At 40.2% G+C, this 72,089-nt stretch overlaps 1 protein-coding gene across 1 annotated transcript; it reads left to right on the top strand.

Moving 5' to 3' along the window:
* The first annotated feature begins 27,846 nt into the window (after window positions 1-27,846).
* On the top strand, window positions 27,847-64,456 carry OSTM1 (osteopetrosis associated transmembrane protein 1). The gene is made up of 7 exons (XM_025383789.1): window positions 27,847-28,353; window positions 38,612-38,726; window positions 48,886-48,983; window positions 54,844-55,011; window positions 56,617-56,782; window positions 61,161-63,412; window positions 63,666-64,456. The coding sequence occupies exons 1-6, from the start codon at window positions 27,952-27,954 to the stop codon at window positions 61,214-61,216; spliced, it is 1,005 nt and encodes a 334-aa protein (XP_025239574.1). The 5' UTR covers window positions 27,847-27,951; the 3' UTR covers window positions 61,217-63,412; window positions 63,666-64,456.
* Window positions 64,457-72,089: the final 7,633 nt, after the last annotated feature.

Genomic DNA, 72,089 nt, shown 5'->3' with positions numbered 1-72,089 from the left:
TCAAACATTAGTTTGGAGCTCTTTATATAAATAAATCTTATTCAGAAATCCAATGTACAAAGAGAACTGGGCTTCCACTTGTATCCTTCTTCCAGAAAGTGCCTAAAATGTATTTGTGTTAGCATGCTAGTGCTGCCATGACAAAGTAGCACACACTGGGTGGTGGTGGGGTGCTTACACAGCAAATGTATTGTCTTACAGTTCTGGGGGTGGAAGCCTGAGATCAAGGTGTCAGCAGGTCTGGCTCCTTCTGCAGGCTGTGAGGGAAGGATCTGTGCCAGTCTTGTCTCCTTGGCTTACGCATGGCCACCTTCTCCCTGTGTCTCCTTACCTTGTCTTTCCTCTATGTATCCCCAGGTCCAACCAGCACCATTTTATAAAGACACCAGTCATGTTGGATTAGAGCCCACTCTAATTGACTTCATTTTAACTTGGTTACATCTTTAAAGGCCCGATCTCCAAATAAGGTCACATTCTGAGGTACTAGGGGTTAGGACTTCAATATATGAATTTGGAAGGGGACACAGTTCAACTCATAGTAGTATTTGAAGACTTTCAGATCACAGTGTGAAAACCACTATTCTCAGTTGGATAATTTTAAACAACTCCATCCATCAGATTAACATTTCGATTAAAGAGGAGAACTTTATTAAGATCCTTAGGGTAACTGTACTACTCAAACTTAAGCATTCTACATGAACAATGTGAACTTTTTTGAATAGCGGAAGCAGTTTATATAGAAACGCCTGACCTCAAAATTCAATGGTTGTCTTGTGGCATAGATCTGTTTGGGAAAAGTTTTGGCTAAGCCTGCAAAGCCTTACCCTTTCATACAGTTTCTTCTATGCCTGGTTGCTAGAACAGTTGGGTCTCCTATTAATCAGTAATACAGAATGCTTGATTGCGCCCCTCCCTACAGTTACTGTATAGGTTTATTATATGCCCCAAATAATTCCCAATCTTATCAGATTGTGACCTGACAAAACAAAATTTTTACAAGAAAAACTCAGAAAAAACATTAAAGGTTATTTTCAAATAAAAGAGTGAAAGAGGGAAATATCCTGAGCAGTTATTTTTTTTTAAAGATTTTACAAAGCCAAGAAGATAGTGCAGAGTTTCCATATACCCCATATTATTTCCCCTGTTATTAACATCTTACATTAGTATCATAAATGTATTACTATTCATACACCACTGTTTATATGTTCTTATTAATTGAAGTCCACTGTTTACTCAGGTTTCCTTCATTCTATGAAATACTGTTTTCTGTTACAGGATCCCGTCCAAGACGTCACATTACATGTGGCTTTCTTGTCTCCTTAGGTTCCTCTTAACTTTGAGTTTCTCAGACTTTTCCTATTTTTGACGGCCTTGACAGTTTTCATGGATATGGCTCAAATATTTTGTGGCTGTCCATCTCTTGGGATTTGTTTGATGTTTTGTGCATCATTAGACTGGAGTTATGGGTTTTTATGGGGAATATCACAAAGGCAAAGTGCCATTTTCATCACATTATATCAAGGGTACCTACCATTAACATACTCTACCATTGTTGACGTTGACCTTGATCACCTGGCTGACGTGGTATTTGTCAGATTTCTCCACCATAAAGCTACTCTTCTTTTCTCCCTCCTTTCCATAATGTACTCTTTGCAAGGCGCCCAGTATACATATTCCACACTTAAGGACTGGGGAGCTGTATTCCACCTTCTTGAGGACAGAGCATCTACATAAATTATTTGGAATTTTTCTGCAAGGGAGATTTGTCTCCTCCCCCATTTATTTATTCAATCATTTATGTCAGTATGAACTCCTGAATGTTTATAATTTATGGTATAATTCAATGTGGGCTGAGTATTCTGCTTGGGATAAGAAGTATTTTAGATTTTGGATTTTGGAATATTTGCACATACACAATGAGATATCTTGGAGATGGGGCCCAAGTCTAAACACAAAATTCATTTGTGTTTCATATACACCTTATACACATAGCCAGAAGGCAATTTTATACAATATTTAAAAATAATTTTGTGCGTGAAACAAAGTTTGTGTTAAGTACTTAGGTGTGGAATTTTCTACTTGTGGCATCACATCAGCACTCATAAAGTTTCGGACTTGGTGCATTTCAGATTAGGCATGTTCAACTTGTACTGTTTTATTTTACTGCTCAAATTGTTACAACTCTCACCATTGGGAGCTCTTTCAGTTGGCTCCTGTGTCCCTTTGACATATTCCCACCAGTGTAGGGTTTGTTTACTTAATTGTTCAATTGCAGCATACATGTACAATAGTATCAGAATTGTTAACCTGTGCCCCTGCAGGAAACGACATCAACCAGAGTACACTGCTCATGTAGAATCCCTTTTGTCTTTCATCTTTTTTTCTTTGCAATTTATTTAGTTTTCTTTATTTTTAATTTTTGTTTTATATATTCAAGGGGTACATGTGCAAGTTTGTTACATGGATATATTATGTAATGATGAGGTTTGGGCTTCTAGTGTACCCATCACCTGAATAGTGAGCATTGTACCCAATAGGTAATTGTTCGAACCTCACCCCTCTCCTATCTTCCCCCATTTTGTTGTCCACAGTGTCTATTATTTTTCTCTGCATGTCCATGTATACCCATTGTTTAGCTCCCACTTAAAAGTGAAAACATATGATACCTGATTTTCTGTTTCTGAGTTATTTCACTTAGGATAATAGCCTCTGGCTTCATCCACGTTGCTGCAAAAGACATAATTTCATTCTTTTTTATGGGTGCATAGTATTCCATGGTATATACATATATATATATATACACACTACATATTTTTAATCCAATCATCTGTTGATGGATATTTAGGTTGATTCCATGACTTTGCTATTGTGAATAGTGCTGCGATAAACATATGAATGCAAGTGTCTTTTTTTTATATCTATATATAAAATCCAGATCCTGTACAATTTTTTTTTTTTTTTTGCAGGTATCTTTTCGATATAACATTTTTTTTCTTTGGATAAGTATTCAGTAGTGGGATTGCTGGGTTGAATATTAGTTTTATTCTTAGTTCTTTGAGAAATTGTCATACAGTTTTCCATGGAGGATGTACTAATTTATATTCCTACCAACAGTGTATAAGCATTGCCTTTTCTCCACATGCTCACCAACATCTGTTATTTTTTGACTTCTTAACAATAGCCATTCTGATTGGTGTTGAGATCATATCTCATTGTGGTTTTAGTTTGCATTTCTCTGATGATTAGTAATGTTGAGCATTTTTTTTGTGTGTTTATTGGCTGCTTGTATGTCTTCTTTAGAAAAATGTCTGTTCGTGTCTTTTGTCTTGTGTCTTTTTAATTTTTTTTTTTTCTTGTTGAGCTATTTGAGTTTCTTATAGATTCTGGATATCAGTCCTTTGTTGGACACATAGTTTGCAAATACTTTCTCTCATTCTGTAGGTTGTTTGTTTACTCTGTTGACTATTTATTTTGCAGTGCAGAAGTTTTTAAATTTATTTAAGCCCCATTTGTCTGTTTTTGATTTTGTTGCATTTGCTTTTGAGGTCGTAGTCATAAATTATTTGCCTAGGCCATTGTCTAGAAGAGTTTTCCCTAGGTTTTCTTCTATGATTTTTCATACATTTAAGTATTTAATCTATCTTGAATTAAACATTTTGTTTATGGTGAGAGTTGGGGTCCAGCTACATTCTTCTGCATATAGCGCTCCAATCTTCCCAGCACCATTTATTGAATCGGGTGTCCATTACCTATTGCATATTTTTGTTGATTTTGTCAAAGATCAGTTGGTTATAGGTATGTGGCTTTATTTCTGCATTCTCTTTCTGTTCCATTGATCTGTGTGTCTATTTTTGAACCATGCTGTTTTGGTTACTATACCCTTGTAGAATAATTTGAAGTCAAGTAATGTGATGCCTCCAGCTTTGTTTCTTGTTAATATTTTTTTCATTCTTTTTTTTTTTTTTTTTGAGATAGGATCTCACTCTGCTGTCCAGGCTGGAGTGCAGTGGCATGATTTGGCTCACTGCAGCCTCAATCTCACAGGCTCAAACGATCCTCCCATCTCAGACTGCCAAGTAGCTTGTACTACAAGTGAGTGCCACCAAGCCCTGCTGTTTTTTTTTATTATTTTTGTAGATATGGGTTCTCACCATGTTGTCCAGGCTTGTCTCAAACTCCTGAGCTCAAGCAATCATCCTGCCTCAGCCTCACAAACTGCTGAGATCACAGGTGTGGGCCACACCTGACCTAGCTTTTTTTTTTTTTTTTTTTTTTTTTTGCTTAGAATTGCTTTGGCTGGGCCGGGCGCAGTGGCTCAAGCCTGTAATCCCAGCACTTTGGGAGGCCGAGGCGGGTGGATCACGAGGTCAGGAGATCGAGACCATCCTGGCTAACATGGTGAAACCCCGTCTCTACTAAAAATACAAAAAAAAAAAAAACTAGCCGGGCGTGGTGGCGGGCGCCTGTAGTCCCAGCTACTCGGAGGCTGAGGCGGGAGAATGGCGTGAACCTGGGAGGTGGAGCTTGCAGTGAGCCGAGATCGCGCCACTGCACTCCAGCCTGGGCGACAGAGCGAGACTCCGTCTCAAAAAAAAAAAAAAAAAAAAAAAAAAAGAATTGCTTTGGCTATTCAGGCTTTTGTGTGGTTCCATATGAATTTTAGGATTGGGTTTTCTAATTCTGTGAAAAGTTATATTGGTAATTTGATAGGCAATGCTTTGAATCTGTAGATTGCTTTGGGCAGTATGGTCATTTTAGTGATATTAATTCTTCCAATCCATGAGCATGTTTATCCATTTGTTTGTGTCATATTATTTCTTCCATTAGTGTTTTACAATTCTTCTTGAAGAGATCTTTCATCTTCTTGGTTAGATGTATCCCTAGGTATTTTATTTTTGTGAATGGCTATTGTAAGTTGGAGTGACTTCTTTATTTTGTTCTCAGTTTGATCATTATTTGTGTATAGAAATGCTACTCATTTTTGTACATTGATTGTGTATCCTGGAACTTTACTGAAATCATTTATCAGGTCTAGGAGCATTTTGGAGAAGTCTTGAGGTCTTCATGTCGTCAATAAACAGAGATCATTTGACTTTCTCTTTTCCAATTTGGATGCCTTTTATTTCTTTCTTTTCCCTAATTGCTATGGCTAGGACTTCCAGTAATATGTGGACTAGGATGTATTTACTCTTACAAATTCTATTCATTTCCAAAGTTACTTAGGTCAGAACCCCCTCTACTGCCCACCCTCTTCAGTGAGGTTGTTTTGTACATTTACAATACAGTTTCATTTTCTTGTCACTGTATGCATTCTGTCCTGTTATCCTCCAACATCCTAAATGACTATTTTTTTTTACATTTGCCTATATTAAAGTTCACGCTTTCTGCTAGAAACTTCTACAGTTTTCACAAATGCATAGTAATCAGGTAGCCACCATTAGAGCATCAGACAGAATACTTTCATCATTCCCCCAAATTCCCTGCACTTCACTTGTTCAGCCCTCCTCTCTCCTCACAAACCCCTGACAACCACGAATCTTTTTACTGTCTCTGTAGTTTTACCTTTTCAGGAATGCCATATAGTTAGAATTATATAGCATGTAGTATTTTCTTTTTTCTTTTTTTTTTTTGAGACGGAGTCTCACTCTGTCGACCAGGCTGGACTGCAGTAGCGCGATCTCGGCTCACTGCAAGCTCCGCCTCCCAGGTTCAGGCCATTCTCCTGCCTCAGCCTCCCGAGTAGCTGGGACTACAGGCGCCCACCACCGGGCGGCTAATTTTTTTAAAATTTATTTTTTAGTAGAGACGGGGTTTCACTGTGTTAGCCAGGATGGTCTCAATCTCCTGACCTCGTGATCCGCCTGCCTCGGCCTCCCAAAGTGCCCAAAGTGCTGGGATTACAGGCGTGAGCCACCACGCCCGGCCAGCATGTAGTATTTTTAAACTGGCTTCTTTCACTTAGTAATATGCATTTAAGGTTTATCCATCTCTTTTTTGGCTTGATATTTTTTTAATTGCCAAAAAATACGCCATCATGTGGATATACCATAGTTTATGTGCCTATTGAAGGACACCTTGGTTACTTCAATTTGAGAGTTACAAATAATACTAATGACATTGATTAAAACAGTGATAGAGTGGCACAAAATTGCCTACACAAAATTGGAATAGGTCAGATATAGATAATTATATGAAATAAAGGTCACATGTGCTGGAATCCCAGCACTTTGGGAGGCTGAGATGGGAGGATTGCTTGAGCTCAGGAGTTGGAGACTAGCCTGGGCAACATAGAAAGACCTCATCTCTACTAAAAATCACAAATATTAGCCAGGCATGCTGGTACACGCCTGTAGTCCCAGCTACTCACGAGGCTGAAGCAGGAGGATCATGAGCCCAGGAGATCCAGATTGCAGTGAGCTACGATCATATACTGAACTCCAGTCTGGGCAACAGAGTAAGACCTTGTCTCGAAAAAAAATTATTGGCTGGTGGGGTGTGGTGGCTCACGCCTGTAATTCCAGCACTTTGGGATGCCAAGCCGGGTGGATCGCCTGAGGTCGGAAGTTCAAGACCAGCCTGACCATCATAGAGAAACCCTGTCTCTACTAAAAATACAAAATTAGCTGGGCGTGGTGGAGCATGCCTGTAATTCCAGCTACTCGAGAGGCTGAGGCAGAAGAATCGCTTGAACCCAGAAGGTGGAGGTTGCAGTGAGCCGAGATCATGCTGTTGCACTCCAGCCTGGGCAACAAGAGTGAAACTCTCTCCAAAAAAAAAAAAAAAAGTCACAAGGATATATTTTTAAATTAGTATGTGGTGGCCGGGTGCGGTGGCTCATGCCTGTAATCTCAGCACTTTGGGAGGCCGAGGTGGGCGGATCACAAGGTCAGGAGATCGAGACCATCCTGGCTAACATGGTGAAACCCCGTCTCTACTAAAAACACAAAAAATTAGCCGGGCGTAGTGGCGGACGCCTGTAGTCCCAGCTACTCAGGGAGGCTGAGGCAGGAGAATGGCGTGAACCTGGGAGGCGGAGCTTGCAGTGAGCCGAGATCGCACCACTGCACTCCAGCCTGGGCGACAGAGCAAGACTCCGTCTCAAAAAAAAAAAAAAAAAAAAAAAATTAGTGTATGGTAAAGTAGCAACTTCAATTATTGAATATGTCATTTTCATTACATGTTGCCTGCCACTTACTCAGTGTTCTTCATGCATTCAGATGATTTATAATAACTAATCACCTATATTTAAATAACTTGGGTCTATCAAAAAAGGTATTACTTGTGATAATTTTTTAATTATGCAAATCTAAATGGTAGGCTTTAATTTTATGGCTCATTTCCACATAGTTTTATTCCTTTTCCATGGATGACTTAGTTTTTTTGAGGGCCATCTTGATTTCCCCTTAGCAAAAACCCAGTATAACAGCATTTCTTTCGTTTCACAATGAATGGTACAATTAAGATTTAATCAGAAGCACACTAGTAAGAGAATTGAAAGCTACTCTGAACCTGTAAATGAAATGTTACACTTTAAAATTGTTCACATGTTGCAACCCACAGCCTTAAAAGGCTACCATATGTAAACTTAATTTGAGACGGAGCTTTTTAAAATAACATGATCACTTGTTACACTGAACCTCTTCCTTGTCATGTGTCCACCAAAAAAGCTCATTTTATCTAAAAAAGAAAGGCTCACAGATGCTTCAAGGAAGAAAAGGGGAATTTTCAGCATATGTGCTTTACAAAGAATATCCTGTACAAGCATTCAAGGGTGAGGAGAAGACTTTACTCTCCTTAATACATGTCCTACCTACTTCTCCCACTTTTTTTCTTTTTCTTTTTTTTTTTTTTTTGAGATGGAGTCTCTCTCTGTCAGCCAGGCTGGAATGCAGTGGCACAATCTTGGCTCACTGCAACCTCCGCCTCCCGGATTCAAACAATTCTTCTGCCTCAGCCTCCTGAGTAGCTGGGACTACAGGCACATACCACCACGCCTGGCTAATTTTTGTATTTTTAGTAGAAATGGGGTTTCACCATGTTGGTCAGGCTGGTCTTGAACTCCTGACCTCGTGATCTGCCTGCCTCGGCCTTCCAAAGTGCTACGATTACAGGCATGAGCCACCGTGTCCGGTCCTCTCCCAATTTTTATAGCCTCACAAAGATGCACGTTTAGGAAGTGCTTTGTCCATCACATATAAATTGATTTTTAATAAATATGTAACTTTAAATGATGCTTTAAAAAACTAATACTTACTAGAATTTGGGCCTTCTAACTTTTTTCAAATTTAGAAATATCATTAACTTTTCTGAAATTTAGAAATACCATTTCAAAGACTGAAACAGAGGGGATATTTAAAGGTGATTTGCATCTACAGCCATACCACCCTAAACAGGCTTCTCATTTGAATTGAGATTAATTGCTTTTCTGAATGGTGGGTTGGAATAGCAATTTAGTGTAGAACTGTGAGCCTTGGTGAGGCTGCTGAAAATGACCTATTGATATCAGCTGACTATAAGAAAGAGGAGTGACTTTGCTCCAGCGTGGATTTCTGGAAATTATATGTATAAGTGCCTAAGGCTTGAAAGGTTTCTGATAACCTGGACTATAAGTAGATTCGTATTATAGAAACCTTTTCTATCCATCCTGTTCTTTACATCCAAGTCCAGAGGGCCTAATCATGGGATGAAGCAGAGAAATAACCAAGTGCTTGCAAACATTATGGAGACCAGAAATTGCAGGAAATCCAGAACACTCAAAGTCTTGACATTCAGAGGGTGGCCCAGAATTTATGCTCTAAATGCAGAACGTCTCTGGAGACAATTTATTATCCACAGGTCTCAGCCATTAAGACAATATATTATCCTAATCAGTACAACTTCTAATAATGGGGTAGATGATATTTTAATATATTTTGAAAGGAAGTAGAAGGATCTTCTAGAGGTAATTATTTTAGAGAGATGGCTAATTATCTCATGTTTAAAGATCTCCAGGAAAGATGACTTTATTAACCTTGAGCCTTACATTTCTTTTTCTACATTTTTTAGAATATAACCTGAATAGTAGTGGCCACATATAATGCCTCTCAGGATGACATTGAATCACATTTCTTCCAGAATGGCATTCATTTGCTCAGAATGTATAACCAAGGATACACATAAACACACGTGTGCATGCACGCAGGCACGCATGCACTAAAGCAGAGATTAAGACCAGCATGGAATAACAGACTTGCTGTCCTGAGTTGATATCATTTCATTTTAAAGCAGAGAAATTTGATGGTTTTGATGTTTTCATGTTTTAGGTAATCCATCATAGCTTTGTGCCCGGTAAGTGTATTATTTGCTTTAGACTTTATGAAATACTAGAAATACCTTATGGGTCTTCAGTTTTTTCCTTGTAGATCCCTAGATGTCCTGGGATCTGAGGCTGAAACCCATTGATTTACAGAATGGTGACAACAGAGTCACTGCTTGTACATTATGGTCATTTCAGGCACTATGGTAACTGAATTGAATCTTGGCAAAGATGATCCAGATAATCAATATATATTTGCATTTGAAGACGGATCATAATCCAATAATGTTTGCCACAATCAATTAAATCTTTTTGTATAAAAATGGTCCAAATATGCAGCTGGATGTGGTGGCTCATTCCTGTAATCTTAGCACTTTGGGAGGCCCAGCAGGTGGATCGCTTGAACCTAGGAGTTTGAGCCAGCCTGGGCAACATGGTGAAACCCTGTCTCTACCAAAAATACAAAAATCAGCCAGTCTCATAACCTGGTCTCAAAATAGGTAAATAGATAAAAATTTAAAAATAAAACATAAAATATAAGTTTAAAAAAGAATGGCCCAAATAATGAGTTTTATATTTTTGTAAAGAACCATACATATGGTATGAATTGAAGGGTCCCGGAAAGGTCCAGTTGCCTCAAAATTCCTCCCTTTACCAAACCTACTTAATACCATCTACTTCCTTTTCCCCAGTGTGGTCTCCAGAAGGGCACTGTTTAAGATTCATTTTCCATTAAGAGGGAAGAGAGGGCCTTGCACTGGACACCTATTAGATTTGGCACCCAGTTCCCCTTTTCTACAAACCTCTCCCTTCTCTGCTCATCCACATGGTCACAGGTAGGCTTCCAAGCAGCCATGGTTATATATTGTGGAGTCCTAATTAGGGAAAAGGAGTCAGACTGGTAGGATGAAGGGAAAGCAAAGAGATAAAGTAAATAAGCTATAGGTCTGCCTTTCTTCATGGTCCAGGACGTATAAGCGAAAAGAGGAAGCAGATAAGCTATAAGTCTGTCTCTCTTTATGGCCCAGGACATATAGTCCTTCTGAGCAAATAACATACACAACTCACAAACTTTCTGCTTATCACCAAATGCTTCAATTCATCATCAAACACGTTGGCTGACAGAAGAATGCAAGTTGGCTTTCTGCTACCTTCACATTATCAATCAGCCCAACAACCATCCAATAAAATCTCCAGCAAGCCTTTGTTTCCTTGTAGACAGCTCCTCTTCTGCTGGTTCTGCCCACTGCTCCCTGGCAACATATTCTCATACTTTCTTTAATAAATCTGCCTTTCTTTACCTACAACTGTCTTGGTAAATTCTTACCCACCCCAAATCCCATACCTCACCACCAGCCCAGATAGCTGCTGCTCACCTTAGGCATATATATGGCCCGTAACCATCATGTTGGCTACAATCTGGGCTGAATAGAGATTCCTTGGAAAAATTGGGATTGGGAATGAGGTCTGGTCTTTGTGTGGGTTGAAATCTTTAATGCAAGACATACAAAAAACGGGAGTTTGGGCTGGGCACGGTGGTTTGTACCTATAATCCCAGCACTTTGGGAGGCCAAGGTGGGTGGATCACCTCAGGTCAGGAGTTCGAGACCAGCCTGGCCAACATGGTGAAACCCCGTCTCTACTAAAAATACAAAACTTCACTGGGTGTGGTGGTGTGCGCCTGTAATCCCAGCTACTCGGGAGGCTGAGGCAGGAGAATTGCTTGAACCTGGGAGGCAGTGGTTGCAGTGAGCTGAGATCACACCATTGCACTCCAGCCTGGGTGACAACAGTGAAACTCTGTCTCAAAATATATATATATATATAAAATAATAACGGAGTTTGTGTAGCTATATTTTCTACCACAAAGCCTGGGACAACTTAGAGACATGTAGAGTAGAACAAGGACAGACCAAGTGTTTGGTGCATAGTTCCAATCCCATCCTGAGACGTGGTCTTGGTTTCATCCTTGAATTTCTCACTTTTTGTTGAAGTTAACTTGTGTTGGTTTCTGTTTCTCAAAACCAATAAAGATCCAACAGATAGGCTGTCTTGATGGAAGTCTATTCGTCAGTCCAAGAGTCACATTATTGCCTCTACTAGATCAGCCAGTAGTTATCCTCAGATGCACAGAGAATCTAGTCTCTGAAGACCTAGGAATACAAACAAGGGACCCCAGGAGAATCAAAATGAGATCTTGGCTTACATCTGACTAATCCAAGATTTATATGTATGCACAAATGTATACATATTTCTTTGTTGTAAAACCAAATAATTATTTTAAATAGTTGTCATAGTCTTTAAAATGTTAATAGACCACTAAAAGGGAACTGATATGCATGATATGCAACCATCTTCCCTGTGGTATTCTGAGCAGCAGAATGGTTTTTTTTCTTTTTTCTTTTTGGTGGGTAATTTCTTTCTCTCTCTCTCTCTCTTTTTTTTTTTTTTTTGAAGAAAAAAATGACCCTATCAATAGTTTTATCATTCAAATATAAAAAGCATAGTTCTCCATTCTTCATAAAGAGCTAGGGTGGACGCAGCTGGAAAGGATTGAATAATTAAAATATCAATCAGAAGAGCAGAGATTATTATTATTATTATTTTTTTTTTTTTTTTGAGGCAGAGTCTCGCTCAGTCGCCCAGGCTGGAGTGCAGTGGCGCGATCTTGGCTCACTGCAAGCTCCGCCTCTCGGGTTCACACCATTCTCCTGCCTCAGCCTCCCAAGTAGCTGGGACTACAGGCGCCCGCCACCACACCCAGCTAATTTTTTGTATTTTTAGTAGAGACGGGGTTTCACCGTGTTAGCCAGGATGGTCTCGATCTCCTGACCTCGTGATCCGCCCGCCTCGGCCTCCCAAAGTGCCGGGATTACAGGCGTGAGCCACTGCGCCCGGCCAAGAGCAGAGATTAAATGACTTTATCTGAATACAGCAATTGGGCAACATTAGAATTGAAAGCAAAATCAAATCGCTGTAAAAGAAGCAAACGTTTTAACGCTGGCCCTGTCTTTAAGTAAGCATAGCATAAGGATGGTAACAAGTGGTACTTGCTCCAAATGTTGCCATAGGTAAATTCAGGAACATCCACTTCTCTGAGACATGGACATTCGTACACTTCATCTTGACTGTAACATTTACTTCCTATGCTTCTGTTGTTACGTACACAGTGAATATGAAATATAACTTATTGATAAAGAATATTTAAATGTTGATATATTTTTTAAGACATGCTGTATAGAAATAACATCTTGTTGATTTCTCTAGTAATCTATGTATCTTAGGAAATTAAATGGATAATAAACAATAAATAATAAAACATACTTTAAAACTGTCAAGAGACACATAAAATCCATATGTGGTTATTAATAAGCATTGAACAACAAGTTGTTTTTTTTTTTTTTAATTTTGAGACAGATTCTTGCTTTGTTGCCTAGGCTGGAGTGCAGTGGCGTGATCCTGGCTCACTGCAACCTCTGCCTACTTGGGGTTCAAGTGATTCTCCTGCCTCAGCCTCCCAAGCAGCTGGGACTACAGGCGTGCACCACCACGCCCAGCCAATTTTTGTATTTTTTGGTATTTTAGGTAGAGGTGGGGTTTCACCATGTTGGCCAGGCTGGTCTTGGACTCCTGGGCTCAGGTGATACACCTGCCTTGGCCTCCCAAAATGCTGAGATCACAGGCGTGAGCCACTGTGCCCAGCCTGAACAACAAGATTTTTTAATAGTGCAATCACTTTTCTATTTATAATTAACATATCTTTATGAGTCAGAGTTCTCCAGAGAAACAGAACCAATGGGAAACATATATATCTAGATATGGGTAGACAATGAGATTAATTACAACAAATGGTTCACATGACTATGGACGCTAAGAAGTCTAAGAAGTCCCAACATCTGCATTCCACAAGCTGGAGACCCAGGAGAGTTAATGTGTAGTTCCAGTCTGAAAGCCAGCAGGCTGGAGATTCAAAAAGAGTCAATGTTTCAGTTTGAGTCCTAAGGCAGAAAAAACTAATGCACCCCCCAACAGTCAGGAAGGAGGAGTTCCCTCTTATTCAGCATTTTTATTCTTTTCAGGTCTTCAATGGACTGACTGAATGAAGCCCACCCACACTAGGAAAGGCAATCTGCTTTACTCAGTCTACCAATTCAAATGTTAATTTCATCCACAAATGCTGTCACAGATGCACCCAGAATGACATTTGATCAAATAAATTAACCATCATAAATCCATTCCTTGTTAACCTGGCATCTATATGTATCTCCAAATAAAGACAATAACAAGATCATAATTATACCTAGTATGATACCACTATCTTCATACAACTGAACATGACTAACCCCTATTCCAGAAGAGGAGATAAAGTCCTTGAGTGATGTTTAACTCTTCTCCTTGATATTTTATAACTTAAATATGATGATATAAAATTAACAGTACTTACATATTATATTATAGTATGATAATATGAAGTCAACATATCTTTTTTTTTTTTTTTTAGATGGAGTTTCACTCTTGTTGCCCAGGCTGGAGTGCAATGGCGCAATCTCGGCTCACTCACTGCAACCTCTGCCTCCTGGGTTCAAGTGATTCTCATGCCTCAGCCTCTGGAGTAGCTGGGATTACAGGCACACAGCACCATGCCTGGCTAATTTTTTTGTATTTTTAGTAGAGATGGGGTTTTGCCATGTTGGTCAGGCTGGTCTCAACCTCCTGACCTCAGGTGATCCACCCACCTCAGCCTCACAAAGTGCTGGGATTACAGGCATGAGCCACTGCACGCAGCCTAAAGTCAATATAACTTATAAGAGAATAAAAGAGAGAAGAAAATAAAGATATTTGGGTTATGTGTGTGTGTGTATGTATATATATATATGTGTATATGTGTATATATACACACACATATTCATAACAAAATATGGAGAAATATTCATAATAATTATATTCTCAATTTCTATAACTTGTCACATGGTCATAGCTCGTATTTATAACTACCTTCTATCGCCCATTCTGTATTATCTTTGATGTCAGCAAGCACCTCAGCTGGTGGTGATCCTTTACCTGTAGGGTAATCCAAACCTCCATTCCTGAATTGCCTGGGCCATTCACAGTTCTGCCTAGATTAGCTTGTTGTAGCTTTCCATCAGTCTTAATAGTAGGGCATAATAATACTAAGAAATACCGTAAGGGATCTCCTGTATTTCAGACATACTCTTCCTTACTTCCATTGTGGAGTAGTAGTCCAATTTCCCCTTGGTATCACCCCAGCCAGCACTGTAACTCTCTTCTTTAACCATTGATTTAGAGGGAGCCCAAAGTGGCCAGGTGGCAATCTTCAATTCCAATTCACTCATTCTTGTATCTCCTGGTGGATGCACTCCTCCTTTGGACCTCTAGCCCAGCAGGGCATAAAGTCATTAGAACAGGAAGCAAAAATTTTGCTAGTGGGTCACTAGGAGTAATAGTGAGTGGTGCCATTCTCATTTCTACTTGTGAATGCTGGCTCTCCAAGAAATAGTACCACATATTAGGCATCTAATTAACAAGAGAGTTTCTGTTATATTAGGAAATGGGTTCAGTGATCAGACTTTGGTCACTGACAATATATATCTACTGAAGCACACATTTTTTATGTATATTTTCATTCATTTGTAAATTGAACAAATATTTATTAAAATTATGTTGATACAAACTCAAAGTTCTAATACCATTCATCTATTAGAAATATACATTTACAGCCAGAGAGTTTGTCAAGTAAATGTGATTCAACTTCATTGTTTTAAAAATATCTTCTAATGCCGAAGCTATAAGATAATCTATCTTCAGGTGAAAAAAAAATCTGTCTTCAGGTGAGAGATCTGGAAATGAGATTGGCCACTGGAGTGAGTAGATTAGACTATTTGCAGAGTATCATGAATGAACAACATGATTTACATGTCCCATGTGTTCAGGTCGTTCTACTCAGGCATGCAAAGCTTATGGACATTTACTTACAGCATTGTTTTGTCCATTAAAGAATTACAAAAATAAAAATGTTTCCATTGATGTATCAATCTGAAAAGCACTTAAAGCAGATGTGCATTCGTGTTACATAAATTCAATGTAACAAATGTATTGAGTGCCTTCTCTGTACAAGACATCAGGCTAAGTGCTTCTAAGTATACAAATAGAAATAGGACACAGTCCACAGTCTCCATAAAATCATCTCATGGCTGGAGTTGACATAAGATATACATTCTGACTTTAATAAAGAGTGAGGTAAAACACAGAAAAGGTTGCCATTTAAGAGAGCAAGTTGAACACATGATTAGATCTGTTCCTTCCTGAAATCCCACAAGATTTGTAAAAGGACTTTTAAAAAGACACATAAGAACATAGAGAACAAGAGAAAAGAAAAAGTAAAAATATTGGTGCTTGGGATGGTGATGCACACCTGTAGTCCCAGCTACTTGGGAGGCTAAGGCAGGAGGATCACTTGAGCACAGGAGTTTGTTTGTTTGATTGTTTGTTTGTTTGTTTTTTTGAGATGGAGTCTTGCTCTGTTGCCCAGGCTGGAGTGCAGTGGCGTGATCTTGGCTCACTGCAAGCTCTGCCTTCCGGGTTCACGCCTTTCTCCTGCCTCAGCTCCCGATTAGCTGGGACTACAGATGCTTGCCACCATGTCCAGCTAATTTTTTGTATTTTTTAGTAGAGATGGGGTTTCACCATGTTAGCCAGGATGGTCTCAATCTCCTGACTTCGTGATCCACCCACCTCGGCCTCCCAAAGTGCTGGGATTACAGGCATGAGCCGCTGCACCCAGCTGAGCACAGGAGTTTAAGTCCAGCCTGGGCAACATAGCAAGACCCCATCTCTTCAAAAATATATTGGAAGCTGGAAAGCAGGTGGACTAATAAAAACTGACTTAGCAGAACCCAAGCAGAAAAGCTAATCTGTATGCCTATAGCAGGAAAAAAAGGCAACTGAATTATATTATGGAACCCTCAAAGAGCCCAAGAAGTGAAAAGACATCAGGTACCTCTGAAAATGTAGATAAAAGAAGAACCAAAACAGGATGATTGAAAGGCTATTTATAATACCCTCCCTACTATTCTATGTCCCATCCCAACTCCAACAGAATACCACTAAAATCCTGATATCTGGAGAAAGCGAAGCAAAGGGAGTCTGGACCAAGAGACATAAGCATATTCGAGGGCAGGGACATTTTGCTAAAACAGGGGGATTAAGTAAAAGTTCATTCACTGAAGTTGAGTTGCCAGCACTGCCAGGATCAGAGATTACTGGCAGCAAGGTAGCATGCTGGCAGAGTCTTCTCTGAAGAGGATAATCTGCCCAAGAGAAACAATTTAAAATACTGATGTTTTCAATGCTTTGTTTTGGGTGACCATCCTGTGCATTTTAAGATGTTTTGCAGTGTTCTTGGTCTCCATTCATCAGATGCTAGTATCATACCCTTCTCCCAGTTTTGATAACCAAAAATGTTTCCAGACATTGCTAAATATACCACAAGGGTGGGGAGCAAAACTATCCCCATTGAGAACCATTGGCCTACACTGAAACCCACAGTCAAAAAGAACTATCCATGAACACAGAGTTTCCATTCAGCTTTGTAGTGCCTCTCTCTTAAATGTAAGAAGAAAGCCAAGGTTAACTAGGCACTTAAAGAAAGGTATAGACAAAAACAAACAGGAATAAAAGTAACTTGGCTGGGTGCGGTAGCTCACGTCTGTAATCCCAGCACTTTGGGAGGCTGAGGTGGGTGGATCACCTGAGGTCAGGAGTTCGAGACCAGCCTGACCAATATGATGAAACCCTGTCTCTACTAAAAATACAAAAATTAGCCAGGTGTGGTGGTGGGTGCCTGTAGTCCCAGCTATTTGGGAGGCTGAGACAGGAGAACTGCTTGAACCCGGGAGGCGGAGGTTGCAGTGAGCCAAGATCACGCCACTGCACTCCAGCCTGGGTGACAGAGTGAGACTCCATCTCAAAAAATAAAATAAAATAAATAAATAAAAGTAACTTGGAAGAAACAGACTAGGAGGAAAACAAAGACTTTAAAAGATATAACATCTACATAGGATGCCAAGGAGGGCGGATCACCTGAGGTCGGGAGTTTGAGGCCAGCCTGACCAATAAAAAATACAAAAATTGGGCCGGGCGCGGTGGCTCAAGCCTGTAATCCCAGCACTTTGGGAGGCCGAGACTGGCGGATCACGAGGTCAGAAGATCGAGACCATCCTGGCTAACATGGTGAAACCCTGTCTCTACTAAAAAATACAAAAAAAACTAGCTGGGCGAGGTGGCGGGCGCCTGTAGTCCCAGCTACTCGGGAGGCTGAGGCAGGAGAATGGCGTGAACCCGGGAGGCGGAGCTTGCAGTGAGCTGAGATCCGGTCACTGTACTCCAGCCTGGGCGACAGAGCGAGACTCCGTCTCAAAAAAAAAAAAAAAAAAAAAAAACAAAAATTAGCTGGGCGTGGTGGTGTGTGCCTGTAATCCCAGCTACTCAGGAAGCTGGGGGAGGAGAATCTTTTGAACCTGGGAGAGTTTGCAGTGAGCCAGATCATGTCACTGCACACCAGCCTGGGTGGCAGAACGAGACTCCATCTCAAAAAAAAAAAAAAAAAAAGATATAGCATCTACAAAACAAGAAAATTTGGGAATTAAAAATACAGCAGAAATGAAAATACTCAGTAGAAGCATTGAAGAACAAAGTTAACAAAATTTCTAGGAAGTACGATAAAAATATACAAAGAGATGAAAAACTAGGAGGACATAGAAGTTGAGAAAATTTAAGTAACCATCTAGGCGGACTGCATTAGGATCAGCTTAAGTTGCTGTAACAGGGACTCCAAAATATAGTGGCATTCATAGCACAGAAGTTCTTTTCTCTGGGGCCTAGAGTAGGTAGATGACTCTGCTTTATGACCAGCTGGCTCCGTCATGCTAAACATGTTGCATCCATATCCATCGCTGTATCCAGGCTGATGTTTCAGTTATGAACATTTCCTGTCCAGGTGCAGTGGCTCACACCTGTAATCCCAGCACTTTGGGAGGCTGAGGCGGGTGGATCACCTGAGGTCAGGAGTTTGAGACCAGTTTGGCAAACACGGCCAAACCCTGTCTCTACTAAAAATACAAAAATTAGCCAGGCGCAGTGGCATGCACCTGTAATCCCAGCCACTCGGGAGGCCGAGGCAAGAGAATTGCTTGAACCCAGGAGTCAGAGGTTGTAGTGAGCTGAGATTGCACCACTACACTCCAGCCTAGGTGACAGAGCAAGACTCCATCTCAAAAACAAAACAAAACAAAACAAAAAACATTTCCTAACAGGAAGAGGGTGGATACAATTCATGACTTGAAGATATGACCAGTAAGATATATGCACTTCAGTTCACACTTAACTGCAAGGGAGGTTGGAGCATGTAGTCTTGCCATGTTCAGCTAAATCTCAGGAGTTCTATCATTAAAAGGAAGGAGAGAATGGATGTTGGAGGAAGTCGAGCAATCTCCACTATAAGGTTTAACATCTGGCTGGGCCTGGTGGCTCACACCTATAATTCCAGCACTTTGGAAGGCAGAGGTAGGAGGATTGCTTGAGGCCAGGAATTCAAGACTGGCCTGGGCAACATAGTCAGACTCCATCTCTACAAAAAATAAACACAAAAATTATAGCTGGGCATGGTGGCATGTGCCTGTAGTTCCAGCTACTTAGAAGGCCGAGGATCCCTTGAGCTCAGGAGTTCATGGCTACTGTGAGCTATGATTTTGCCACTGCACTCCAGCCTGGGCAACAGAATGAGACCCTGTCTCCAAAAAAAAGAAAAAAGATTTAACATCTAAATAAAAAAGGTCCAAAAGAGTGAACCAGAGAAAATAGCAGAGAGGAAATCAGCAAAGAACTATATATTTGGGTGACTAGCTTTTGCTGTGGTGGTAATAAACCTCTTCCAAGGGAGACAACCCAAAAGTCTGACCATGTCATAGTATAAAGCTCAGTCTAGAATCTCAAAGTCTGGAATCAGGATAACCTCAGAAACCAGCAAACATGTATTTGGGTGACTAGGTTTTACTGTGGTAATAAACCTCTTCCAAGGGAGACAACCCAAAAGTCCGATCATGTCATAGTATAAAGTTCAAAGTCTAGAATCTTTGGGTAGTATGTGGGACAGTTTCTACAACAGGTTCAAATGTGGCTCCTTCAGATCCAGACACCTATGAGCTGAAAGGCTAAGCTCTCTCACCTCATATACCAACGCACAGTGATGAAACGGGATCAGTATAACCTAGGAAATGGGGACCGGAGACACACAGCAGACGTTAGCCCACTGCAAAAATGTAACAAAACAGTGGTTTCTAAACTATTTTTTCTGTAGGGGAAACTTGAAAATAATCTTATGTGGAATTCCAATAATTAAAGCAGATCAAGGTGGGCTGCTCTGCTTAGGGACTGGAATGCTCACTGAGCTCCTCTTACCCTCAAACTAGGGGCTGCTCCTGAGGAAACTCCACAATATCTTTAGAGGCCATGAAGCATAGCAAAAGTGAGGTCATCAAGAGATAGTCAACTTTTGTTTCAACAAAGAGAGTAAAGGGACTGTTTAGAGAAGATATTGGAGAAAACAGAAATTACAGATGATAGATCATGAGTTCCAAAGGACCCAGTAGAATGGTTTGGGAAGGTGGGAAGGCATTGGAAACTGGGTCAGGTGGGATGTGTAAGGTGGTATGGTACACTCTCCTTTCATCATACTGGCCTAGGCAGTGCCCCAACAATTTTAAGCCCAACCATTATGCTGCTCTACACTTTCACCTGAACAACTAAACACTGCTGAAGAGAACACCTAATTAGGTCTGTTGATTAGACCTTAAAACTGTGCTCACAGATCTCAAATAGGCATTCAATATTGCCTGGCAATGTTATTATATATACCTAATAAATTTATTTTTTCATAAGTTTATTTTTTTCCAGAATAATTATTTCATACCTTCTTTTTGAGCCTCAAACTGCTTATATTCTACCCCTCTCTAAAGGAAATCATATTTCAATAAATATTTATTGAGCATCTATTTTATGCCACTGTTCTAAGCACTGAGAGAGCAGTGGACAACACTCTCAAGGAACTTAAATTCCAGTGCGGGGAGACAGAAATAAACAAGTGTATAGGATTCTATATGGTGCTAAGTGCTATGGAAAAAAAATAAAGCAGGTTGGGAAAAAGAGAATGCTGATAAAAGCAGCAGATCACAGATTCTTCTAAGGCATAACAAGAGCTTTGCTTTAACTTTGGGTGATATCTGTAGCCTCTGGTGGAGTCAAAACAAAAAGAGTGACATGATCCAACTTAGGTTTTGAAGGAATCACTTTGCCTGCTGTAGTAAGAATAAACCATCCATAAGAGAGCAAGAGTATGGATAGGGAGACTGTTTGATTGGCCTTGGTTCCTGGGCCTTTTCTGGTCATCTTTGACTACCTTCTTGGCCTAAATTCTTGCTTCCCCACTATTCCATGTTTTCATGGGAAAAATTGTCCAAGTATAATTTTCAAAAAGTTAAAAACATGACTCATACAAATATAGAATGAAAATGTGTCAAATGTTTATTAACTCATTAATATTAACTCAATGTCTCTCAAACTGGGTGAAGGCACTGAAAAAAATAATGTTAGAATTAGGTTGCTGGACAGCATAGGGGATCATGGTGGACGGGAGGCAGGACTAGATTGCAGCTCCCACGCAGACAGACAGAGCAGTGTGTGGAGACTCGCACTGTAAACTTTTGCTCCAGAACTACTGCAGGAATAAGCCAGGAAAGCCGAGAAAACCCACAGACCCTCTGAAGAAAGTGGATGACTCCTGCCGGACCCTGTAGACACCCCAAATACTGTGAGTGCCTGTCAGGCCTCTGAGCCCAAGCCAAGCCATCGCATCCCCTGTGACTTGCACGTATAAGCCCAGATGGCCTGAAGTAACTGAAGAATCACAAAAGAAGTGAAAATGCCCTGCCCCGCCTTAACTGATGACATTCCACCATAAAAGTGAAAATGGCCGGTCCTTGCCTTAAGTGATGACATCACCTTGTGAAAGTCCTCTTCCTGGCTCATCCTGGCTCAAAAAGCTCCCCCACTGAGCACCTTGTGACTCCCACTCCTGCCCGCCAGAGAACAACCCCCCTTTGACTGTAATTTTCCTTTACCTACCCAAATCCTATAAAACGGCCCCACCCTTATCTCCCTGCCTGCACCCAGGTGATTAAAAAGCTTTATTGCTCACACAAAGCCTGTTTGGTGGTCTCTTCACGCGGACGTGCATGGCAGTGCCCAAGCTGTGGAAGTGGGAAACTAGAATTGTCCACCCCTGAACACATACCCTCACTAGGGAACCTGAAGGTCTGGATCACAGGAGAATATTCTGACCTTACCTGGAGCTGAGTCAATTTAGAGAGCCGAGCAAAATACAGGGGTAAAGGAAGCAGCAGGAAAAGCCCTGTGGGCTCTCTGGGTCCCTGGGTAGCCATTTCTGCCTTGTCTCACAGGGGTCCTTGAGGAGGGCTGCCAGGGAAAAGACCACAGGGAGAAGGAAACCTCTAGCCGAACTTTGTAACAATTCCAACTGAATGTGAAGTCTCCTGGCATGAATCTGGTGTGCAGTTTCGCAGACTGGGAGGAACAAAAACCCAGCCCGCTTTCACAGTGGGAGGCTGGTAGCCTGGGGCAAGCTCTCAGCCCTGCTCTCCCACTGACTGGAAATTGACTTGGTGCTGTTGGGGGGTGCACAATGGGAGTGAGACAAGCCTTTTGGGTTGCCTGGGAGCTGGGTAAGGCCTTTGACTGCCAGCTCTCTCCCACTTCCTTGACTAACTGCATGACACAGCAGAGGCAGCCATAATGCTACTGGGAACATAACTCCATTGACCTGGGAACCACATCCCCATTCCCCACAGCAGTCAGAGCAAGGCCCACCCAAGGAGAGTCTAAGCTCAGACAGGCCTAAACCTGCCTCAACCTGATGGTCTCCTTCCCTACCCACCCTGGTAGCTGAAGACAAAGGGCATATACTCCTCTGAGTTCTAGGGCTCTGCCCACCACCTGATCCTCCCTATACTACCACAGCTGATGCTCTCTTCAAAGTGCCACCTGCCTCCTGGCAGGAGGCCAATCAGCACAAAAATAGTGCATTAAACAACCAAAAACCAAGGACCCTCACAGAGTTCATTTCACCCCCCTGCCACCTCCTCCAGGGCAGGTGCTGATATCCACAGCTGAGACACCTGCAGACTGTTCACATCACAGAACCCAGTGTAGACAATCCCCAGTACCAGCCCAGAGCCTGGTAGACCTGCTGGGTGGCTACATCCAGAAGAGAAATAACAATCACAACAGCTCAGCTCTCAGGAAGCCACATCCCTAGGAAAAGGGGGAGAGTACTTTGTCAAGGGAACACCCCATGGGACAAAAGAATTTGAACAGCAGCCTTGAGCCCTAGACCTTTCCTCTGACACAGCCAACCCAACTGAGAAGGAACCAGAAAACAATTCTGGTACTATGATAAAACAAGGTTCTTCAACATCCACAAAAAAATCACACTGGCTCACCAGCAATGGATCCAAACCAAGAAGAAATCCCTGATTTACCTGAAAAAGAATTCAGAAGGTCAGTTATTAAGCTAAAATCAAGGAGGCACCAGAGAAAAGCAAAGTCCAATTTAAGGAAGTAAAAAATGATACAAGAAACGAGGGGAGAAATCGTCAGTGAAATAGATAGCATAAATAAAAAACAATCAAATTCCTGAATCAAAACTTCAGGAAACAATGGATGCACTTACAGAAATGCAAAATGCTCTGCAAAGTCTCAGCAATGGAATCAAACAAGCAGAAGAAAGAACTTCAGAGCTCAAAGACAAGGTTTTTAAATTAATCTAATCTGAAAAAGAAAAAATAAGAAAATATGCCTCAGTATGCTGATTGTTTTTTACTTTATTTCCAAATTTGAGGTAATTTTTCATAACAATTTCCCATGAAAACAAATTTTTTGAAAGTCTCACAGAGTCTTGATTAACATTTTGAATTTACAAGAGGAATGTGAGGTGGCATCGTAGGTCAATTTCTCTTTCTCTTTTCTGGTTTCCAGACGTTTCCCTTTGATTGCTAGTTTTTGCTGTTACAATATCGCAGGCAAGAGATGCAAAGGACCTGAATTTAGGCAATAGCATTACTTTTTTTTTTAATTAGGTTTACATTTAAGACAAGACCTTTCCTTATTCTTATTCTTCTTATTCTTACACTATGGGGCTATTGTATCATGATAAATATAATCTTCTCTCATAATCATTAGTTAATCTCTTCAGCAATATACGTAACTACCATCTAATTCTCAGACCCTATTTGAATTTTGCTAGTTGTCCCAGTAATGTCCTGTCAGGTGCAGTTCCTTAATCTTTCCTTGACTTTTGTAGCTGTAACACTTTTGAAGATTACAGTCGAGGTATTTTATGTAATGAACTTTAATTTGGTTTGTCTGACACCTCCCTCACGATTGGAATCAGATTATGCATCTTTGGCAGGAAAATAACAGAACTGACACTATATTCTCCTAACTGCAGGCTATCAGGTGCACACAATTTCTGTATGTTCCATTATGATGATGTTCATGTTGATCGTTTGATTAACATAGGACTGGACAAGCTTTTCCACTGTAAATTTACTCCTTTTTCCCCATTTGTAATTAATAAGTATCTGGTGGGGAGAATCTATGAAAATATATAAATGTACTTATCAATCTATTACTTAAATTGATCCCTGTGAGCTTGTGGTTTTGTTTTATGTAATGGGTTACAATTTGTTAACCATTATTTTGATGCTGAGATTGACTCAGATTTGACCAGTGGGAGTCTATTTAAGATGGTTTCAGTATGCCCTTGACATGTTTCCAACATTATTCTTTGAGCACTTCCTTACTTTGTGGCACAAGATGATCCAGTCTCAATTTGTGTTTTTTCTGAATCAGCCATTTCTCCAAGGATCCTTGGTTCCTTTTAGTGGAGAATGATACTTAGAATCCAAGATCTGGGCACTATGCATGCTCATTATCACTAGGGTACCTTTGCTACTAAGTGTTCTAAGTGGACAAAGCCAGAGGAAATACACACACACAAATATACATGTATGTATACATATAGCATATATTCATATATGTACATACACATAAAAATATATATACATATATATTTACATCTATATTTATTTCTATACTATATATAGTTGGCCCTCTGTATCCATGGGTTCTGCATCCTTGGATTTGACCAACTGCAGGTCTAAAATACTTGAGGGCTGGGTACAGGGGCTCATACTGCTAATTCCTGGACTTTGGGAGGCTGAAGTGGGAGGATCACTTGAGCCCAGGAATCTGAGACTAGTCTGGGCAACACAGGAAGACCCCATCTCTACAAAACAAGAGAAAAACAATTCAAAAATAAAACCACAATAAAAAGTTACATGCCACTGAAAGTACATTAAAAATGGTAACTCTTATGTTATGTATATTTTACCATAATTTTTAAAAAACTAGTATCTCCTAGTAGAAAAAAAGTAACAATAAAAAATAACATAAATTAAAAACCAAACATAGTATAACCACTATTTACATACCATGTATATGGTATTAGGTACTATAAGTAATCTAGATATGATTTAAAAGTATAAAGAAGATGCTTTAACAAAATGTAAGAAAAAGAAAAAGAGTATACAGAAGGAAATGTGTAGGTTATATGCAAATACTATGGCGTTTTATGTAAGGGACTTGAGGATCTGAAGATTTTGGCATCTGTGGGGGGCCTTGAAACATTCCCCAGCTGGTATCAGTAGATGACTATATATTTTAAGCTATGAATTTGCACCGATATTTCTAATTTTAATCCTACATTAGAGTTCATTTCTCTCTTTTCATATTTGTAACTTTCTTCTCTGACAGTCTGAAACTGGACTCCAAATATTCTTAATATATTTACTGATTCCATCAATCCTTCTGAATGTAAGCAACCTCCCAGTCACCGCTGCCAGTCCTCTGCAGAACCCAATACTCTGCATCAGGCTGATGCTGCCACCCTCCCTCACACCACTGTCCTCTTCATCTTACCTGTGGTCTGACACCTCTCTCTGGGTCTCTGACACCCCATCCCTACCAAGCACAGATGCCTTCTTGCTCTACTTGACCTTTAAGATTGAATTGTTCCAGGAATGGAAAGCAAAGGAAGAGGGAAAATGTCTGTAATTTCCTTAACATTTTTATTTTATTTTTTTTTTTTGAGACAGAGTCTCGCTCTGTCACCCAGTCTGGAGCACAGTAGTATGATCTTGGCTCACTGCAACCTCCGCCTCCCAGGTTCAAGAGATCCTCCTGCCTCAGCCTCCTGAGCAGCTGGGATTATGGGCACCCGCCACCACATCCGGCTAATTTTTGTATTTTCAGTAGAGATGGGGTTTCACCATGTTGGCCAGGCTGGTCTCGAACTCCTGACCTCAGGTGATCTGCCTGCCTTGGTCTCCCAAAGTGCGGGGATTACAGGCAGGAGTTACCGTGCCCAGCCCCTTAACATGCTTTTTGAAGCCATCCTTTTTACCATTACAAACAATATTGCAATGAATAAGTGTCCATGACAAGGTTGTGAACTTGCTGCATCAAAGAGCAGGTGCATCAAAGAGCACGTGTTGTGGATTCTTCACATTGACTTCCATAGAAGTTAACAATTTACACATCCACTTACAACACAGAATGGTGCTTGAAATCATTTAAAAGAAAGATAATTCTAACCCATAGAAAGACCTAAGAGTTACGTGATGATTTTTGCAAAACTTAAGACAACTTATTTTCTCTTTTGGAAATACATTTATTGGTACACAAATCAAATTTCCTACTATTCAGTTTCTTATAAACAAAAATGAAACAAAATTTAGGAACATAAAACAACCATCAAACAGGCGGGGTAAAAAATAACTGTAAGAACCCCCAGGCTGGGCACAGCGGCCTGTGCCTGTAGTCCAGTTGTCCGGCAGGCCGAGGCAGCCTCCTGACGATCCCTTGAGCCTAGGAGTTCGAGTCCTTCCTGGGCAGTCTAGCGAGACTATGTCTCTAAACCTCTAACCAAACCAAATACACAACAACGACAACAACAAAGTTTTGGAAGAACTGTCAGAAACATAAATTAGGACCCTAAGATAAGTAGAATTTAGTGCAGCAGCTCTGCAATTTACAAGGCAAAAATTACAACCCTAAAAAGCAGGATGACACAAAGCCTGAAAGTAATTTTCTACCAACCTGGTTGGTCAGATACTTGTCAGAAAACTGTTTTCCAGATTATGAGCTTAAATTCTTTTTACAGACTGGCAACGGTATCAGGACGCTTTTTCGAGTGTCCCCTGCTTTTGCCTCGGGCATGTCAGAAACTGGATAGGAGTTTGAAGTTGAGCAGTTAGTCCAGGATTTCCTGGGTTTTAGCACTGAACGCGCTGCGTCCCTAGTACTCCTTCAGTTCCAAGCAAACCTGCTTCTTGGCCACTGTCGGACCAGACTTGCGTCAAGTACAGTCGCCACTACACAGATGTGGTACTTAAATTTAAGTCAAACACTTATTTATTTTTGAGATGGGGGTCTCACTCTGTCGCGAAGGCTGGAGTACAGTGGTGCGATCTCGGCTCACTGCAGCCTCGACCTCCTGGCTCAAGCCATCCTCCCCGCTCAACCTAGGACTACAGGCTTGCGCCACCACGCCCAACGGCTGATTTTTGTATTTTTAGTAGAGACGGGGTTTCGCCTCCAACTCCTGGCTTCAAGCGCTCTGCCTGCCTCGGCCTCCCAAAGTGCTGGGATTACAGGCGTGAGCCACCCCGCCCAGCCCTAAATTAAATAAAATTTAAAATTCAGTTCCTCAGCCGGCTCAACATCATAAATGTGTCCAGTGGCTGCCTTAATAACGCAGATGTAGAATATTTCCCTCATCCCAGAGAGTTCGATCTGACAACGCTGAGGCAGACAGTTGAGAGTTTTTTAAAAAACAAAAACAAAAAGCTCGGAAACCGCTAGGCTCCACCACCTATAATAACCAACGGGCATTATTACTCTCGCCAAATGGGATGAGGAAAAAACTACGCTAAGGAACACCACGCAGAAAATCTGCCGAGGCACCGGCCAGCGGGCTTTCTCTGTGAACGCAGCCGACGGTCATTTCCACAGCGGAGGCCGTCGTCCGTCCAGCGAGGTAAGAAACTTGTAGGACGCCCGGAACTCCCAGAGGGGTGGGCGTTCAAGGGTCAGGACTCCTGAGATGCAACTGTCCAAAGCGGTGGGCGCTCGTAGTCACCCGCTGGCAAGCCTGGGCTCGGGAGCCTCCAGCGCACCACTCCCGCGCGCACCGCATCTGACGCCGGCCGGGGAGCGCGCGGCCGCAGGGTGGGCGCGTCCAGCACGCGCGCAGGCCCACGTCCCGGAGACAGCCGGCAGCCAATGGGGCGGGGCGTCGCGCGCAGGGGGCGGGGCCGTGACGCGCCCTCCTCGTGACCCGGCTCTCGGCCTGCGCTCGCGGAAACCGGAAGCGGCGGCTGTCAGCGGTGCCGGTTGGGGGCGGAGAGGTGGTGGTGGGCGCCCTGGGGTGTGTGAGCCCCGTGATGGAGCCGGGCCCGACAGCCGCGCGGCGGGGGTGTTCGTTGCCGCCGTGGCTGCCGCTGGGGCTGCTGCTGTGGTCGGGGCTGGCCCTGGGCGCGCTCCCCTTCGGCAGCAGTCCGCACCGGGTCTTCCACGACCTCCTGTCGGAGCAGCAGTTGTTGGAGGTGGAGGACTTGTCCCTGTCCCTGCTGCAGGGTGGAAGGCTGGGGCCTCTGTCGCTGCCCCCGGACCTGCCGGATCTGGATCCCGAGTGCCGGGAGCTCCTGCTGGACTTTGCCAACAGCAGCGCAGAGCTGACAGGGTGTCTGGTGCGCAGCGCCCGGCCCGTGCGCCTCTGTCAGACCTGCTACCCCCTCTTCCAACTGGTCGTCAGCAAGATGGACAACATCAGCCGAGCCGTGGGGGTGGGTACAGGACCACGTCCGGGACTGTGGCGCGGGAGAATTGGGACAGGAGGAGGATGTAATGATGGTCAACGCTGGGGGGTCTCAGTTTCCCCAACAGTAAGAAAAAGGGGTTGGACTGGGTCTGTGGAGTTGGGACATCAGAAAAAGGGGGTGGCATTATGGGGCTTGGGGTTTGGGTTTTTGCTTCCATGAATGCTGTTGGACAGCTTTGGTTCATATAGGTGTGATTGGTTTTCTTGGGGGTCCTGATTCCTCAACCCTCTTCCTCTTCCTCCGCCCACTCCACCATAGCTTCTCGTCATCTTCTCCTGGAGTTCCCGGGAAGGATCCTTTTCTGAAACAGGTGGGATGGAGACACTGGTAGTGGTTGGGAATTTGAGCTTTGTAGCCGGAAATGTTCCATGTCCACCACCTTCTAACTATGTAACCTTGGAGTCATTGTCTTCTCAGAACCTTAGTTTCCTCCTCTATAAAGTGGAAAGAACAGCTGCCTAATGCGGCTGTTGGAAGAATTAAAAGAGATGTTGCCTGTGACTTCATCTTTGTGATATAGACAGTCTGGAGCTAGCGGCCAGGAGTCCAGTTCCATTCTGCTTATTAGCGGTATACTCTGGGCAAGTTACTTACATTCTCTGTCCTTGTTTACTAATCTGTAAAATGGGGATAGGCCGGGCGCGGTGGCTCACGCCTGTAATCCTAGCACTTTGGGAGGCCGAGGCGGGTGGATCACGAGGTCAGGAGATCAAGACCATCCTGGCTAACAGAGTGAAACCCCGTCTCTACTAAAAAATACAAAAAATCAGCCGAGCGTAGTGACGGGCGCCTGTAGTCCCAGCTACTCGGGAGGCTGAGGCAGGAGAATGGTGTGAACCCAGAAGGCGAAGCTTGCAGTGAGCCGAGGTCGCTCCACTGCACTCCAGCCTGGGCGACAGTGCGAGACTCCGTCTCAAACAACGTAAACAACAACAACAACAAATTAGAAAACTGACACATAGTAATACCTCTAAGTAAATGGGAGGTAAAATTTTAAGAAATTGTAAGACTGCACTTCATTCTTGGTACCTTGAGGGTGTTTCTAGTTGTGTGGTACCTGCTGTGAGGGCCTTAATTTAAAAAAGAAAAACAGACACAATTCCTGCTCTTAAGTACTTTATAAAGTTTAGACTAGGAAAATATTAGAGTGTCAGGGTTGTTGGGAGTCACGAGGTGTGGGCCGGATATGTTTGGTAAAGGAAAAACATGAGGAATAACACTGGGATTGGAGAATGAGAAAGTTCCTCTTGTATTAAGGGGACAGCAAGTAGTCTCATGAAAATGTGGTTGGAATTATTTCATAAATTTAAACTTGTCTAAACTTGTTTATAGTTGCACTAAATATAAATTTGTATCTAGTTGTATCCTGCTTTAAGTCAGCCTGTTATTATTTAAAATAAATCTGTCATGGCTGTGTGTGGTGGCTCATGCCTGTAATCCCAGCACTTTGGGAGGCTGAGGAGGGGCATCGCCTGAGGTCAGGAGTTCGAGACTAACCTGACCAACATGGTGAAACCCCTGTCTCTACTAAAAATACAAAAATTATCCGGGTGTGGTGGCATGTGCCTGTAGTCCCAGCTGCTCTGGAAGCTGAGGTAGAAAGATCACTTGAGCCTGGGAGGCCAAGGTTGCAGTGGGCCGAGATTGCGCCCCTGCACTCTAGCCTGGGCAACAGAGTGAGACTCCATCTCAAAATAAATAAATACATACGTAAAAATAAAAATCTGTCATTTTACATAAATGGGGAATTTATTGCGTTAAATAAATTCTGTAGTCAACCCTTTTGTAAAGAGCATGTGTTTTTGTTTGTTTTTTCTTTTTTTTTTTTGAGACAAGTTCTCGCTCTGTTGCCCAGGCTAGAGTGCGGAGGTGTCATCTCGGCTCACTGCAGTCTCTGCCTTCTGGGTTCAAGTGATTCTCCTGCCTCAGCTTCCTGAGTAGCTGGAACTACAGGTGTGCACCACCACACCTGGCTAATTTTTTTATTTTTAGTTGAGACAGGTTTCACCATGTTGGCCAGGCTGGTCTCGAACTCCTGGCCTCAAATAATCCACCCACCTCAGCCTCCCAAAGATTTGGGATTACAGGTGTGAGCCACCACACCTGGCCAAGGACGTATTTTCAAGGTAAATAAATTCAGGCTTACATGCAGTATTTTCGAGGCACACTTGCATTGGGTATAGCAAGGAATATATATCTTACTATCACTTTAAAACATAGTACCTAAGACATGTCCCTATCAACTGCAGCAGGATATGATATAGCATCATATTCAGTGTTGAGCAGTTAAGATGAGTTGTTTTAGAGTTCCATTTACTCTAAAGAACAAGTGTTATTGTGGGCAGAATGGCCAGGGATCATGATGCAAAGTGTGGGTCTTTGGAGGCAGCAAAGCTTTTCTCATATGTGTAGGTACTGTGGAATTAAAAAGAGGCTAAAAGTAGCACCGCAAACTCTAGTGTGCAGTATTATAGGCATCACCCAATCTGCATATGAATTTCTATATGAATTCCCCACTACCCAGAGGAGGCTTCCCAGTGGGGGAGTTGTAGAAACCCCCTTCCTCTCCTTCAGATTCTACCAGCAACCTGGGTACCCAGCTCAACTCACCCTGATGTGAAAGGAAGTAGATAAATAGGTGAAAAGAGGCAGGGAAACTTTTTTTGTATTTTCTCTCCAACTCATCCTAAGCCTTGGTCTCGGCTCCCCTTGTTTCCCCAGTAGAGCTGTATATGATTCTTTAGCTCAAAAACATGACTTCTACAGTTCTGAGGTACTTTATAGATTTAAAAGGCTATACGGACTGGTTGGGAGTTGAACCATCATGTATAATAATGAACTTATGAGGCCAGGCATGGTGGCTCATGCCTGTAATCCCAGTGCTTTGGGAGTTTGAGGCAGGCAAATCACCTGAGGCCAGGAGTTCGAGACCAGCCTGGGCAACATGGTGAAATTGTCTCCACTAAAAATACAAAAAAAAAAAAAAAAAAAAAATTAGCCGGGCATGGTGGTGCGCAGCTACTCAGGAGGCTGAGGCAGGAGAATTGCTTGAACCCGGGAGGAGGAGGTTACAGTGAGCCAAGATAGTGCCACCACTCTCCAGCCTAGGGGACAGAGTGAGACTCCATTGCAAAAAAACAAAACAAAAACCTATGGAAAAATGTGTCATGAGTGAACTTGAAGGAATTAGTTGTCTTTTGGGGAGGTTTATTTATCCAGTGTAATTTTTTTTTTCTTTTTTGAGACGGAGTTGCACTCTGTTGCCTAGGTTGGAGTGCAGTGGTGAGATCTCTGCTCACTGCAAGCTCCACCTCCCAGGTTCGTGCCGTTCTCCTGCCTCAGCCTCCTGAGTAGCTGGGACTACAGGTGCCCACTATCACACCTGGCTGATTTTTTATATTTTTAGTAGAGACGAGGTTTCACTGTGTTAGCTAGGATGGTCTCGATCTCCTGACCTTGTGATCTGCCCGCCTCGGCCTCCCAAAGTGCTGGGATTACAGGTGTGAGTCACTGCACCCAGCCTGTTTTTTTTGAGACGAAGTTTCCCTCTTGTTACCCAGGCTGGAGTGCAATGGCATGATCTCGGCTCACTGCAACCTTCGCCTCCTGGGTTCAATCCATTCTCCTGCCTCAGCCTCTCAAGTAGCTGGGATTACAGGTGCCTGCCACCATGCCTGGCTAATTTTTGTATTTTTAGTAGAGACAGGATTTCACTATGTTGGCCAGGCTGGTCTCGAACTCCTGACCTCAGGCGATCCACCCATCTTGGTCTCCCAAAGTGCTGGGATTATAGGCATGAGCCATCACACCTGGCCTATCCAGTGTAATGTATTTTGTTTGACTCAGACTCAGTCTTTCATTTAAATTAGTTTTTAGCAAGCACCTACTATTCTTGAATATTGGGCTGGTAAAAGGATAAGAAGGAAAAGAAGGGTAAGATTCAGGCCTCAAACTATCAGTATAGTTAGGGGAAATAAAGTACCTTATATGGAGAAATAGGAAAATATCGGTGAGTGTTATAAATTGTACCATAGCAATTTAGAGCAAAAGAGTGAAAGGAATGCCAAGTTAAAGGAGGGAACAGAGCCAAGTGCAGTGGCTTATGCCTGTAATCCCAGCACTTTGGGAAGCCGAGGCAGGTGGATCGCTTGAGGCCAGGAGTTTAAGACCAGCCTGGTCAACATGGCAAAACCCCGTCTCTACTAAAAATATAAAAAATTAACCAGGAGTAGTGGTGTGTGCCTGTAATCCCAGCTACTCAGGAGGCTGAGGTGGGAGAATCACTTGAACGTGGGAGGCTGAGGTTTCAGTGAACCAAGTTTGTACCACTGCACTCCAGCCTGGGTGACAGAGGAAGCTCCGTTTCAAAAAAAGAAAAAAAAAAAATGAGGAAACAGAGCAAGGCTGATTGATCAGAGGAAACCTACAAGCTGAATCTCAAGGCATTCTTTCTACCCTTCTTTAGTGTGAATGGACATGGATTGATTGAGAGAGGAGAGGAGTATAACAAGGAGAAAAAAAGAATCAAAGCCAGAAACTAGTAAGCTATTTATGTGGTACAGCAATATAATTAGTTTAACTATAATAAATTTCCATGATAAGAATCCTAGGTTCTTGTCACTTCCTTTTAGAATTTCTGGGACAGGGATCGCATATAGTTTTATTATCTCAAGGTAAAAAATACAGTGATTTCTGAAACCTGAATGATAGAACTGAGGGGTTCTCTCTTCCTTAGAGTCATACTTGCTCCTTTTAGTTTAAACTGATAGGGATATAGTTTCATTGTGATTCAGCATTATCAGAATGGTCCTGAGCATGCTTTTGCCCCCTCAGATTCTGAATTGGTAGGCTCTGTCCTATTCTACTTGGTTTGTTTAAAATTTAGATAGTGTTTAAAATTTAGATTTATAGATCCATCCATCTACCTATCTATCTCTATCTATCTATGTATCTGTATATCTTTGTGAAGTGCTAGTCATTTGGGTTATGTATTTGGTGAGTATTCAATATACCTTTACTGTAGATTATCAACTAACAAATTCTTAGGACTATAGGGAGAAAACCAGAACATAGTATAATAATCTATGCCTTCCATTAGAGATCAGAAAATGTAATATTTCTTCTGCATTCATTCAAAAAAATATTATTGAGTACCTATTATGTACAGGTTGTGGTAGCTACTAGGGATATAGCGTGAATGAGCAGAGCTTGTAGTCTGAAAACAGACATTAAGCATCTCCTTATACAAATAATTATTTAATTCATGTATGGTAAGTGTTGCTGATTAGAAAACCCGGATGCTACCAATGCATATGACAAGAGTGCTGATCTTGAGTATGACTGGGGGATAGGTAGAATGGTCAGTGATTAAAGCAGACATCTACAATTTGAGAGAACATGGGGCGTGGGAGGGAAGGTGTACATGTAAAGAAATAGCAGGCATGAAGACTGAGATGGGAAGGAGTTTGTGGTGTATTTGAGGTCTAGAACACAGTGCAGTGAGCAAGAAGGAGACCCATGGTCTGAGCCTGAAGAAGTAGACAGGCGGCAGGTCATGTGGGCCTTGTAGGATATGTTAAGGATTTTAGACTTTGATTTTAAAGCGGTATGATGTTATTGAAAGGTTTAATTCTGTGGAATGACATAATCAGATTTGTACTTTGCTATGTGACAGAAAATGGAGGGAGTTGGGGCTGGGGAGGGTAGGGGAAGAAGATATGTGGGAAGATTATAATTAGACTATTGCAGTGGTTTGAGAGACAATAGTGGCTAGATTATGTGGGGGCCATCATGATGGGGAGAAATGGGTAGATTTCAGAGATACTTAGGAGGCAGAAATTAGAGGCTTGGAGGTTAATTGAAAGTGGGGAGTAAGGAAAGGTAGTGATGATTTCCAGGGTTTTAATAAGAGCAGCTTAGTGAATAGGGTTGTCATTTACTGAGCTGGCAGGAGGAGTCTGTTTAGTGGGGGAAGATCATTAACTCAGTTTTGAACTTGTTGATTTTGAGGTGTTTATGAGCTTTCTAAGTGGAGATATTGCCTATGTGGTTGAATATAGACATCTAGAGGACTGGACTGGAGATAACGCCTTTGGAAGTGTCGGCATACAAATGGCATTTGAAATTATGACTTGGGTGAACATACCTGAAGAATTAGTAGGAACACTAAGAATTTAAGATTAAGTAAAGGGTAAACTCTCAAAGGTGACTGAGAAGGAGGAATTGGAGAGATAAAGAAGAATAAGGAGAACATGATGTCCTGTAAATCAAGGAAAGGGAAGGGGTGGTTATTTTTGTCAAATCCTGCTGAGAGAATTGGAGGTCCATCTGTCAACACTGGCAGTATTAGTGACACCAGCAAGAGTGAATTTGATGGAGTCCTTGGGTATGAAAGTGAGATCAGATTGGGTTGAACGAACAGGGATTGGAAGATGAGGACTGGAAGATGAGGACGTGGTAAGAGTGAACCTAGACAACTGCTGAAGAGTTTGACCTTGATGGGGAGACAAGAAAGAGAGGTCACTAAAGAGCAATGTGGGACTCAGAGACTTTCTTTCATTTCTGTCTGTCTCTGTCTTTTTTTTAGACAGAGGCTTGCTCTGTCGGCTAAGCTGGAATGCATGGCACAATTTCGGCTCACTGCAGCCTCCACCTCCCGGGTTCAATCGATTCTCCAGCCTCAGCCTCCTGAGTAGCTGGGACTACAGGTGTCCACCACCACACCTGGCTAATTTTTTATTTTTAGTAGAGGTGGGGTTTCACCATGTTGGCCAGACTGGTCTCAAACTCCTGACCTCATGTGATCCACCTGCCTCAGCCTTCCAAGCTGCTGGGGTTATAGGCGTGAGCCACCATGCCAGGCCAACTTTCTGTCATTTCTTTCCATTCCCCTGTCCCTCCATTCCTTTGTCCTGCCTTCTCTTCTTTCTTGCCCAAGATGGGAGAGAGCTGGACATGTTTAAATGTTGATAGTAAGGGTCCTTTAGAGAAGGTGAAGATTCTGTAGGAGGGAGTGGGAAGCAGACAAGGTCAGTTTCCAGAAAAGGCAGGGTAGATGGGATCTAGGGCATCCTCAGAGAGATGGGCCTTGAAAGGGACAGGTGCCTTCCCCACCATAATAGGAGGGTAGAAAGAGAGGTTACATGTAGAGGTAGGCAGGTTAGAGTTTCAGCTCGAAGGCTTCTGTTATCCAGGAGGCTAGATCTTCTCTTGAGAGTAAAGAGTGGGAGAGGGATCAGAGTTTCTGGGAGAGTGGAAAAGTTGTAAAAAGGAGAGAATGAGCAGATAGAAAAGTGAGGGATATGGTTTAGGATTATGGATTTACTGTGGAATTAATCTGTGTTGTTAATATTTTGCCAGCAACTCCTGACTTCCTGGGTGCAGGCATGATCAAAAGAAATGGCTGGCTTCATGATAGTTAGGGTTCTGCTAAGTGGTTATGATAGATTTGAGTATTAAGAGGTCTACATATAAACAAGGACCATTGCTTTTTTGGTCACTTGGCGAGGTGTTGTGAATACAAAGATGTGGCAGTTTCCATTTTAAAGGGACGTCTGTCCAGAAGAGAAACCTAAATGTAATAGGTGGGTATCATGCTTTAAGAAACTATGCATCAGGGTAATGACGCATGGGTCCCACATTGCTCTTTAGTGACCTCTCTTTCTTATCTCCCCATCAAGGCCAAACTCTTCAGCAGTTGTCTAGGTTCACTCTTCCCACATCCTCATCTTCCGTTCTCTGTTCAACCCACTCTGACCTCACTTTCACACCCAAAGACACCATCAAATTCATTCTTGTTAGTGTCACCAATACTGTCAGTGTTGACAGATGTACCTCCAATTCTTTCAGCAGGATTTGACACAACCACCACTTCCCTTTTCCTTGATTTACAGGACATTGTGCTCTCCTTATTTTTCTTTCTCTCTCCAATTCTTCCTTCTCAGTCACCTTTGATAGTTTACCCTCTACCCAGCTAACAGTACCTATTTCATAGAGTTGTTATGAGGATTAAGTAAGGAAGTGCAGTTGGGACATTTAGAACTGAGAAGTACTAAATAAGTACCTCATCATCGTTTGGATTATTAGTCATTTCCTTTCTGTCCTCACTGCCGTCATCATCCTTTCATTATACCTGAGCTACAGAAGTAGTGTAATGCAAGTCTCCCTGCCTCCTCACCTTACATATCACGGCCTAAACATATATTCCTGAAACTGCTTTTCATGACACCCTCCTCAAAAATCTTCAAGAATTTCTCACTAACTCTTATGACCCTCAAGGCTTCTCAGAACCTTGTTCTAACTTAGCCCTTTAATAGCCCTACTTTCATAGACTACCGAATACTCCCCGAATACCACATAATCATTATCACTTTCATGCCATGATCATTTAATTCTTCTATTTTCGAATCCTTTTCTCTTCCTCAATATAGGGCTTAGTTCATATCCTGCTTCCTTCATGAACTCTTTCCTAACTTCTCAAAACTACATTGATATCTTCCTCAACTGAACTATTCCACACACTGAACACCCATACAGGCTTTACTATATTGATTTTTAAAATGGCCAGTCACCTACTTATGAAGATTCAACTTAACCAACTAATTACACTTATCCAACTAAACCTACTTAGAGCACTTCATGTTGGCAGCATGGTAGCTAGGTAAAATAGCATATATCATTCATTCACTGTGTACCAGACAATGTGCTGAGTGATTAATGTATGCTATTTCATTTAATACATACAGTAACTGTAGGACCCTTGATTTTGAAACCGAACCTTAGAGAGGTAGGTCAGCTGCCCAAGGTCACTAGCTAGTGACCCAGGCTTGTATTAATACACTATTATTACTTCTACTTAAGAAGAGATAATAGGCCAGGCATGGTGGCTCATGCCTGTAATCCCAGCACTTTGGGAGGCCAAGGCTTGTGGATCACCTGAGGTCAGGAGTTCAAGACCGGTCAGACCAACATGGTGAAACCCGGTCTCTACTAAAAATAAAAATTATCCAGGTGTGGTGGCATGTTGTCTGTAGTCCCAGCTCTCGGGCGGCTAAGGCAGGAGGATCACTTGAACCCAGGAGGCAGATGGTACAGTGAGCTGAGATTTTAGCACTGAACTCCAGCCGGGGTGATAGAGTGAGACTCCATCTCAAAAAAAAAAGTGATAATAGAAAATTTTCTTCTATGACTGGTATTGCTCAGAAGGTAATTCTAAAAAGGAGTCTTTTAAAATGTTTTGTTCATGGCCAGGTGCAGTGGCTCTAAAAATACAAAAATTAGCTGGGTGTGGTGGCATGCGCCTGTAGTCCCAGATTCTCACTGAGGCACAAGAATTGCTTGAACCTGGGAGGCAACGGCTGCAGTGAGCTGAGATCTTGCCACTGCACTCCAGTCTGGGTAACAGAGTGAGATTCTGTTTCAAATAACAATAATAATAATAGTAATAATAATAATAATAAATAAAATGTTTTGTTCAATTCACTATTTTAAAAGCAAGCACTTATTCAAATGGACCTTTTAATGGTATGACAAAACTAAGCTACAAAGAAGATAACCTTCCCAAAATGAACATCAGCAAATATTTTAAAGCAGAGATTCTTCCTTTTCTCCTTTTTTCCATTTCTTCTCCCACATGGCTGATCATTTGCTTCCCAGGAGTTACCACTCTCGTTTATTATTCGTCACCCTGTATAACTCCTTGTCTGTGTATCTGCGAGAGGTTCTCAAAGCCCCAGAATCGATGGCATTCTTTTACACTTTTTATATCATTAAAACTTCAGGATTTTTATAGTGCCTAGTAAATAGTAGGAGTTAAATAACTGTGAAAGAATTAAGGGTCAGTAGGACTTAGTTCCTTGCTTGGGGCACAAGGGAAAGAAAATAGATAAGGATCAAATAATTTGGGAACTTGGATTTATTATTTGCATAGCATGAGTTTCTTTCATTATTAAAATGATCTGCAAAAGCGTCTTTTTCCGTCTGAGTACAAGCTATTTAGGTACAAAGATTTTCTTCCTTTGCAGGTGAACCTAGTACCAATAAATGTTAGCTGCTAATTACTTTATTATCATTGTTATTATTAATGTTAACATTATCTGATCATATCAAACAAAATGTTACCAAGCTTGTAATAAATGTTATTTTTTGTGAGGTTTTTGCCTCAAGTTGTTTGCAAAGTCTAAAAATACTCAGATTGTCTTTTTCTCTCTTGTGTTTGTTATAGAATACTTCAGAGAGTCAGAGTTGTGGCAGAAGTCTCTTAATGGCAGATAGAATGCAAATAGTTGTGATTCTCTCAGAGTTTTTTAATACCACGTGGCAGGAGGCAAATTGTGCAAGTAAGTAATTCTTTCATGTTCTTGTTGCAGTTACAGTTCAGTAGTACAAATGTCAGATTTTATTTTAGTGAATTTTGGGATCTTTGAAGCTGGATAATACTTTTTATTGCTAAGTTTAAATGAACTGTCGTGGACACCATAGTTTATTAATGGCAACTGAGCAAATGGTGAAAGGCAGAAAAGTGTAGCAGTTACTACGCGCTTTGGATTTAGACAGACTTGAGTTTGATTCTAAGCTCTACCACTTACCAGCCCTCACCTACTAGCTGTCAGATACGGGAGAAAAACTTTGCCTCTTGGAAGTTCAGTTTCTTCATCTGTAAATTGGTGGTAATGATAGAACCTATCTTATATAGTCACCTTGAGAATTAAATGAAGTAAATTGTGTAAAGCACTTAGCTCAATGCCTGACACATATTTAATGTTCAAGAAATGTTAACTGTTTAGTATAATAATAATTATGATGTTTACACTAATCTGTCAAGTGGTGTGTGGCAGGGGATGGGGTGGGATGATAACATCTGTTCTACCTTCTTTGCAGGTTTGTGTGTAATTGTGTAATACAGTAAGCTCTATTTTTAGATAGTCTTTGGAAAAATTAAAATCACTATTCCAATTCAGATGGTGTTTTGAATACCAACTATGTGCCAGGCAGTTCTTATTTTTCAAGTCTTTCAATTTAGTGAGTGAGAAAGATATATTTACAAATACAACCTAGGACAGACACATAAATGCTTTAATAAAGTTATAGAGTCCTTGGAGGAAGAAGAATACAAATTTTACTGGGGAGAATATGAAGTGACTTCCTGGAGGAACTACCTTTTGAACCTAGGCCTGTACTATTGGACATTATTTCAATAAGTAGGGATGACGCCAGTGAGGTGGCTCACGCCTGTAATCCCAGCACTTTGGGAAGCCAAGGCAGAATTGCTTGAGCCCAGGAGTTTGAGACCAGCCTGGGGAACATAGTGAGATCCCCGTCTCTACCAAAAAAAAATTTTTTTTAATTAGGTGGGCATGGTGGCGTGTGTCTGTAGTCCTAGCTACTTGGGAGGCCAAGGCAGGAGGATACCTTGAGCCCAGGAGTTCAAGGGTGCAGTGAGCTATGATTGTGCCACTGCATTCCAGCCTGGGCAACAGAGCAAGACCCTGTCTTTAAAAAAAAAAAAAGCAGAAATGAGAGAAGGACATGGCAGGTAGTGGCATGGGCAGAGGCACAGAGGTATAAAAGGGCAACAGATGTTCCAGGAAGCATAGTGGGAGGTAAAGTTGGCAAGGGAAAGTAGGACCTTGACTGATAGAGTAGTTTACTGTTTGGGCCAACATTTTTTATACTGCTTAGAATATCACTATATTATTAAGAAGGAGTTATAGACCAGGCATGGTGGCTCATACCTGTAATCCCAGCAGTTTGGGAGGCCAAGGTGGGAGAATTGTTTGAGCCTAGGAGTTCAAGACCAACTTGGGCAACATGGCAAAACCTTCTCTAAACAAAAAATAAAAAATTAGCTGGATTTGGTGGCGTGTGCCTGTAGTCCCAGCAACTTGGGAGGCTGAGGTGGGAGGATTACTTGAGCCTAGGAGGTCAAGGCTGCAATCAATCATGATTGTGCCACTGCACCCCGGTCTGGGCAACAGACCTAGACCCTATCTACAACAACAACAACAACAACAACAAAAAAAAAAAAGAAAAGAAAGGCTTATACAGTATTCTCCTATTATGATTATACAGTATTCTGTTAGCCATGGTTTCACTTGCTGTAGTTTCAGTTACTGCAGTCAACTGCAGTCCAAAAATATTAAATGGAAAATTTCAGAAGTAAACAATGTATAAGCTTAAATTGTGTATGATTCTGAGTAGCATAATGAAATCCCACGACATCCTGCTTCATCTGCGTGGGCTGGGAATCATCCCTTTGTCCAGCATAACTATGCTGTAGATGCTGCCTGTCCTGCGAGGCACTTAGGAGCATCTTGGTTTTAAGGTCAGCTGTCATGGTGTGGCACTACTTGTGTTCAAGTAACCCTTAGTTTACTTACTAATTCTTTAATAATAGTAACATAATTATTAGTTTTTGTTTTTAATCTCTTACTGTGCCTAATTTATAAATTAAACTTTATCATGGGTATGATATAGAAAAAAGATAAAATCATAGTATATAGAAGGTTTGGTACTATACTTGAAAAAAATAGAAATAGAAAAAGCATATTATATAGAAGGTTTGGTACTAGGTTTCAAGCATCCATTGGGGGTCTTGGAATGTATCCCTTGAAGATAAGAGGTGACTACTATATGTTGTAATATCTTTGGGATTTACAATGTACCTGAATATTAAATGCATTGAGTAGTACTACAGAGTTTTTAAAAAGGATTTTGTTTTTGGCTCAATGGGGAGGCTCACACCTGTAATCCCTGCACTTCGGGAGGACACGATGGTAGTATTGCTTGAGCCCAGGAGTTCAAGACCAGCCTAGGCAACAAAAAAAAGAAAAGAAAGGAAAAGGAAAACATTAGCTGGGCATGGTACCAAACGCCTGTAGTCCCAGCTGCCTGGGAGGCTGAGGTGAGAGGAGTGCTTGAGCCCAGGAATTGGAGGCTGCATTGAGCTATGATTGCGCCACTGCACTCCAGCCTAGGCAACAGAGCAATACCCTGTCTAAAAGAAAAAGGTTTTTTAAACATCATTTAACCTAGCACTTTCTAAGCCTTAAAAAAAAAAAAAAACACCAAACTGCAAAGATCCTTTTTTCATGGAACCTCATTGGAAGAAAGAGAGACCAGTAAGAAGTTTACTGCTATAGTTTAGGCAAGAAGGAAAGAAAATGTGAAGTAGGGAGGGGCCTTGGAAATAGAAGGATAGATTAAAAATTTGTGTCCCTATAAGTCATTAAGTAGCTTAGCTTTTATAAAGACTTATCTTTTTGTTTAGTTCATATGAAGGAAAACTAAAATGGGATAAGAAGCCCCAGCTAGTTTTTTTCCCTTGTCATTATACCATGGTATATTGAATATTGACTTTTAAAATTTTGTCTCCGAAGCTTGACTAACACAACTTTTCTTTTTTTTTAGCATATCCTTTACTTTTCAGAGTAAAATTTTCTAGTATAAATATGATTGAAGAGCATTTGCTTAACATATGTAAACCTGTTTTTAAGTATTAAGCTTTTTAGAAAAATCCATTAACATAGAAAATATGTTAATTATAAATAATTTAAAATCAGTTAATTGGAATAAGTGGATATGTACTGGGATTCACTTCTTTATTTTTAAATTTTATTTAATTCATTTAATTTTTTAAGACTAGTCAAGTGAAACAGTGAGAAGAGGAGAAAGAGTAGAACAAGGAGTTCAATCTGTAACTGACTGTGAACAATTAATTGAGATAACTCACTACCTTCAGATGAGCCAGGGTTTCACTTCTTTTGATTGATGTGACTAAATTTATATACTTAGAAGAGGTAAGGCATTTTTTTCTTTAAAAGATGTTTTTGTTTGTTTGATTTTTGAGAAAGTCTTGCTCTGTTGCCCAGGCTGGAATACAGGGGCACAGTCTCAGCTCACTGTTGCCTCCACCTCTTGAGGGCTCAAGCAGTCCTCCAGCCTCAGCCTCCCAAGTAGCTGGGTGTGGGGAAAAGAAAGAGAGATCAGCCTGTTACTGTGTCTATATAGAAAGAAGTAGACGTAAGAGACTCCATTTTGTTCTGTATTTGAGATGCTGTTAATCGGTGACCTTGCCCCCAATCTTGTCCTTGCAAGAGACATGAGCTGTGGTGACTCAAGGTTTAATGGGTTTTGGGCTGTGCAGGATGTGTCTTTGTTAAACAAGTGCCTGAAGGCAGCTTGCTGGTTAAAAATCCTGCCCGTCCCTGGGCAATGGAACATCTCGGTGTGAGACCCGATTGTATGCTCTGTTTACTGAGATAGGAGAAAACCGCCTTATGGTATAAGGTGGGACTTGCTGGCGGGACTTGCTGGCGCAATGCTGCTAAAAGGTTTGTGGAGATGTTTGCATATGCGTATTAAGGCACAGCATTTTCCTTTGAACTTACCCATGTCACAGAGATCTTTATCCATATGTCTTACTGCTAATTTTCTCCCTAAAATGATCCTATTGTCCTGCTACTTCCTTATCTTTAAGATGGTAAAGATAATTATCAATAAATACTAAGGGAACTCAGAGACCGGTGCCGGCGTGGGTCCTCTGTATGCTGAGCGCCAGTCCCATGGGCCCACTTTTTTCTTTCTCTATACTTTGTCTCTGTGTCTCATTTCTTTTCTCAAGTCTCTCGTTCCACCTAACGAAAAACGCCCACAGGTGTGGAGGGGCAGGCCACCCCTTCAGCTGGGGCTACAGGCAGCACCAGGATGCCTAGCCAATTTTTGTGTTTTTAATGGAGAATGGGGTTTTGTCATGTTGCCCAGACTGGTCTCAGATTCCTAGACTCAAGCCTCCTTCCTTGGCCTCCCAAAGTGCTGAGATTCAAAGTGTGAGCCACTGTGCCTGGCTTAAAAGACATTTTCTAATAAAGATTTCACTAATTCGAAGTACAGACCTTTTTTGCTCAGTTAGTTGAAAAGAAAACGTTTTACTGCATATTTACTCAGTATGGCAGGTATAAAATGCTTTAGAAAAAATTCTTAGGGTATTTTGTTCCTCTGTGAGGCATCCTATCTTGAAAATATTCCTTACATTGAACTTCTGAGGACCAAATAAAATGCTAAGCAATTAGATATGACTTACTTAAAAGACTCTTCCCAGTTAAAATTAATTTGGCCCAGACATACGGTCTCAGGTAAAAGAAGCGAGGTACAGAAAAGTATGATATTTTGTGTTCTAAGAATACGTATGTATTTTGAAGGAAGGTGGTTGGGTAGCTGCGTGGGCAGGAAAGGAAGGAAGATTTAGTTTTCACTGTATTTGCATTTGTACCCTTTGGATTTTATGCCATATACATTTAATACCTATTCAAAAATATATAGAAATTTTAAAAATTTAACAGAATGTTCAAATCTGTGATAAGTATTTGTATGTTAGATGTGGTTAGAGAGATTAGCTATTTCATTTTCCAGAATTATGCATTAAAAATTATTGTCATTCATCATCCCATTTACGTGGCAGAAGAGTGGAAGAGTAAATCCCATTTGTGAAGAAGGAACCCTCATGACCTGGTCACTTCCTAAAGGCCCCACTTCTTGATATTATTACATTGGCCATCAAGCTTTGACATATCAATTTTGGGAGACACATTCTGACCATAGCAAGGGCTATTAGAATTTTTGTAAAATAATATTATTAAACAATAGAAAAAATGTAAAAACATAAAAGGTAAAATATTTCTAGAAAGAATATTATTAAATGAGTATACTGCCCCAAACTATCTTTCTGTTCTGCTTAATTTAGCTTGAAATAGGGGTGGCATCTAGTCTCTGCAGTTATTATTCATGAAAAGAATGCTAGGAATCCAAAAGAGGAGAGAATGCCATCCATGTACTACTCCCATCCCTTTTCTCCTCAGAATTCCCGTGTCTTCGAATGGTATTAGTCTTGGTAGGAAGCTGGTTATTGGAAATGGATGGAGGGTCAAAAGAAGTGTTAAGAGTGCAACTGTTTCTACTCATACCACAAATAACATGGAAACTAGCTCTTTCTTATGGAGAATGACTGCTAAAAAGTAAAGAAAGTATATTAAAGGTTTCTCAGAATTTTAAAGCTGTGTATTGTTGACATAGGGATAGCCTTGTATTGAGACCCTTCTTGCTTATTTTGTGCATACAACAGTTAAATAATCAGCAGAATGACCAGATTTCATGAGTTCATGACTGCTTTAGTGTTTGGGTTCTTTGGTAAGCAGTATCCAGTATGAAGCATTATTGTAATAGGATAGGCTTCAAAATTATCAGTTCATATATTTGTTCTTACACACTGAAAACTCTTTCTTTATGAGCAACCTATATCTTTAGTGATCCAGGTAATCTGGGTGATAATTAATGAGCATAATGATGCTATTGAACCACTGTGTAATCCTGATATATATTCTGATTCATCAAAGGCAAATTAACTTTCAGTTAATACATAAAATATATGTCTCGATGCTTTAAAAAGCAACAACAGTAGTACTTAATGGTTAACCAGAAGGTCAATTAACCAAAACCTTTCCTTCATGTATTTTATCCAGAGGGAAATGTACTAAGCGTTATAATCATATTATTTATATCTTATAATTTAAAGTATCTTAGTGTTCATATTTGTTAAACTTAATTAGGTCATTTAGGTACAAAGTTTCCGTAGTTTATTTTGTATTTTCTGAAGCTTACCCTAAATTGGTGATTATCTCTGATATTTTCTTAAAACTAGTTTTGAAAAACAGCAAAGATCTTTGTAAAATTCCTAAGAGATGCCAAATGCTTTATTTAAAGATGCATAATTCCTGTTATGATAATTTAGTAGGTTTCTATGTGAGGTCTTAACTCGAATCCTTAATACCCTTAAGAATGCCTCTTGAGGCCGGGCACAGTGGAGGCTGCAATGAGCTGAGATTATGCCACTGCACTCCAGCCTGGGTGACAGAGTGAGATTCTTCTGTCGCAGAAAAAAAAAAAAAGAAGAATGACTCTTAAGCTGATGCCTGAGCCTTCTCTGAGAAAGCCACTCTGCTAATCTGTCCTTGATGAGGTTCCATTGATTAAGATGAAGGAAATTCATAATGACCACTTCACTTAGTGCTTAAAGGAAGCTTTATTATTATTAATATTCTTTAACTTACCAATTTCTAAACCGTATAGCTTTTCATTGTTTATAACCTTAAGCTCCCAATTCCTGCAAAAAGATAAAAAAGGAGTTTACTGGAGATCTGTTATTTTGATTCAGAAAGTCACGGCTCTTTAATAATGAAGACTTTTTAACCCCATTATATAAATGAACTCCTTTGTGCTTTATGTTACCACCGTCTAATGATCATTGAAAAAGTTTTGATGGTACTGCATGAGTGTAGTACTTAACAAGATGACCAGTCTATATTGGCTTTTCATTTTCAAAGTATTTTACGTAAAAAGTAAATGGCTGTCAATAAGATAGAAGACATTAAGTTCTTTTGTTCTTCAGAGAAGCTTTCTTTATAAATTACTTTTTAAAAAGAAATTATTTGTTTTAATTATGTGTCTTGCATAAAAGAAATTTGCTATTGCTCTCTCATGATAATGTACTGTATACTACTTTTGTAGGCAGTATGTGGACCCCTTTCATCCCTATGTTGTATATGTCAGTTGTCATGACATAGCTCATTATAACACGGATGTACAATTGTTGTGAATGAAATTGTGTTCCCTCAACTTCCCTGCAATACATCAACTACAAAAACTGAAAACTTGTCTTGTTAGCCTAATATCCTAATATTCTGCATATATGTAGTTGTTCTTATTGATATCAACTCTGCCTCATCCCTAAAAGGATTGCAGGCTACTTCATGATGATATTAAACTAGCATTAAGAGGAGCTGTGAGACGAGGTCTTACTCTTTCATGCAGGTTGGAATGCAGTGGTGCAGTCACAGCTTATTGCAGCCTTGACCTCCCCAAACTGAAGCAATTCTCCCGTCTCAGCCTCCCAAGCAGTTGGGACCACAGATGCACGCCACCATGCCTGGCTAATTTTTGTATTATTTGTAGAGACAAGTTTTCACCATGTTGCCCAGGCTGGTCTCGAACTCCTGGACTCAGGCAATCTGCCCGCCTCCCAGAGTGCTGGGATTACAGATGTGAACCACCATGCTGGGCCTATTTTTATTTCAGTGCCTTATTAACTTGTGGTATGATCATCAGCATATCACCGATTTCTCTGGCCTAGTTTCCTAATTTGTAATGATCCCTCAGATTTTTTAAATGATAAGAGTGAGAAGTTAGAAAGAGATTCATGTTCTTGAGAAGATAAAGCTTCAGAGAATGTAGAGTATGTGAGTTCAGAGAGGGGACAACTCTAGAAATAGGTTTACCAAGAGGGTCCTGTGTACAATGGGTGCAGAAGGAGCCCTGCACAAGGGGCCTGTGCAAGGAGGTGAATGGGGCTGAACTCCAGCTTAGCTTCTGGAGGCAGGAATGACCTTTTGTAATTTATCCACCCAGAGCGGGTATCTTTTTCTGATTTGCACAAAGGAGCTTTACTGTACTGTCTGCCCCCTGTCTACCAGGTTTAGGTTTCATCTCAGTTGCTAACTCTGATCAGTTGGTGGGGACTGCCTGAATCCCTGTATGGTGTAAGATATATATGGGTAGTGGAGGGAGTAGGCAGTGGCATGTATTTGTAGACTCTGAGTCTTGAACTTTTAATAGTTTAGAATGTAGATATAAATATGTTATTTATTTTGCAGTGTTTGAGAGTGCAGGCTCAAGAATCAGTCTGAGTAGAGATTCTAGCTTTTTACTTACCAGTTTTATGACCTTGTGCAACTTCCTTCATTTCTCTAAACTTCTCTCTGTTCCTTATTTATAAAATGGAGATAATGATAATTTTTGCCTCCTGGAATTACTGCAAGAATTAAATGGGCAAATGTGTTTAAAGTGCAGTGTAAGCATAGTTCTTAGAACATAGCAAGTATTTAGTAAGTGTTAACTTTTGTTGTAGTGATTGTTGTCTATCAGAGTATATGGATGTCCCTTAGTATGTCATATCCTAGTGTCTACCTAGTCAGTCTCTCTTTTCTCCACGAATTCTACTTGCCCTGCTGCCTTTCTCCTGGGTAATTGCAATAGCTTTGTATGTTGTCTCTCCACTTCAGTTGAGAGAGATCCTATCTGATGGCCCTGAATTTCTAAATAAGGTGGGCATAATACAAAGCCATCTGTTGAAATTAAGGGGAACAAGAGTAGGGTTGGGGACTAGAGATTAGAAAATATTTGGAACATCCCTTGTAGAGCAATTAGTAAGGCATCTACAAGGATCATTTTGTTTCCCTGAGATCAGAACACATGAATTTGAATTGAGTCCCTTCATTATCATTTTAGAATTTCTGTAGTAGTATTCTATAACCAGAATGAGAGTATAGAAAGTAGATGGGGACTGTCCAGGGATGAAAATGGCCGTGAGTGTGTGGAAGATAAAGAGGGCAAGGATTCTAGGAGAGTGAGATGGAAACGGCTGACCACAAGTTCCAAGATCTGGATCCAGGCAGTTGAACCTCGATTGGAGACAGCAGGCTGAGAACACAAGGAGAGGTAAAGACAAAAGTTTATCTGAGGATAAAGACTAGGTTCCCTGGCTGAGCGCAGTGGCTCATGCCTTTAAGTAATCCCAGCGCTCTGGAAGGCTGAGGTGGGAACATCACTTGAGCCCAGGAGTTCAAGTCTGCAATGAGCTGCAATTGTGCCACTGCACTCCAGCCTGGGCAACCGAGCAAGACCCCGTTTCTTAAAAAAAAAAAAAAAAAAAGAATAGATTATTCCCTGAAGAAGAGAAAATGGATACATAAATTGTGATATACTCATACATAGAAAACAAAAGGGATGAGTGAACTTGAGCTAACTCTAAGCAAGAATAGCCAGTTACAGAGAAATACCATTTATGTAGGATTTTTAAAAATGTAAAACAATTTTGTTTCTAGACTTTACTTGAAGCCCCCATGTCAGTATTTTAGGCAAAATTCTCACCAGTTTGTTTCTCTGGGCTCCCAACTCATGATGGATTAGAAAGAGCAAATTTTAAAAGTTACCCCATTAGGTACAATAAATGACTCATTAGTGAAGTTGGAAGATGCAGAGAACTATGAAATTTGACACAAAAAATGATGATAAGGCATATGAGTTTTGGTAAAATGAATGCGGGGTAAACAGTCTTACGCCTAAATAGCACTATTAAGGCAGCATTTGATAGCTGATATTCCATGATTATGACCTTGTGCCATTAAAAGTCAATTTGAATTTTATTTGGTATATTTTTATGAAAAGAGGAGAGTATGTGATTATTTTAAGATGTTCATGAAAATGGTTATGACTTTTTTTTAACTTCTGGAAAATGAAAGGAGTGAGCTTCATATATTTGGAAAATTCATGCTTGTTTGAATAAAGAATTACTGTAGTGTGAAACGAAGCTGATAGCTTAAGAGATAAATGACAACATATAATTGTTCCTTGAGTTATATTAATATACTTTTTGAATTTTTTTGACAGATTGTTTAACGAACAACAGTGAAGAATTATCAAACAGCACAGTATATTTCCTTAATCTGTTTAATCACACCCTGACCTGCTTTGAGCATAACCTTCAGGTATTTTATATATAATATTTAAAATTAAAATGCTGCCTTATACAAAGGAATAATGTGCAGTTCCAAGTTTTTATAGCACTAATTATTGATATTTATCTAAATTCATGATGTAGAGGAGTTAGTGGACCTGGATTTCTGCTCTTTAAGTAAGTTCTTCTACTTACAAATCATGAAAACTTCAGTTCTCTCATTTGTAAAATGGAGATAATATCTATCCTGCCTATCTTCAAGTATTTTGTAATGAGAACCTGGTGAGATAATGAGTGTGAAAACATTGAGGTGTGTGATTGTTTAATTAAAACACAATGGTTTTCAATCTGACTTAGGTAGGTATTTTGCAGTGTAGTAAGATTCTGTCTATAGGAAGTTTATTCTTTGCCTGAAATTTGCTTAAATATGTTTTACCTACCTTAAAAAGCACTGTTTAGTAAGGTATCTTTGAGTATTGAATTATGATAATAAAAGGTAGCCTTTAAGAATCTTAACCTTGTAGATTTTTGCCGTCTCTATCTCTGACTCTTGAATTTTGGTATTGGAACTTGTCTGGTCGTGGTGAAGGATGAGGTTGGAACTCTGGTTAAAATGTAGTTTTGAAACTTACATAACAAGGAAGTAATCCCCACAGTAGATGTACACATGCTTACAGTATAAGCATGTATGATTTTCTCTGTAATAAATGTGGTAACACTGAATTATGAATTTCCCTAAGAATAATAAAAATTGGGCCGGGTGCAGTATCTCATGCCTGTAATCCCAGCACCTTGGGAGGCCGAGGCAGGCGGATCACTTGAAGTCAGGAGTTCGAGACCAAACTGACCAATATGGTGAAATCCTGTCTCTACTAAAAATACAAAAATTAGCCAGGCTTGGTGGCGCACGCCTGTAGTCCCAGGTACTCGGGAGGCTGAAGCAGGAGAATCGCTTGAACCTGGGAAGTAGAGGTTGCAGTGAATTGAGATCACACCACTGCACTCCAGCCTGGGCGTCGCAGCGAGACTCTTTCTCAAAAAAAAATAAATAAATAAAATAGGTGAACATTTCTCAGAATTTGTTCTGCAGCATGTTAATAGATGTCCTATCAGAAAAGGTTTAGTATTCCATTAAGGTTGGGAAATGCTTTACTATAGGACTTCACAACCTTTAGTGGACTGATGTGTGTTGTAACACTCAAATAGCAATTTTTCTATAAAGTCGTCCTTCTTATCTATGGCTTCACTTTCCACACTTTCAGTTACCTGTGGCCAACTGCAGCCCAAAAATATTAAATGGAAAATTCTGGAAACAATAAGTTTTAAATTGCATACCATAAACAGTCTTCTTTTCATTTAACTTAGAGCACTTGTATGAGCTTGGTAGATTTCTAGAAGTGGAGAAAAAGACAGTAGAGAAAATTATCTCCAAATATGATGAGTGTACTAGGGAATAAGAAAGGAGTATCATAATTTGGAATGCACTGGCAAACCACCAGTACATCCAGTGAGGGAAGAAGGGTAAAGGGAAGCTTTTACTAGCAGAAAGGGAGAGGTTCACACAAACTGCTTAGAAACTGAGTTCACTGGTTCCAGAGGCTCAAAGCCAGAGTTGTCGTGAGTTCATTTGTGGAGATGCCATTACTGGGCAAGTGTTCTTCTGAGCGCATCTTATCCAAATTACTGCAGTCCTAAAGAATGGCAGTGGTAAACCATGTGAAAGCAGGAGTTGCATGAAGGGCGTGAAAGGGTTTCTTGTGGGGTTTTTAGAAAGTCCTTGGAAACAGCTATGTCAGACACATAAGCATGAGTCTCCTCTCCTTTGGGCCTTCCTGGCTGTATTTTGTCTGGGTCTGACAAAGATGATTTCATCCTAATATCTACAACTTTCACATTATCCAAAAGATATGTGCATTTTAAATTTTAATAAAAATGGCAGCCAGGTATGGTGGCTCCTGCCTGTAATCCCAGTACTTTGGAAGGTCAAGGTGGGAGGATCATTTGAGCCCAGGAGTTTGAAACTAGTCTGGGCAAAAAAAAAAAAAAAAGGTTAAATTACTCCCCATCAAGATTATGTGCACAATTTTAGCTAAATTGATCATGTGCTCAATTTTTTTTTTTTTTTTTTGAGACAGAGTCTCGCTCTGTCACCCAGGCTGGGGTGCAGTGGCGTGATCTCGGCTCACTGCAAGCTCCACCTCCCGGGTTCACACCATTCTCCTGCCTCAGCCGCCTGAGCAGCTGGGACTACAGGCACCTGCTACCATGCCCAGCTAATTTTTTGTCTTTTTAGTAGAGATGGCGTTTCACTGTGTTAGCCAGGATGGTCTCGATGTCCTGACCTCGTGATCCGCCCACCTCGGCCTCCCAAAGTGCTGGGATTACAGGCGTGAGCGACCGCGCCTAGCCCTGTGCTCAATTTTTAGCTAAGTGCACAATTGTTCTGCGAAAAACAAGCAATAGGCTATTTCTTGTAGCAGACTAAGGAGAGACTTAGTTTTTCTGTCAAATAGATGGTGAGGGTCACATTGTTGGGCCTACATCAGTGTAATTAGTTTGATTTTTCTCTTTTCTCTTTCATCCCAATGTTCAGTTAGTATCCTTCATACTAGAAGGTAAAGAAGAAAGGTAAAGAAGAAGGTAAAGAAGAAAGCAAAGGTGTGAATTGACTGTTTAGCAAACTTATTCTTGAAAAGACAAGTGTCAGTCTAGAAGTACAAAAGATTGAGATTTACTAGCATAATTTTTTTAAATTTTTTTTATTATTATACTTTAATTTCTAGGGTACATGTGCATAACGTGCAGGTTTGTTACATATGTATACTTGTGCCATGTTGGTGTGCTGCACCCATCAACTTCTCAGCACCCATCAACTCGTCATTTACATCAGGTGTAACTCCCAATGCAATCCCTCCCCCATCCTCCCTCCCCATAATAGGCCCCGGTGTGTGATGTTCCCCTTCCCGAGTCCAAGTGATTTCATTGTTCAGTTCCCACCTATGAGTGAGAACATGCGGTGTTTGGTTTTCTGTTCTTGTGATAGTTTGCTGAGAATGATGGTTTCCAGCTGCATCCATGTCCCTACAAAGGACACAAACTCATCCTTTTTTATGGCTGCATAGTATTCTATGGTGTATATGTGCCACATTTTCTTAATCCAGTCTGTCACTGATGGACATTTGGGTTGATTCCAAGTCTTTGCTGTTGTGAATAGTGCCGCAGTGAACATACATGTGCATGTGTCTTTATAGCAGCATGATTTATAATCCTTTGGGTGTATACCCAGTAATGGGATGACTGGGTTGTATGGTACTTCTAGTTCTAGATCCTTGAGGAATCGCCATCTGTTTTCCATAATGGTTGAACTAGTTTACAATCCCACCAACAGTGTAAAAGTGTTCCTATTTCTCCACATCCTCTCCAGCACCTGTTGTTTCCTGACTTTTTAATGATTGCCATTCTAACTGGTGTGAGATGGTATCTCACTGTGGTTTTGATTTGCATTTCTCTGATGGCCAGTGATGACGAGCATTTTTTCATGTATCTTTTGGCTGTATGCATGTCTTCTTTTGAGAAATGTCTGTTCATATCCTTTGCCCACTTTTGGATGGGGTTGTTTGTTTTTTTCTTGTAAATTTGTTTGAGTTCTTTGTAGGTTCTGGATATTAGCCCTTTGTCAGATGAGTAGATTGCAAAAATGTTCTCCCATTCTGTAGGTTGCCTGTTCACTCTGATGGTAGTTTCTTTTGCTGTGCAGAAGCTCTTTAGTTTAATTAGATCCCATTTGTCAATTTTGGCTTTTGTTGCCATTGCTTTTGGTGTTTTAGACATGAAGTCCTTGCCCATGTCTATGTCCTGAATGGTATTACCTAGGTTTTTCTTCTAGGGTTTTTATGGTATTAGGTCTACATTTAAGTCTCTAATCCATCTTGAATTAATTTTCGTATAAGGTTAAGGAAAGGATCCAGTTTCAGCTTTCTACTTATGGCTAGCCAATTTTCATAGCACCATTTATTAAATAGGGAATCCTTTCCCCCATTTCTTGTTTTTCTCAGGTTTGTCAAAGATCAGATGGCTGTAGATGTGTGGTATTATTTCTGAGGACTCTGTTCTGTTCCATTGGTCTATATCTCTGTTTTGGTACCAGTACCATGCTGTTTTGGTTACTGTAACCTTGTAGTATAGTTTGAAGTCAGGTAGTGTGATGCCTCCAGCTTTGTTTTTTTGGTTTAGGATTGTCTTGGCAATGCGGGGTCTTTTTTGGTTCCATATGAACTTTAAAGCAGTTTTTTCCAATTCTGTGAAGAAAGTCATTGACAGATTAATGGGGATGCCATTGAATCTATAAATTACCTTGGGCAGTATGGCCATTTTCACGATATTGATTCTTCCTATCCATGAGCATGGTATGTTCTTCCATTTGTTTGTGTCCTCTTTTATTTCACTGAGCAGTGGTTTGTAGTTCTCCTTGAAGAGGTCCTTTACATCCCTTGTAAGTTGGATTCCTAGGTGTTTTATTCTGTTTGAAGCTATTGTGAATGGGAGTTCATTCATGATTTAGCTCTCTGTTTGTCTGTTACTGGTGTATAAGAATGCTTGTGATTTTTGCACATTGATTTTGTATCCTGAGACTTTGCTGAAGTTGCTTATCAGCTTAAGGAGATTTTGGGCTGAGATGATGGGGTTTTCTAAATATATAATCATGTCATCTGCAAACAGGGACAATTTGACTTCTTCTTTTCCTGACTGAATACCCTTGATTTCTTTCTCTTGCCTGATTGCCCTAGCCAGAACTTCCAACACTATGTTGAATAGGAGTGGTGAGAGAGGGCATCCCTGTCTTGTGCCAGTTTTCAAAGGGAATGCTTCCAGTTTTTGCCCATTCAGTATGATATTGGCTGTGGGTTTGTCATAAATAGCTCTTATTATCATCCTGATACCAAAGCCTGGCAGAGACACAACAAAAAAAGAGAATTTTAGACCAATATCCCTGATGAACATCGATGCAAAAATCCTCAATAAAATACTGGCAAACCGAATCCAGCAGCACATCAAAAAGCTTGTCCACCATGATCAAGTGGGCTTCATCCCTGGGATGCAAGGCTGGTTTAACATACGCAAATCAATAAATGTAATCCAGCATATAAACAGAACCAAAGATAAAAACCACATGATTATCTCAATAGATGCAAAAAAGGCCTTTGACAAAATTCAGCAGCCCTTCATGCTAAAAACTCTCAATAAATTCAGTATTACTAGCATAATATTTTATGTACCTCCACTCTCCTCATTTTAGGTTATACAGTTCTTTGGTATTTGGCCCTTTTTGTTGACTAGAAAGGCCTGGATTATGAGCCTTGTGATAAGAGAATTGAGTGGGGATGCAGTTTTGGTGCCTTTTCCCTTTCCATTTAAAAACTCCTGTCTCAGCAAGATAAACTATGGTGTTGAAGTCAGCATAGGCAGGAACCTATTTTATTTATTCAGTGAGAGTAGGATAGATAACTGCAGGTTTGTAATGAGATAATTTAGGAAATTTTGTATTTAGTTACTAGTAATTTGGCATATGAATTATTGTTATCCTCAGTTAATATTAGCTAATGCAGCAGTTTTCAAAATTTAGAGGCACCTAGAAAGTTCCAAACAGTTTGCCATCTGCTTCACATACCAGATCTCTAATCCTTTGGACTTATAATAGAGGTAGAGGTCGTTTTATTTTATAGATGATAAAACCGAGACTCAGAGTGATTTAGTAACCTACCCAACATCACAGCTTAGCACTTTAACATACCATATTGTTTCCCGTCTTCTAGAAGGGCAAATAGCTTACATTAAAGAGATATTGTGTATAATGTTTATTGTATATATTACATGTGCCTTTGTCATTTTAGGGGAATGCACATAGTCTTTTACAGACAAAAAATTATTCAGAAGTGTGCAAAAACTGTCGTGAAGCATACAAAACTCTGAGTAGTCTGTACAGTGAAATGCAAAAAATGAATGAACTTGAGAATAAGGCTGAACCTGGAACACATTTATGCATTGATGTGGAAGATGCAGTAAGTACTTTGCTTCTGATGTGATACATATCTTAGAGTGTTATTGAATGTATCTTCAGTGTGATTATTCTTTTTGGAGATACGGTGGAATCTGCATATTCTGGCTTCAACCAAAAATAACTAGTTATAAAATAGTAAAGTTTTAGAATATCCTGGTCTGTTAAACCAAAATGGATATTTCCCTAGTAGTCTCATGGTTAGGATAAAAATAAAATAAAACAGAAATTAATTAGGCACTTCATAAGTGAGTTGATGATTTGGTACATTTAATCTTTTTAAATTTGAAAATATGTCCATTTGCAGAGGTGTAGGTATTGTTATATATTTATATTTCAGTTTCTTGTGCACTTATTGCTAATTTAAGAAGTTTCTGGGTGGGGCGCAGTGACTCACACCTGTAATCCTAGTACTTTGGGAGGCCGAGGCAGGCAGATCACGAGGTCAGGAGTTCAAGACCAGCCTGACCAACGTGGTGAAACCCCCATCTCTACTGAAAATACAAAAATTAGCCAGGCGTAGTGGCACACGCCTATTATCCCAGCTACTCAGGAGGCTGAGGCAGGAAAATCACTTGAACCCGGGAGGCAGAGGTTGCAGTGAGCCGAGATCGTGCCACCGCACTCCAGCCTGGGCGACAGAGCGAGACTCCATCTCAAAAAAAAAAAAAAAAAAGACGTTTCTGGATTTCACTACCTGTTTTAGAAGCCATTCCTCGATAACTTCCTATTCCATTGTTTTATTTTCTTATATCTGTTACCATCTGAAAATATTTGTTTATAGTCTGTCTTCCTCACTAAAATATAAGCCACATGAGGACAAGAACTTCGGCTTTTTTTGTTCACCATTCAGTATTTAGGACAGTATTTAGGACAGTCTAGCATGTAATGGGCTTAATAAACATGTATTAATTGAATGGTCAAAAAAAATTTTTTTTCTCCATTTTATAGCCTGCCTTTATATAGGGTGCCACTAGATGGCAATCATGCCTTTTTAGGCACTATGATGCCTGAGTATTGGGACATTAGAGGAAACTGAGAAATTATTGGCTCAAAGTGGAGAACTTGAGGTCAAAATTAATGAGCGTAAGAATTGAGAATGAGTGTGAATTATCACAGCAGCTCAGAGGGAACTCTAAGAACCAATAATATTCGAGATGGTTGAAAAGCACTTAAAATGAAATGTACAGTGTGGATTTTTGTTTGTTTGTACTGCTCCCTTCCTATTGCCTAAAACAGTACCTGGTTTCTAGTAGGCTCTCAATAAATAATAAATATTTTGTAAATGAATAAAACAGGGCCTAACTATATTCCTCTTCATACAAGTTCTCTGTTTGAATGTACAAATGGTTGACATTCTAGAATACTTTGGTCAGTGTTATGGACTTAGAATATGAAATTTCTGTATGGATATAAATTTACACAATGACTGATTGTGAACCAGGTTTTTTTCGTGGCAGAAGAAGTTGTCCTCAACTATCAGTAGATTTTTAGAGGTGCATATTTAGTCTAAATTCTAGGTTCCTGTTTAGTTATTAGCAAAATAATTATAAGAAATTGAAGACAAGTTAAATATAAAGTAGAATGATATTGTTTGTTCTTGTTCCAGATGAACATCACCCGAAAACTTTGGAGTCGAACTTTCAACTGTTCAGTCCCTTGCAGTGACACAGTGCCTGTAATTGCTGTTTCTGTGTTCATTCTCTTTCTACCTGTTGTCTTCTACCTTAGTAGCTTTCTTCACTCAGAGCAAAAGAAACGCAAACTCATTCTGCGTAAGTTTTTTACAATTATTTATTTTATAAATAAAAGTCTGTATTTTAAAAACTTAGACCTGTTTTAGAAATGATAGCTACTCTGAGAACTCAAAGTGGATTAGCCTAAAAGGACTCTCTGCTTTAAATTTTACAGTCATGCTTACTGTGAAAAAGATCTGTGAAAATTTTATAAGTGTAGACAATATAAAGTTAAAACAGGGCTGGGCGCAGTGGCTTATGCCTGTAATCCCAGCACTTTGGACACTTTGGGAGGCTGAGGCGGGTGGATCACAAGGTCAGGAGATCGAGACCTGGCTAACACGGTGAAACCCCATCTCTACTAAAAATACAAAAAATTAGCTGGGTGTGGTGGCACATGCCTGTAGTTCCAGCTACTCAGCAGGCTGAGGGGAGAGAATCACTTGAACTTGGGAGGCGGAGGTTGCAGTGAACCGAGATCGTGCCACTGCACTCTAGCCTGGGGGCAGAGTGAGAATGTCTCAAAAAAAAAAGTTAAAACACGGTGTCTTTCAGATGATTAAATTGAAAATGCTAGATTACCCCTGGAATAAGTTTGGCAACAACAGAAGAATAGCAACAGAGACTTTGCACTCCTGACATGGCAATAGCAGGGAGATACAGACAGCTCTTAGATCCACTGGAGTTGTGGGTCTTAGAACCACCTAAAGGTGTGGCAGGCAGGAAGAAACTATAGCTAACATACAGGCAGTTTGTGAACAAATTGGAGTCGTAGTTCCAAGGAGATTACTTGACATAATAGTGTATGCTCAATACATATTCATTCCCTTTCTTTCTCCCTATGAAATAGGCCAGAGCAAAAGAAGCACTAACTAGAGATCCCATCCAGCTAAAGAAGAGTGGCTTCTAAGTCACATGGGTTTCTTGTTTATTATCAGAATGAAAGTATGGGCTTATGCTTTAATAATTTTAGTTTTTAAAAAAGAGAACTGTTTAGGGAAAAAAGTTAACTTTCTTTTCTTTCAAATACTATTTGTAGTCTAGGAATGTATGGTATAAAAATTCTTTTCCCTGTAAATTTTGATCACTGCTTCATCTAACTTTGCTTCTAATATATCTAACTTTTAAAAAAAGGTTACCTGTAGATGAGTTTGAACTGAATTTGTAATGTTTTGTCACCTTAAAATGCTACTAGAGGGGAGAGTCTTTGTCACAGGTGTATTTAGTAAAGCTTTTTGAAGGCTGCCAGCATTCTGTAAATATGTAGTAGCTCAGGTCCTTGAAGCACTTATTCAGAATAACAGCAAAATATTGTGGGCACCTCACCATTGAGAAACTGTTTTCAGAGCTTGGTATACTTTTAAAGTTTAGCATCTTATTTGCCTTGCAAATCTATTTAACTTTATGGAAAGTATTTACTGCTTCTGATCAGGATTTTTTGTTTGTTGTCACAGTAAAAGTCACTACCAGTGTCACTATTTGCTATGGAAGCCACAAACCTTGTAGTCATTTCTTACTTCTTTTCTTTCTTTCATTTTTTCATTCCCACATTCCCCTCCTCATCCCCTTTTAATTCATTAGCAAGTATGCTGCCAGTCCTACTTAGTCTTCTCTCTCCCTCCACTGGTAAACCAAGCCATCTTCATCTCTCTCTTATTTATTTATTTATTTATTTATTTTTTACAGAGTCTCACTCTGTCACCCAGGCTGGAGTGCAGTGGCACGATCTCGGCTCACTGCAACCCCGCCTCCTGGTTTCAAGCTATTCTCCTGCCTCATTCTCCTGAGTAGCTGGGAGTATAGGCACATGCTACCACGCCTAGCTAATTTTTGTATTTTTAGTAGAGACGGGGTTTCAACATATTGGCCAGGCTGGTGTCAAACTCCTGACCTTGTGATCTGCTCACCTTGGCCTCCCAAAGTGCTGGGATTACAGGCGTGGGCCACCGCGCCCGGCCCTTCATCTTTTACCTGTACTAATGCAAGAGCCTCTTAACTGGTATCCCTCCTTCCATTTCTTGATCTACTAAAATCCATATGCCATAAAGTGGCTAAAATAATTTTTTAAACAGAAATTCACCATGTTTCTCTACTACTTGGAATCCTTAATGTGTTCCCATTATACCTAGAATAAATCCAAACTTACTTTCCAGGGTCTGCTCTCCAAGCTGTACATGACCTGCCCCATAGCCACCTTTCTAAACCTGTCACATCCATTCTCCTCATTGCTCATGGTGCTGTGGACAGTCTAGTTCCTTTCTGTTCTTCTCTGCTACCAAGCTCATTCACACTGCTGCTTTTCCAAGGCCCTTCCCTCTTTCCTTACCTGGCTTCTTGCAAGCCAGGTCTTAGCTCTAAAGTTACTTGCTCAAAGAGACCTTTTATGACTCCCCAGTCTTAAGAATCCACCCCTCCATTCATTTTTCTGTGCCGTCTTTCTTTAATGGCACTTAATCACTTAAGCTAATTTAAATTAAATAATTGGTTATTTAAATCATCTTCTTCATTTATTCTCTATTTGTTTGTCTCCCCTGCCTGGAGGGAGCAGCTGACTGCATTAGAGGTGTTGAAATTCACCATTAGATGATCCCTGGGGTAGAATTTTAAAGGATGTGGGGATTTATCAGGTAGAGAATATAAAGGCAAGGAAGTTGTAGGTGTATGTACTCATTCGTATTTAACTTGGCCAGTTTATTAAGTCATTTGAAATTTAGTCAGAAGCTAGATCACTTCTAGTAGTTTTTAACAAAGTAATTCTCAAAAACCCAAACTATTGATTTGGTTTGCCTCCCAAATCTGCTGAAGTCTTAAGAAGTAGATTTTAGTTTAGGTCAATGTTTTTAGTTTAAGTTTTCCCTTTAGTTTAAGCTGAAGCAGTACACTGGTCCAGGAAGTCATGTTGTCATTTTCCACTTACAGTGGTGGTCAGGGAGACCCTGATAGAAACCAGAGACACTGGTAGGCCAGGCGCGGTGGCTCACGCCTGTAATCCGAACACTTTGGGAGGCCGAGGCGGGCAGATCACAAGGTCAGGAGATCGAGACCATCCTGGCTAACATGGTGAAACCCCATCTCTACTAAAAATACAAAAAAAAAAAAAAATTAGCCAGGCGTGGTGGTAGGTGCCTGTAGTCCCAGCTATTCGGGAAGCTGAGGCAGGAGAATGGCGTGAACCCAGGAGGTGGAGCTTGCAGTGAGCTGAGATCAAGCCACTGCACTCCAGCCTGGGCGACAGAGACGAGACTCTGTCTAAAAAAAATAAAAAATAAAATAAAATAAAATAAAATAAGCAGAAACACTGGTTCTCATCCTTGGCTACATATCAGAATTATCTGCAGAGCTTTAAAAAAAAGTACAGGTACTAGGGTCTCATTGCAGAGCTGCTAAATCATAACCCCTACCCAAGTTTTGTGAAGCTCTGAAGTAGGGACACTCTTAGTTACTCAGTATAAATGCTCTCACTGTGGGCATGATTGGTTTTCATTTCTAGAACATGAGAAACATTCATGTTTAACTGTAAGTACAAAACATATTACCAAGCCAAATAGCCATGATTTGTTTTATTAACCCTAATGACTCAGTCCCATTAGCATCAAATCAGAATTGATGGTAATGTATTTTGTTAGCTGCCATATGTGTTTGTGTGTGTATATAACATAAAACTCACTTCTCTTTGAGCATCTTTAAACATTTTTTTCCATAATGCAGGATTCCATAATAATATACAACTCACTTTTCTTTGAGGGTCATTAAAATTTTTTTCTTTTTTCCATTACAGAGTTCTTTCACTGAATTTTTTTTCACCTGAAAATAGAAGCAGTTGTATTTCTTTCTTTTCAATATGTATACCTTTCCTTTTCTTTCTCTTGCCTTGTTGCACTGATGATAAATTAGTGGCATGATGTCGAGCAAGACCAGGTATTTTTGTCTTATTCTAGATCTTAGGGGGGAAAAAATCATTCAGTCTTTCACAATTAAGCATAATGATTGCTATAGAATCTTTGTACGTGCTCTTTATCAGGTTGAGGAAGTTTTCACTGAATTCTTTTAAGAGAAATTTAGATTTGGATTTCTAACTTAGACTTTTAGATGTATAATTTTGTTATTCTACCTTACAGCACTTTCATTGTCTAAGTACATTTATTTCACCTACATTACATATTTAAGATTGTGATGTTCAAGAAGATATAAATAATATTGTTTTATTTGGTACTGCTTCTAGCAAAGTCGTGCAATTTCTAACAAAATTATGTTTTTTGAAGAAAGTTTTAATTAGGTTTTAATTCTTATAAGGCTGGAACTGTTAGGATTCAAACATAGAATTGATAGACAAATACTGTAGTTTACATAAAAATAGTAAATAATTATGTTTGATAATTAAATTTAAGTTAAAACGCAATTCTTTTGATTTGTCTAGCCAAACGTCTCAAGTCCAGTACCAGTTTTGCAAACATTCAAGAAAATTCAAACTGAGACCTACAAAATGGAGAGTTGACATATCACATGAATGAATGGTGGAAGACACAACTTGATTTCAGAAAGAAGATAAACTGTGATTTGATAAGTCAAGTTCTTAAGAAATACAAGGACTTCAGATCCATTTTTAAATAAGAATTTTCCATTTTTCTTTCCTTTTCCACTTCTTTCTAACAGATTTGGATATTTTTAATTTCCAGGTGTAGCAATGTTATCTATTTTAATGTGTATTTGTCACAATAACAGAAGATGCAAGAACAATCATTATTTTATTTTATAGGCATTTTATCACTATTCTAGACTTCTGGTATTAATAAGAATAACATAAGTATCTCAAGTAGAAACATTTTTGAAAACTAACATTTAAAAATTAATTGGTTACAGCAAATACTTTGAAAAAGAAATGTACTTGTCAGGAAGTAGCACGCCCAAAGATTAATTACTCCCCATTGCAGTATTATTATTATATATATAGTTAATATGTTGTACATCACAATAATATATAATTCAGTCTCTAGTTTCCCTAGAGTCATTTTTGAAACCACTGATTCCAAACCTCCCTAACAATTTTTAGAAGTAGTAAGCCACATTACATTTATCTTTGTAAAAAGATTTATGGTAGCTGGTTTCTTACTTGACTTTTATAAATAGTATTTTACATCTTATTTTTTGCCTTTATTTCATAACTAAAAATCACTGGATTGCTTTATTATATTCAGGGCAATATGGATTATTTTTATACCAAGGATTTGCATCGTGAATTACATTAAGTTATTTGGCAATTTATAATTTATTACTACTTTAAATCAAATGTAGCATTATCACACTGTATTTAAATTGTCATTTTTTAAAGGAATATTTTTCTCTTGAGATATGTAGAGGATTTGGGAGCAGAGAGAAAGGAGGGGTAAAACCAGCTTAAGGTTCAGCGAGCAGACAGGGACCTGAGAGGATACTGACTGTAAGACTGTTGGACAGTGGTGTGTATTGAGGGCATGAATTGGAATGATAGTCTCATACAGAAAGCAGTGAGATTAAGATGATCCTTATTTTTTCTAAATTTTTCAATCAGATGAAAGTGATACGATTGAAATGAAATCACATATTTCATGCTCAGAAATTCTATTTTGGTATGTTTGTATTAGCCTTTAAAAAAAAAAAAACACTTCATTTCAGAATTGTTCACAATTTTATTTCTTAGGTTTTTAGAGTTCAGGATTTCATTTATTAATTTCTTCTTGCTTTTTTGGTGGAAATAGGCTTTGTTGTAAACATTAAGAATGTAACATCTCCTCTATATAGAAACAAGAGTTTTGTTAAATAATAAGAGAATTTGAATCCCTTCCTATACTATAAAATGCTCTATAGGGAGACGAAGTGTTTCTTTTTTCTTTTATGTTTACCATGTATGTGGAGCGAAAGATAAGGCTCTTGGATGTGTAACATACTCAAAAGCTGTTATACTTTCTCTGATTTGCTGTGATCCACTGAAAATGTGCTGGGGTTTGTTCTGCTGTCACTGTTCATGCTGCTGGAACTTAGCACTGTCTTGATTTGAAGCATATGATTGAGAGCCATTGGAAGCAACCTTCATTAATGCAGATAAGTAAGTGGTGACTTTTTGAGCACCTTTCAGTATTACGTATTTGTAAAAACCATTGTTTTTGGATATAAAGCTAATAAGCACTTTAAAAAGGAAAAGGCAGCCTTTACTATTTTTTCTGGTTGAGTCATTGCTCTTTAGACATAGCATCAGCAATAGATTTCAAAGATGAGTATTAAGCGCTACCCTAAAGTATGTACATTTTTCATTTTGTCATATTGAAAAATTATTTGCATAGTTCTGAATGCTGAGAGGCAGCTTATATGTATTCACAGGAATATCTTTAAGTGTTTTTTTGACATGTTAAAATAAAGGAAATAAAATAAGGAAATTGTAAGCTTTAGTTAGATTTTTAAATACATTTTTAAATTTTCAGATGTAATTTAACATCACATTTCAGTTTTTCGGGTGTTGAGTTTGGATGCCTACTTTTACGAGTACCATCAGCTGGACACAGTGTCTCACACCTGTAATCTCAGCACTTTGGGAGGCTGAGGCAGATCGCTTGAGCTCATGAGTTCGAGACCAGCCTGGGCAACATGGCGAAACCCTGTCTCTACAAAAAATGCAAAAATTAGCTGGGTATGGTGGTGAGTGCCTGTAGTCCCAACTACTTGGGAGGCTGAGATGGGAGGATGTCTTGAGCCCGGGAGGCGGAGGTTGCAATGAGCCGAGATCGTACCATTGCACTCCAACCTGGGCGATAGAGCCAGAGCTTGTCTCAAAAAAAAAAAAGTACCATCTATCTTAAATTTTGCTGCAAATAAAAATGTACTTTGGATTATTTATTTATTGTTGAACTGAGAGAGAGAAATAACATCAGATACATGTTTTCTTTTGGAGAGACAGTGTCTCACTGTATTGCCCAAGCTGGCCTTGAACTCCTGAGTTCAAGTGACCTTCCTGCCTCAGCCTCCCAAAGTGCTGGGATTACAAGCATAAGCCACAACACCTGGCTGAACATCAGATATTTTAAAGTGTAGCCCAGAGTCTAGCTGGTAAATGTTACTTATATTGGGACTAGTATTTTCTAATGTTTCTGGGATATGCTTCCTATAAAATGAAATGTTTTCCTGGAACAAAACTAGTTAGGATTGCATTCCTGGCCAAAGACATGACATCATATAAGTAATAGACATCACCAGCAATGAATTTTGAAAAGCAAAAAATACTATTAACCTATATAACCATTTAAAATGGAAAAAATTATATTCCAGGTACCTCTATTTTCTGAACTAGAAGAAACCTTAGAGGCCATCTGATCATAGAGTCCCAGAACTGGATGGATCCCTAGAGACTACCTAATCTGACTTTCTGTCCACTGCATGGATTCCTCTAAAAAGTGTGTCACTTAATTCCCTACCTTATTAACTAAAGAAGCAGAACAGCATAGAGCTCTTTATTTATAACAGGCATTCCTTGATAATCAACTCTAAAATGGAGACTTGAGATGCTTAAATATTGTACTACTGTGCTTATTTTATAAAGATTTCATAAAATGATAGTATTGGTTATTTTAAAAGGGCTTTGGCTTATGCTGAATTATACATGTGCACCAAAATATTATAACTCTACTAAATTTCCTTGTTCTAAACTATTATATTAGCTATAATAAATATTAGTCATACATGTAACATGTTTAATGACCAATACTTACTTTGTCTCCTTGGAATTAAAGAGGGCTTTTAAAAGATAATTTGACTGATCCATGCTTCTTATAGTGTGGAGCTTTTCAATAATGATTTTTTAAATATGTTTTTCTTGTGATCAACAGGTATGTTTAAAAACATGCTGGGTGCAATGACTCAGACCTGTAATCCCAGCACTTTGAGAGGCTGAGGCAGGAGGATCACTTGAGCCCATGAGTTTGACACCAGCCAGGGCAATACAGTGAGAACTTGTCTACAAGAAATTAAAAAACTAGCTGAGCATCATGGTGTGTCCCTGTAGTCCCAGCTACTCAGGAGGCTGAGGTGGGAGGATCACTTGAGTCTAGGAGGCAGAGGTTGCAGTGAGCCAAGATTGTGTCACTGTACTCTAGGCTGAGTTACAGAACAAGATGCTGTCTCAAAAAAAAAAAAAAAAAAAAAAATCCATCTGAGTACCCCAATGCAATCAAAACATTTCAAAGCTTTAAAATGAATGATGCTGGGTACGGTGACTCCTGCCTGTAATCCTAACACGTTGGGAGGCTGAGGCAGGGTGATTGCTTGAGGCCAGGAGTTCAAGATCAACCTGGGCAACAAAGTGAGACCCCCATCTCATATTTTGAAAATTAAAAAGTAAAAGTAAAAAAGAAAAAAAACCTAAAATGATAGGCTCATTTTAGCTAGAAATTGTGGTAATTCCTCCATTGTCTTAAATGCTCAGGATCATGTCTGAAAGATTTGCCCAATAGCATTGGAAGTGGAAAATAATTCAATTGTAATTTCTCAGATGATTGTATACAACTAGAGTATAGATAGGCAGAATTGATAATTATTAGTTGCAGGCCGGGCGCGGTGGCTCAAGCCTGTAATCCCGGCACTTTGGGAGGCCGAGATGGGCGGATCACGAGGTCAGGAGATCGAGACCATCCTGGCTAACATGGTGAAACCCCGTCTCTACTAAAAAGTACAAAAAAACTAGCTGGGCGAGGTGGCGGGTGCCTGTAGTCCCAGCTACTTGGGAGGCTGAGGCAGGAGAATGGCGTAAACCCGGGAGGCGGAGCTTGCAGTGAGCTGAGATCCAGCCACTGCACTCCCGCCTGGGCGACAGAGCGAGACTCCGTCTCAAAAAAAAAAAAAAGAAAATTATTAGTTGCTTGTCCTGTTTTGACTTCTGAAACAGAAGAGTGGTCACACAAAGGTAAGAGAAGGGCCGGGTGCAGTAGGTCACGCCTGTAATCCCAACACTTTAGGAGGCTGAGGCTGGTGGATCATTTGAGGTCAGAAGTTTGAGACCATCTTGGCCACATGGTGAAACCCCATCTCTACTAAAAATTAGCCAGGCGTGGTGGTGCGTGCCTGTAATCCCAGATACTCAGGAGGCTGAGGCAGGAGAATCACAGGAGGCGGAGTTTGCAGTGAGCCGAGATGGCACTACTGCACTCCAGCAAAAAATAAAAAGAAGGGAGGAAAAAACTACTATCACTGTATTGGGTATCTTTAGAGGCAGGGGCCCACAGCAGAAAGCCTTGCAGCCATCCCTCTTTCCAGAGAGGATCAACTATTTCTTCCTTTTCCTCTCTCTCCTACTAGTACCTCATTTTCTACATTGATTTGTAGTGCTATTGTCAGTAACGTAATAGGAGCTGAGCTACAAAGGGCTTGCTTGGCCTTGACTTTTTGAAACCCTCTTTACATCTTGGCTGTCCTCCATTAAATAAGGCACAATGTTTATTTGTATAACCCAGAGACTCTGAGCAGTCAGAATCCAACACCCACCCACCTCCCTCCCCACTCCATGCTCATGTTCTCTCTTACTGTGACAACTAGCATAAGGATAGCATAAAGAAGGTAAGTAAGCAAGTAGAATCTCTAGATTGAATTTCCACTACCCCCAGTCGTGACTACATCCTGTGATTCCTGAATGTATATGAGGGAACTAGAGGTAGCAGTCTACACGGAAAAGGGAAGTTGGGAGTCACTTGTCTTGAAGAGTGTATGCGTAGAAATTGTAAAATTAGATTGTATATTTTTAAGCTTTTGGGAAATGATGGAGATTATGGAAAGGATTGAAGTTCTGCTTGACCTTGCACTACTTGGCACATTTGGCCCACCATCCATTCAGGACTTACCCCTTGCTTCAACTCAATATCTCAAATAGGAGCACATGGGTGTTTGGCTACTTCAGTTCCTCCTGGGTCTGTGACCTCTGCATTAGCAGATTATTTGTTCACCTTATTCTTCCTGTCTCCTGATATCACAATAGATGAAATCATAGGAACTATCCTTTGTAGTTTGGCTAGTGTCACAATCTGTACCATTCATTCTATGTCTTTGAGACATTGGGGGATAGGTACTTAGGTGGGCACTGCAATTATGCAATTTTGCTTGTAGCCAACTCCACTGTGCTGAAAGTTATTTAGAGAATGTAGTCTCTGATGTGGTCTGGCTCTGAAAAACCCATTTTAGGTTTGGGGACCTTGCTTATTGATGGCCTGATTTCAAGAGGCATACCCATATCATTCTGGCTCTCAGGTGCACCCCAGCACCTTGCATCTAAGCCCTATCATTTACTCTTGTTCCCACAGTACCACCATCTTTCTTCTCAACTCTAACCCTGATTAGCCTCACTAACACCAAGATTTCAAGTGACCTGATAAGATTGTGGTAAAGTCTAAGTTTTCTATTATTTTAAAGAAATTACTCCATTGCCTCCTGGCTTGCAAAGTTTTTGTTGAGAATACTGCTGTAATTCTAAATTTTGGTCATCTGTACATAATTTTTTTTCCTTGTTGCCTTCTAGATATCTTTTTAAAATTTTCAGCAGTTAAACTATGATGTGTCTTTTTTTGATACAAGATCGATTCTGTTGCCCTGGCTGGAGTGCAGTGGTGTGACCTCAGCTCTCTGCGACCTCTGCCTCCTGGTCTCAAGCAATCCTCTCACCTTAGTCCCCTAAGTACCTATAATTACATGCATGTGCCACCATACCCAGCTTTTTTTCTTTTCTTTTTCTTTTTTTTTTTTTTTTTTGTAGAGCTGAGGTTTCACCATGTTGCCAGGCTGGTCTGGAACAACTGTGATCAAACAATCCTCTCACCTTGGCTTCCCCAAGTGCTGGGATTATAAGCATAAACCACTGCGCCTAGCCTCTGGGTATGTTTTTCTTTGTATTTCTTTTGCTTGAGATTCTCCAAGCCTCTTGGGATCTGTTTGTTGTTTTTTATTAATTTTAGAAAATTTGCAACCATTATATATCAAATGTTCTTCTGAGACTGCAATTAGATTTATGTTAGGCCATTTGATATTGTCCCATGGGTCTGTTGGATGTGCTGTTTTATTTTATACACTCTGTTTTTCTTTGTGTTTCAGTTTGGATTATTTCTGTTAATCTATTTCAGGCTTACTGATTTTCTCTTGTGCTGTGTTTAGTCCACTGATAAGCCTGTTGAAGAGATTCTTTATCTCTTAATATCATATTTTTATTTCTAGCATTTTTATTTAACTCTTTTTTTATAGCGTCCATCTCTCTGCTGAAATTCCCAATCTATTTATGCATGGTGTCCATCCATTCCACTAGGTCCTTTAGCATTTTAATCATAGTTGTTTTAAAGTTTCTATCTGATAATATCAGTATCTGGGTCATCTCTGGATCTGGTTCTGTTGACTACTTTATCTCTTGATAATGGATCATTTTTTTTCTTGCTTTTTAAAATGTCTTATAATTGTTGATTAAATGTCAGATGTTGCATGTTAAAGAACAGTAGAAACTGAGGTAAATAGTATTTATATCTGGAAATGGGCACAGCTTTCCTTCTATTAGGCCATTAGTGTTGGGGAAGAGGCAGATAACTCTAATAAATAGTTGATCTGGGTTTGAGTTTGTTGCTGCTATAGTTACTTTCAGTATATCACAGATTTCAAATTCTTCAGTGGTGGACTGCTGCTGCCGTGGGCTTAGTGTGTGGCCTAGAGTGCCAGAGTTTTTCTCAGTGTTCCTGCTCCACCCTCAGCTTTTAGCAGACTCTGCACGCTTATATCACCAGTGATATCTCTTTCTCTCTGCTCGTGTCCCTCCTCAGCTGTAGAAATCTATTGCTTAGTACTTTGTGCAAGGCTTATGGTTGGGGCAGGAGGCGGTTCTCCTCCTCCGGCCTCTGTCTCATGCAAACCATGGGTGTGTGAGCTTCAGGGCTGGTACCCTTTCTCTGTGGCACACAGACCCTGCTTTGTAATTGTGGGAGTCTTAGGTGAGAGTGAGTTTCCTGTCCCTCTCTCACTGGTGGCAAACCTCTGCTTTGTATCAGTGCGGGATCATGGTCACAAGTGAGTTTCCTTGCCCTGTCCAACAGCAGATGGTTTTTGCTTTAACTCCTCCCTGCCTACAGCCAAGTTCGTTGGCTGAAACTAGGGGATAGGAGGTTTTGTATCACTTCCCTGGTGGCAGAGGGCTTTTTCTTTATGTAAGAGAAGGACCTGGGTTTCATATCTCTCTCCCAGTGGTAGCTGGTTGTCACCTGCATGCCTGTGTCACCAAAAGGAGTCTCTTTCAGTTCTCCTGCTCTGTCCCCAGTTTTTCTTATGAACACCCAGTGGAGGCTATGAAAAAGAGCCAGTAACTAGGGCTAAACTCTCCTTGTGTCTGTGGCTCTTGGGAATTCTAAGCTGTCACACTAGCCCACACTTGCTCTCTAAGCATTTGTTAAAATTTCAGTTTTTTTTTTTTTTTTTTTTTAAATTTGCTGCTATCTTTCATCCTGTACTCTGCCCAAGGCAAAGTAGTTTGTGAGAGCAATGCTTCTTGGCTTTCTCTATCCTAAGTGGAACTGGAACTTACTGATTGCTTTTTTTGTTGTCAAGTTTTACTTGACAGAAAATTGCTCTGAAATGTGTTTAATAGGTTTGAAGAGATAAAACAAGAAACAAGGTTAATAATTATGGAAACCATAAAAAGAACAAAATCCCAAACAAAGAAAAATAGTAGGTGAAATTAAGAACTAAATGGAAAGGTTTTATAGCAAATAAGACATAGTTGAAGATATAATTAAGAATATATTAGAAGAACATTTCCAGAAGGAAACATGGAGTGAGAAAAGGTCATAAGTACAGACAAGGGGGATAAGAGATATAGGGGATACAATGAGAAGATTTAATATAAATGTATTTAGAGTCCCTGAAAAGCAGAGAACAGAGACAATGTGAGAGAAGCAACTTTTTTTTTTTGAGACAGAGTCTTGCTCTGTTGCCCAGAGTGGAGTGCGATAGTGTGATCTCACCTCACTGCAACCTCCGCTTCCTAGGTTCAAGAGATTCTCCTGCCTCAGCCTCCCGAGCCGCTGGGATTACAGGCATCTACCACCATACCCAGCTAATTTTTGTATTTTTAGTAGAGACAGGGTTTCATCATGTTGGCCAGACTGGTCTCGAACTCATGACCTCAGGTGATCCACCCACCTCGGTCTCCCAAAGTGCTGGGATTATAGGCGTGACCTACTGCACCCAGCCTAGAAGCAACTTTTGAAAAGATAATAGCTGAGGACTTTCCAAAACTGGTGAAAAGCATGTCACAGATTAAAAATCCCAAGCAGAATGTTTTAAAATATACAAAAAACCCAGGCACATTCATAGTAATTGATAACCAAAGATAAAATCTTACTAAATAGCGAGAGAAAAAAAGACATCACCATCAAAAGAGCAACCACTAGACTTACTGCTGGATTCTCCAGAGAAATAATAAAAGCCAGAAGACAAATATAATATTTTCAAAGTGCTGAAAGAAGGTAATTGATTGGTCAGGTGTGGTGGCTCATGCCTGTAATTCCAGCACTTTGGGAGGCTGAGGCAGGCGGACCACTTGAGATGAGTTCGAGACCAGCCTGGCCAACATGGCGAAACCCCATCTCTACTAACAATACAAAAATTAGTTGGGCGTGGTAGTGCATGCCTGTAATCCGAGCTACTCAGGACACTGAGGCAGGAGAATTGCTTGAACCCAGAAGGCAGAGGTTGCAGTGGGCTGAGATTGCACCACTGCACTCCAGCCTGGTTAACAGAGTGAGAGTCTGCTTCAAAAAAAAAAAAAAAAGAGTGTAACCAATTGTCTAGAATTCCATGCCTAGCAAAAATGGTCTTCAAAATTAAAAGGGAAATAAAGGCATTTCAGGACAAAAAGAATTCATCACAAGTAGACTGCATTAAAAAACTAAAGATGTCTTCAGGTAGAAGTAAAATAAACCCAGTTGGAAACTCACAGGTGCAAGAACAGGAAATTAGTGTAAAGGGTAACTATATGGATAAATCTAAATAAGTATTGACTGTATACAATATTGTCATGTGGAGTTAACATATATATATGTATATATACATACATAGAGAAAGAATAAAATGCACAAGTGACAGAAAAATCAAGAGGTGGTTTATATTAGGGTTCTCCAGGAAAACAGAACCAAGAGGAGAGAGAGATATATGGTATATAAGCCATATTATATATGAAAATACATAAGCCACTTTTAATTTAATTTTATTTTTTGAGACAGAGTCTCACTCCTATCGCCCAGGCTGGAGTGCAGTGGCACAATCTCAGCTCACTGCAACCTCCATCTCCTGGGTTTAAGTGATTCTCCTGCTTCAGCCTCCCAAGTAGCTGGGATTACAGGCATGTGCCACCACACCCAGCTAACTTTTGTATTTTTAGTAGAGACGGGGTTTCACCATGTTGGCCAGGCTGGTCTCGGACTCCTGACCTCAGGTAATCTGCCTGCCTCAGCCTCCCAAAGTGCTGGGATTACAAGTGTGAGCCATCATGCCTGGCCATAAGCCACTACTTAATAATTAATATGTATGTCATAGGAGATAGATATTTTATATATGTTGTACATTTAATATATGTCATAGGAAACACATAATCTACATATATAACATTCTATATAAACTACATGTTATATGATCTGTATATCATATATTCTCTATGTATTATATGTCTCCTATGACATATATTAAATATATATAGCATATAAATGTCTTCTATGACATGCATACATATTGTAAGAAATTGGCTCATGTAATTATGGCACTTGAGACATCCCGAGATGTGCATTTGGCAGGCTGGAGCTACGGGAAAGCTGTCAATGTAGTTCCAATACTGAGGGCAGGAGAGTAATGCCCCAGCTCAGAAGTCAGGCAGGAGAAGTTTCCTCTTATCAGACTTTTTATTTTATTCAGGTATTCAATTAATTCGATGAGGTCCACCAACATTGGGGAGGACAATCTACTTTATTCAGTCTACTGATTCTAATGCTAAGCTTATTCAGAAATACCCTAACAAACACACTCAGAATAATGTTTGATCAAATGTCTGGGCGCCTTGTGGCCCAGTCAAGTTGACACATAAAATTAACCACCACAATATTCTTGGAGTTAAAATGTTTTAGGTTGTGGCATTATTTGGGAGTGAGATAAAAATTCAAGTAACATTGGAGATTAGGATTAATGTTGAAACCTTTAAGGTAACTGCTAAAAAAAAAAAAAGTAAAAGAAGGTGTAACTACCAAACTAATGGGAGGAAGGGGAAATATCAGTATAGCAGAAATCAAGAGAGAAACGGGAACACAGGACAGGACAA

The sequence above is a fragment of the Theropithecus gelada genome, chromosome 4 (genome assembly GCF_003255815.1).
Source record: "Theropithecus gelada isolate Dixy chromosome 4, Tgel_1.0, whole genome shotgun sequence".
NCBI classification, from domain to species: domain Eukaryota; kingdom Metazoa; phylum Chordata; class Mammalia; order Primates; family Cercopithecidae; genus Theropithecus; species Theropithecus gelada.
The sequence above is the reverse complement of the archived record's forward strand: the minus strand, read 5'-3'. Positions and strand labels throughout refer to the sequence as shown.

Coding starts and splice junctions, on each gene's coding strand:
- OSTM1 (XM_025383789.1), top strand. CDS start 27,952: ATGGAGCCGGGCCCGACAGCCGCGCGGCGGGGGTGTTCGTTGCCGCCG. Junction 48,984..54,843: donor GCTTTGAGCATAACCTTCAG/GTATTTTATATA, acceptor TTGTCATTTTAG/GGGAATGCACATAGTCTTTT. Junction 55,012..56,616: donor GCATTGATGTGGAAGATGCA/GTAAGTACTTTG, acceptor TTCTTGTTCCAG/ATGAACATCACCCGAAAACT.